Below are 60472 nucleotides of genomic sequence, written 5' to 3' on the forward strand. Positions count from 1 at the left end.
TCATTAGACGGGAGCTGTGATGTCCGCGACACAGCCCAGCTGCTCGTATTTGTCCGGGGATAACGGACTTCAAGCTCACAGAGGAGCGGGCAGCAATGCGGTGGATGAAAGGGACAACGACAGGGAGTGATCTTTTTACAGAGGTAAATGCGTGCACGGACACTCTGGGATTGAAATGGGAGAGACTGTCAGGTGTCACAACAGACGGTTGTCCAAATCTTAAGCCGGGCTTACACTGTGCGACTTTTTCACTTTTTTGAGCCGATTTTCCAGTCGTGCGAGAAGCCACGACATCGGGGCGAGTTTTGCGCCGAGCGGTCGTGTAGTGTACCGGGGGTTACGAGAGGCGATTAACACCACGTGACCAGCCGCCGATCAGCAGTCGTGAGGTCGCAGTGACTTCTGGTGTGTTTAATATTTCGCTCGTCCCTCGTGAGGGTATCGCACTGTTGAAGCGGCGCTGCGAGCAGCTGCGCCCCAAAAAGTATCAGAACCGCTCACGGCGCATGCGCGCGCAATCCTGCATCAACGCCGGTCGCTCGCTATTTCCCTAATAACACACGCTGTTCGTTTGTTTCTACACGTTTTTTTTACTCACAAAGATTGTCAAGAAAGCGTGTTTGTCGTGTTCATGTCAAATTAAACTGATCACAAAACACAGATTTACTTTCTTTATTTCGTTTTCCTCATCCAACCCCTATAAATCCCTGTGTGTCCTCCTGCAGCTCTCCCGAAGGACAACAGGCAAGACAAGACAAAAAACTCTGACGTGTTGAGTAAAAACTGCTATTTTTAGCACATTTTTAGGGCCGACGTGTTGCTACCAGACGTACAGTGTGAGCAGTCAGGTCGCATCCGAGAACTGGGTCGTACAGTGTGAGCACATGACTCGTGAGATCTGCTCTGGTACACTTTGAGCTGAAGCTGAGTGCTGCGAGTGAAAAAGTTGCACAGTGTACGCCCGGCTTTACATGGAAAAATGTAGGACTTTTGAAACGCATGCAAGATAAAGTGACAGAAATCGATGCAGATCAAAAATAGGTGTTTTTGCATTGAATTATACACCAACATGTGTTGTGCAAGTCAGTGCTAAAAATCAACCATGTTACTGATGTTGTTACTAAAATAATAAACTTCATCAGGGCGCGGGCGATGAATCACAGACAGTTTGTGGCTCTTTTGGAGGACTCCACACAGCTGTCAGCTGGCTCAGCCTGGGGAAAGTGCTGAAGAGGGTTTGGGACTTGAAAGCAGAGATTCAGGATCTCTGCTGGATTTCTACTCTTCTCTTAAGGAGGACTTTCCAAACCTGAGGAGACATGCTCAGAAGATGTTGGTTCTCTTCGGCTCTACCTACATTTGTGAACAAACATTTTCAATGATGAAGTTTACAAAATCCAGGTATAGATCCTCTCTCACTGATGATCATTTGTCAGCTGTGCTTCGCTTCTCCACCTCAGACATTCAACCTGACTTTGATGCGCTCGCTAAAGCCCAGCAGAGACTAGATTTCTCTCACTGAATAAGAAAAAAATTGCTTAAAAACACAAAATAAGGTGTTTGGACCACAAATGTAGGCAACTAGCAGTGAACTGCGACACTTTTTTTAAACCTCTTTCTCAAGATCACAGTTCAGTGATTTTATTTTACAGACAATACTGTGTGTCTGTAGAATGCTAAGAACCTCTTTCCAACAATATTTGAAACTCAGAATGTGTTTTGGAGTGAATGTGACTGAAACTGCTAACTAATATAAGTCACAAATGTTTAACAAAAACCAAATGTGCACACTTTGTTTACCATTGCCTTGGGAAATTTGAATAAATCACATTTTTGTAAGACAACCTCACTTTTTCCTTTTTGCTCATTTATAACATATAGTCCACTCTTACCAGCTTGAAGAAACAATGGTATTTACTGCTTTTTATAAAGAAATACCATTAATATTATGCATAATTGACTTCAGCCTTTTGGCCTGGCCCTCCACAATATTTTCTATTTCTCATGTGGCCCCATGGAAAAAATAATTGCCCACCCCTGTGTTAAGAGTAAGTGAGTCTCACAATATGGCAGTCGCCTTTGTCTTTAAGGGTCCAGTCCGGGAGGGGGATGCTGGTGGTCTGGGGACCACAAGGAGGGGGATCCCGGGCCGGACGCGTACCGCGGGCTGCCTATTGAGTACCACTGCGGTAGGGCAAGGGAGTGTTCACATCTGCATAGCCTGGACTTTTTCTGTGGTCAACTAGTCGTTTTTTCAGCCCTCTTGCAGAGGCGGTCTGTTTTGAGCTGAACTGGTCCAACACACCCACTGCTAACTGACTGGCCTGCTCAAATTCGCACCTACCCATAGGGTGAGACTTTGATTTGTGGGTAGAATCATCCAGCAGGGGCGTCCCGCATGTGTGATTCATTATCATTCTGATTACTGAGAAGTAAACCATGCCTCAGACTGAAGCAGTCTCTTTTTCTGTGTCTCGGAGGAGCACACACACACACACACACACACACACACACACACACACAGTGCTGTGCCAGGACAGACACAGCAGAGTAAGGCGTCTCCAAAAGCAAGGCCCAATCTCAATACTCACACTTGCACCCTCGTGCCCTTCAATTGCGCGTTCCCGGCCAGGGGTGCGAGTGCACAGGGTGTCCCGATTATCAAATGCGGAAGTTGACCACGCCCCCATTGCACCCTTAATCTGCACTTCACCCAAGTCCGCAGCGATGCAGACCTCGGGCAAGGGAATTACCCACAAGTTATTGCTGCGGGAGAAAAGGCTCAAGTTCCTTTTCTGAAAATATGTATGAAAAAGTTTCACTGCGACCAGCATCCTGGTAGCGATTGATGACGCAACGCTCCCTCTCTCAATTCGGCAATTATTTGCACACTTGTGTACTACGCAGTCGAACCCTATTGCGCACTTTCTCCAAGTGCACTTTGCTGAAGACCGCAGGGCGAGTATTGAGATTGGGCCCAACACTGCTCAATGCTGCCTTTGTTTAAGGGAAACACCGCAGACTTCTCCATGTCTTTTGCCCCGCCCATGTGCTCATGACATCAGTGATACCTGCACGCCAATTTTAGAGATTGCCCTTATGCTCAGTCACGTCCGCTTTCCTAAGGATGTGTGGAAGGGTGTGTGTAAACAACCTGACCAGGCTGGGGCCGACTGCACGGAGTGGAAGAGTCTTTAGACTTCCATTCATTATCTTTAGCAGTAGGGGCCTAACGGTCCGAAAGTAGACAGGCTCCATACTTTCGTTCTTTTTTAAACACAGAAACAGTTTTGTTTACCTGTTTTTTAGCTCAAACCATAATACCTGTACATCAGGGGTAAATACCTGTACATCAGGGGTAAATAACTGTACATCAGGGGTGTCAAACTCAAATTCACAGTGGGCCAACATGAAAAACTGGGACAAAGTCGTAAGCCAAACTCAGTATTTATTGAAAAATTGACATAAAATGTGCAAATCTACAGCTATGTAATTTTTTTAACTTTTTCCTTTGAAAACAAATGTAATTTTACATAAACACTGAATCTGGAATAACCAAATTACACACAAGCAAGTAAATTTTACATCAAATAAAATACACATTAGTATTTATGTCTCAATTTCATCAACATTTTATTCCTTAGAGGCATACCATGCAATTTTTTTATATTTTGAACGCATTTTCTTGAGCTGTTATGTGCAAAAATGACCCTTTACAGCAGGCTCTCCAACATAGAGACAGTGAGCTACTTCTACAAAATGAGAGTACAGAAGAGCTACCGCCACACGACTGACTCAAATTGACATGTGTGTATACTTTCCATGTTAAAAAATGACGTACTTACTACATTAACATGCATTGCATTCACAAGTTGACATTATTGATACATATTATAAAAGAATGGTAAAAGAAAAAGTGAGATTCCTGTTTTGAAACTCAAACTAAACAAAACATTAAGATTAGTAACTAATCAGATATTTTATTAATAATTATTTTTTATAATGGATAAGTGTAACGTACACAAGACCAGCTAACTTGTTCCTGTTCAGCTCCTGTGCCCTGGCCAGAGCCTAAGCAGCAATGTCAATTTTTTAAGTGTTAAACTATTTAGTCTTAAATTAACTAAAACTATATAATCTTTAAATGTCATTTAATATAAAACCTGTCAAGTAATAGTGCTATGATCATTTTTCCAAACAAAATAACAAAAACACAGCTAAAGCTGAAAATATTTTCATTTTTGTTAAGATGACTGCACACTGAGGAGAAAAGTTTCACTTTTGGCTTCACTTAACGAACACGAGAGGGTGCTAAAAGATAGCTTAAACTAATCGGAGTATTTCGAATCTCATTTTATTATTTGTTTTGTTGTTGTTTACTCTTTAATCTGATTTTATGCTCTCCTATTTTTGCTCCTGTACTGAATGGAATCGCTGCTGACACCAAAACTTCCTCACCGGGGGATACGAAAGAGGTTTTTTATTCCATCTGTAGTGTTTCCAGTTCCTGTTTTACTGTATGTTATGTCCTTTGTAACAGGCCAACACCAAAAAAAAAAAAAAAATTCTTTCTATGAAAATGCAAAATTCCAGCTATTAACATTCATGCTTTGGAGAAGAAAACATGCATCAAAACCACAATATAGACTCCAGACAGGGAGCTCCAGACAATAGGATAAATGAGCAGATTAAAACAGTCCCCAACCCGTCATCAATGCAATAATTACAATACAATCCACAATCTAAAACAATGTCCTACTCCATATTCTGCAATGGTGCATAAACTAACAGGAATTGAACATGCGAATTGCAGCAGGCAGAAGTGATTTTTAATATTGCTCAGTGGCGCATCCAACAGTTCGCAGTCTCCCACTAAACGCGCTCCTTCAACTGGCGAGCCCATCATGAAGTCATTGAAAATTGTTGTCCACGATGGCCCTGATTTTGTGCAACATTCATTTCTCTGTCACCGCTCGCAGCAAGTTCAACTCCATCTTAGGTGTGTTCTTGCTGTGTCTTTGTAAATCCATGCTTTCGTTCTTTTTTAAACACAGAAACAGTTTTGTTTACCTGTTTGTAGCTACGGTTTCGCTGTCGGCGAAACCGTAGCTACAAACAGGTAAACAAAACTGTTTCTGTGTTTAAAAAAGAACGAAAGCATGGAAGTTCAACTCCATTTCAACAACACTGCCAGCCTTTTGTATCAGCTTGTTGAGTTTGTTCTTATTTGCCATTTTTACCTTGCTGCCTCAGCATGCAGCAGCTTAAAGGATGACACTCGCTACCACACACTCATAAAACACCCCGAGCACGGACCGGCAGATATTAAATGACCTCAGCTTCCTCAGAAAAAAAGAGACAAGTCTGGCCCTTCCTGTAAAGTACATCTGTATTGGTCCAATCAAGTGTATCGTCAATGTGCAGTCCCAGGTATTTGTAATTCTCCACTATGTCCACAGCAACTTCATGAATGGAAACTGAAGTCACTGGTGATCTTGTCTTCCTAAAGTCAACAATGAACTCCTTAGTCCTCGTCACACTGAGCAGCAGATGATTCTGCTCAAACCATTTGACAAAGGAGTCCATTGCTGCCTGATAATCTGTCTCCTCACCCCCAGTAATACAGCCCACGACTGCAGAATCATCAGAAAACTTCTGACAGTGACAGCTTTCATTACAGTACGTGGTCAGTGGTATACAGGGTGAAGAGGAAGGGGGAGAGAACAGTCCCTTGTGGAGCCCCAATGTTGCCGACTGCTGTTTGATACACAGTTCTGAAGGTGCACATACCATGGCCTGCCTGTGAGGTAATCCAGAACACCATCAGAACCAGGTCAGAACGGACCACCAGAAGAGATGCGCGGCTCAGCGGGCCAGCTGTTTTCCGGGTTGGAACCGGATCAGAACCGCCGCCTGGACCACCAGGAGAGGATGTGCGGCTTTTAAAAATACCAGCTCGACTGTCTCGCTCGTGTTTGGGTCAGATCCAGCTCACAGAAGCCCGTATGAGCTCCAGAACTGGATGACAGGCGTCTCTCTTCCTCTAAGCGCTAAACTACAATACGTGAACGGATATTAGCGAGTATGAGACCGCTGACAGACGCTCATTAGTATTAATATTAAATTAACCGACCGATACTATTTTAATTGTCTAGTACACGATAGTACAATAGTGTGATGTTAGCGCACGAGTTTAAGCTAACATGGTTAACACCAGACACCTGCTGCTCGCCCGCTACAGCTCCTCCTTAATCTCTCTGCTTTGGCCGATGGTTTCTCCCTCTGGTTTGTCTCTGCTCTCTGGGGCGTGCAGCCTAACTCACGACTTTATGGTTTTGGTCCATCATGAGTATAATTGTAAACATTTAAAGGTTCCTCTGTGTCAGAGCTGGCATTATAATCCATATTTTTCACTGGATTAAGCCAACAGGACTCCTTCAGATGACGTTACTTGGTTTGGCAAAAAAAAAAAAAAACCTCACAAAAATGACCCTAAAAGACTAAATAATTTATGTTTGTGTAAAAAAAAAAGTTTAAAACGAGTTTCTGTTACATTTCACTAAACATTGGTTCATGGGAGTCTCTAACCTGCAATATGCTCTTTAATATAGTCAGTAATGCATACAGTGAGCCTGTCGATGTACTCCCTCTGAGGCTCACATAGGACCTGCCAATCAGTTGCCTTCAAGCACCCCTGTAGTGTCGCCATAGTCTCCTCGGACCACCTCCTAATCTTTTTAGGGAGTACAAGTAGCCTTTTCACCATCGGCACATATCCAGAAGTGATGTGAACCAGATTGTGGTCGGATCTCCCGAGTTGGGAAAGAGGGGAGGAACTGTTTGCATTCTTGACATTAGCAAGTTCTCTCTCCTCTAGTTGGACAGTTCATGTATTGTTTAAGAGTTGTGGCATGATTAAAATCCCCGGAGATGGCAAAAAAAAAGGCACTTGGGTGCTGGGTCTGTAACCAAGCCACTGTTGAGTGAATGATATCAACTGGGATTAGCAGAAGGGGAAATGTACACTGCCACCAAGATGACGCGGGCAAATTCCCTGGGGAAATAATATGGCCCGAGACCAGCTGCACAGTTCACTGTCAGGGCAACAAATCTGCACTTTGATGTGAATATGAGCCGGATTACACCATTTGTTAACAAGCCCCCTTCCTTTCTGCTTGCCGTTTGTGATGTAGTCTAGGTCTGCCCGAACCACATGAAAGACATCGATATAAATGTTGTCATCAGGAATATGTGCATGTGTCCATGTTTCCATGAAGCAGATCAGACTACAATTGTGATACTCCTGCTGATTCTTAGCCTAGTGAACTAGACCAAGGTCTTGCTTTGCTAAGGTTTTATATCCACATATACAGGATGGCTTGCCAGGCTAGTTGATTCTGGGTCAGCACCGCAAGCGCATCCATTTTATTTTGCAGTGACCTGACGTTCCCTATTATAATGGAAGGGAGACACGGTTTAAAAATCCGCCATCATCTGAGTCTCTGCTGTCTCGCCGTTTCCCTCGTCCTCCTCTTTTGACCTCGACCTCCGCATTCACAGGGAGTTCTCTTCTAGATTTCACTTGGTACGTCTGTGGGTCTAGTAAAACTAGCTGGCGTCCCAGCGATCAGCTATTCCCTGGAGTAAACAAAGCGTGCGGTGTGGAGCCGCTGTTCCATTATCCACATTCTAAAAAAAAAAAAAAAAAAACTGATCTGAGAGAAAAGAAACAAGAGAAAGAAGCTAAAACAAAATTCAATTACTTGAAAGAAAATAGGAAAGTGTTCATTAGTGAGACTCCTGTGTTGTTTTGGTCATATTCAAAGAAAACTGTTGCTCTCATATGGACAAAGTTGGGTCAGCGTGTTAGGGAGGAAAGATGAAACCTCCGGCAGCCACAGACTCATACTCTGACTTGAGCATGTCACTACACTGAAGTTCAATCGGCTTCATCTGGAGGTTGGTTTGTGTTCTTTCTACATAAGCCATGAACATATTACTGAGCAGTTGAAGTCTCCATTTCTGGGCTTCAAAGTCATCAAATCGCTGAGTAAAGTCAGTGCCGAGTCAGAGGAGCATTTTCAGTTTGTTCGAGACTGAGGAGGGAATGGCTAAAGATGGCAAAACTCGTAGCATTGAAACCAATGACTGTAAATAGAAGAGGGAGTACTTTGAATGACGCGCTCAGGCCACAAAGCCCTATAGGATTTGTAGTTTTGCTGCAAATATGCCGATGGGCCAGTTCCAAAATATTTTTAATATGATCTCATGGGCTAAATATAAAGAGACCACAGGCCAGATTTGGCTCAAGGGCCTGAGTTTGACACCAGTGAGCTATCAATGCTAATGGTGATTTAGAAAAAGTTTTCTATGAAAATGTATCAAGTTACTTTTTCAATTACCATTAACTCTATCTTAGAGTGAAATGTGTTAATGTACTTGCCAACTTATAGTGAATGACATGTATGCGCTTGACACGGAAATCAGTGATCCCCAACTCCCTTCCCCGAGGGCAACTATCCAGCATGTTTAAGTTGTGTCCCTAATCCAGCACACTTGATTCACCTGTTCAGCAGCTCATCAAGCTCTGCAGAAACCTGTTAATCACTTGGTGATTAAAATCAGGTGTGAAGCAGGGAAACCTGTGAAACGTGCTTGATACGGGCCCTCAGGGAAGAGAGTTGGGGATCACTGATGTGTAGAATCTTCTGATGCTGATCTGTAAATGGCAACGGCCATGACACTTAAAGAACAGCACAGGAGTGAGAGTCATTATTTATAGGGATGTAAGAAAATGTCGATTATGGCAATATATCGTGATATTTTCCTCAGCAATATTATAACGATATTCAAAAGCTGTGCATTGAAAATATCGATATCACAATATATCGTGATATTTTTTCTTGCAAAAATGTATCGATATTAAAAAGTCGCATATCTAATTTTTGGAAGACATTACATGGAAACATTTGTGTATTTTCTTTTCTTGTGGTGCAATTCAAACGCCCACCACTAGTAAACAGCAGTGTGTAATGGGTGTTGTTTCCACCATTGAAATGTAAATCCCTCTGTTATGGGTTATGGTTAAACATGTTAAGTATCAGTTTGGTGTGTTTAAATTTATTATAGGAAAATTCAATATTCTACAAAAAAATCGCCAATATCGTCTGACTGAATGTATCGCAATACATCGTGATATATTGTATCGTTTCCCCTGTATCGTAATACGCATTGTATGGCCAGAATTTCACCAAGACACATCCTTAATTATTTAGTAAATAAATAAATAAAATAAAATAAACATTTACAGTTTTGGAGCAACAATATATGGCTCTCCTGTCAGAAAGAAGTGGCTCATGGACCAGATGTTATATAGGGTTAAGGCCTGTCACCAGGGGTACAAGACTGACATCTAGAATGTAAACACTACAAAGATCATTTTTGGTACTTTTGTAGTTGTAGGAGTTCCTTGTGATGTGTGGCTACTCATGTTTGACTGTTTAAACTTGTCTTATGGCTAAAACTTTGTCCATAAAACTCAAGCGAAGTTTTCCGTCCTGTGTGGATTCTAATTTGACTATTTAAATGTTGCTTTTGTCTAAACCTTCATCATAGCTCACAGGCAAAAGGCCTTGGTCCTGTGTTGACCCTCATGTCTGTGTTGTGTGGACTTGCATGTGATTGTTCAAAGATGTTTTTCGGCTAAATCTTTTTTTACAGAGCTTACAAGCAAAAGCTTTCAGTCCTTTGTGGACATTTATGTGACGGTTTAAATGTTGCTTTTGGCTAAATCTTTGTCCACAGAGCTCACAACCAAAAGGTTTCTGTCCTGTGTGAATTCTTGTGTGTCTGATTAAACTTATAATATGGCTAAATCGTTGTTTACAAAGTTTACAGGCAAAGGGCTTCTGCCCTGTGTGGACCCTCATGTGACCAATTAAATATTGCTTAAGGCCAAATCGTTGTCCACAGAGCTCACAGGCAAAAGGCTTTTGTCCTGTGTGGACTAAGACATGTCTGTTTAAACATGTCTTTTGGCTAAATCTTTGTCCACAGAGCTCACAGGCAAAAGGCTTTTGTCCTGTGTGGACTAAGACATGTCTGTTTAAACTTGTCTTATGGCTAAATCTTTGTCCACACAGATCACAGGCAAAAGGCTTCTGTCCTGTGTGCACTATGATATGTCTGTTTAAACATGTTTTTCTTCTAAACCTTTGTCCACAGAGCTCACAAGCAAAAGGCTTCTGTCCTGTGTGCACTCTGATATGTCTGTTTAAACATATCTTTTGGCTAAATCTTTTTCCACAGAGCTCACAAGCAAAAGGTCTCTGTCCTGTGTGGACCCTCATGTGTCTGTTTAAAGTTGTCCTTTGGCTAAATCTTTTTCCGCACAGCTCACATGTAAAAGGCTTCTGTCCTGTGTGGACACTCATGTGACAGTTTAAAGTATCCTCACGGCTAAATTTTTGTTCACAGAGGTCACAAGCAAAAAGCTTTTGTCCTGTGTGGACACTCATGTGTCTGTTTAAATTGTATTTTGTAACAAATCCTTTCCCACAGTCATCACAACTAAATGATTTTAGTTTTGTCTGGACTTTCCTGCATTGGTCAGTGTGTTTCTTTACTCCAACACTTTTCTTATTAACCAAGCAGCCTGAATACCTTCCTGCCAAATGACTCGTCACTCTCACGTGTTTCTGGAGAGACAACTCGTTAAGAAACTGTTCACCACACTCAGAGCAGCTACAGGATTTGTTGACCGACTTAACATCTGACTCAGAAGACCTGGTCTCATTCCAGTCCTTGTATATGTCTCCAGATTCAAGCCCACAGTCTGACTGCTCAAAGACTAGATTCACATCTTCTTCATCATCTCCGCTAACTTCAGTCTCTGAAGAATCAGATTTCTGTTCATGAGAGTTTAGATCCAGGTTCCTGCTTGTTTCTGCTCTTCCACCAGTGTCTGCTGTCATCTGGTCATCTGAGCTGCTAGTTGGGACATCTAGGTCTTCTGTTTGTTGGTGATGAAGCTGTGAGAACAGAAATTTCTCTTCATCATCCTCACTCTTTATAGAAATATCTGAAAATGGAAATCTGGCAGCATCAGTCTCCTCCTTCAACTGGAGCTGCTCTCCCTCCAGACTGGTCCAGAGTTCCTGCTGCTCCTCCTTTATGTGCAGGTTGTCTGGGTACTGCTGCTCCACATCAGCACTCCCTTCAGGAGCTTCTTCTTTAACCAGCATTATCTGTAGAAAATCTATAGAAAACACAGAAACACGATGTGAATTACCGACCGCTGTAACTTTATATTTTCACATATACTGTTGTATTATTACTTTAAAGACCAAGTTCACTCGTTTCTTTCAACACATTTGCAGTGGTCTTGTCAAACAGTCTCTGTGGTAATAAACATCTCGCTCCTGGTTTATTTGTATAGCACATTTACAGTTGTGCATGCAACACTAATGTGCTGAACAAGACGACAAAAATGGCTAAACAGTCATTAAAATGATAATTTAAAGTAGAATTACTAAAAACATACATGTGATACTGACAAACTATAGATAAAAGTCAAAATAAAAGGACAAAACTGATAACAAGAACAGTTAAAACTACCCAAGTCAACCTGCAGTAAAAGCCAGATCAAATAAGTTTCAGGAACTAGAAATTAGTCAGAGTAGAGGTGAGTAGAAGACTGCAGGATTTTGAGTCTCCACAAATAATAGAAGCTTGAAGGTGTTCTACCGTGTTAATGTTAACGGTTAGATTCTCCTAGCAGAGATGTGTTCTACTCTCTCCTGGATGCTAGATCAACACAGCCTTCCCCCTCACGAGCCAAGATAGGCAAGGCTGTGGATGTTGATTTTAAATGCTACTTGACTGGCTTTTCTAATCCGAACACTTCCCCGTCTATTTTCTGTCAACAACTAATGCAGGAAATGGGGTAAAAGACCATTTTTATGTTTGGCCTGCATTTTAAACTCAGATTACAGCTGGCAATGAGGATCACACATCACGATAAAGGTTTTCATATTGGTCGATAGACTCAAGTGTTCTAAAATGTATGTTTAATGTGAGTTTCAATTCCACACATTCCAGGTGAGTTCGCAACTAAACTAAGTGTGTGTGTGTGTAAGTTGTGTACTAGATGTGTGTGTAGTTTCATTTGGACATTATGGATTGAGACAATATTGGTTTGTTATAATTAGGACAAAAAAAAAAAGGGCCTGCCACTGTTACCCTGACAATAAGGGGGGTGTTGTCACTGTGAGTGGGGAGGGGTAGTGCAGGTATAAACCTTATACAGCAGTAACCGGAAGGTTGCAGGTTCGATCCCGGCTCCGGACAGAGAATTCTGCTGTTGTGTCTTTGGGCAAGGCACTTAACCCACCTTGCCTGCTGGTGGTGGTCGGAGGGAGCGGTGGCGCCTGTGCTCTGCAGCCTCGCCTCTGTCAGTGCGCCCCAGGGCAGCTGTGGCTACATCGTAGCTCACCACCACCAGTGTGTGAATGTGTGTGTGAATGGATGAATGATACACTGTAGTGTAAAGCGCTTTGGAGTCCTTACTCTGAGAGGCGCTATACAAGTGCAGGTCATTTATCATTTAATAACCAAAAGCGTGCCGTGTGTTTGAATTATCTTGAGTGTGCTCATAATACATACATAATTATTGAGGGACCGGTGGTGTCAGTGCTCGGCAGCCTCGCCTCTGTCAGTGCGCTCCAGGGCAGCTGTGGCCACAGTGTAGCTCATCACCACCAGTGTGTGAATGTGTGTGTGGATGGGTGAAAGACTGATTGTGTTATGAAGTGCCTTGGGGAGTTGTAGAACCCTAAGAAGGCGCTATACAGATACAGGCCAGTTACCATAATGATTAACATTAGCATCTGAATATGATGATTGCTACCTAACAGAGCCATGGAGAGATCTCCAGAACTCTAAACATCTGACCAATAATATAAAGTTTATCTACCGTGATGACAGTCTGTGATCTCTCGGCGACTGGCTTCTTCCTGACTGGGAACGGGGCTCAGCGCCGGTCCAAGATCCTGAACTCCTTTGAATGAGAAGTGCAGTGTTTCAGAATTATTAAGACTTGGAAGTACTTCAGGTCTATGGATGTGAACCAGCCGTCTTGGTGCACATAATCCAAATACCTTTCATACCTTTCACACTAATACCAGTACAATGTTGGGCAATGATAAGGAAATGAAATATCGCGATAGGACAGAATGGGTAAAACACGCTTGTACAGTGCCTTTGATTTCATACGCTCATACGCACATGGCGGAAAAAGCATGGCGACGGCGGAGGAGAAGGGCAAAAGCAGCTTGTTGAAGGAAGCAGAATTTGTTTTTAAAAAAGATGTTACTTCAGTGGTGCGGAACTGATTCGGTTTCCGTCCGTCAGATACCCAACAAAGCACAATTTTTTTGTAGAACATGCAAGCGGGCCGTTGTGGCGAAGGGAGGAAACACCACAAACCTAATTCATCATTTGAAGCAAAAGCACTTTTTGGAGTACAGCAAAGCTGTTAACGCACGCAAACAACAAATGTGGTCGTGAGACCAAAGAAGCTGACTCAAAAAACAATCAAGTGTGGCTATAAATAGCTGCCCCCCCCCATGACAAAAGTAGCAAACGCTGGGGAGAACTAGCTAATGCGGTGATGCATTGTTTAGCCAGGGATATGATGCCCATTCAGAGTGTGGAAAAAGAAGGTTTCACAAAGATGTTTAAAACCTTTGATTCACGCTACAAGCTGCCACCAAGAAATACTTCTCTAATGTCGCTTTGCCTGCTTTATAAGAAGAGATTCGTACTGAGGTGTCAAATGCATTATCGTCTATGGAGTTTTTTTGCGTCCACCACGGAAATGTGGTCAAGCTGAACATCAGACCCCTACATGAGCCTCACAATACACTACGTGTACAAAAACTGGAAGCTACAAAACTGGAAGCTACAAAACAAGTGCCTTGAAACAAGTTTTTTCCCAGAGGACCACACCGGGGGAAAAAAATAGCCAAAGGCCTAAAAGAGTTCCTCAGCTCGTGGAATCTTCAGGAGGAAAAACAGGTATGTGTGATGACAGACGGCGGGGCCAACGTTGTGAAGGCTGTTGCACTCAACAAATAAGTTCAGGTCATGAGTGAACTAGAACATCTTGTGTCACACCAGGGTAGCACAGCCACAGGTGTTTCAGAAACACTTCCCACATCTGCTGGAGACCAAACAAGTCAGGGAGCTGCTAAAAAGCCAAAAAAAAAAGGTCTCGGGAGCTTGTTGAAGGGACCTGTTAGTGGCAAGACAGATGTAACTGCAGAAAGGTTATTATCTGAACTGAGCAGTTATGTGAATAGTCCACCAGCAGACAGCGAGTGTGATCCTCTTTTGTGGTGGAAGGTTCACACGGTAAACTTTCCCAGCAACTAACTCTGCATCTGAAAGGTTGTTCAGTACAGGTGGAAACGTTGTAACTCGTCAACGATCCTCCCTTTAGCCCACATCTGTGAACATGTTTGTGTTTCCGACAAAAAATCTTAAAACTTGAAAAGGGCACTTTATCCATGTTATTTTATTTATTTTTTTACCCAAGAGTTAGAGTTTTATGTTGCAAAGCAACTCAAGTTATTAGATACTACACATGGTTATGCTCAGGAAGATATTTCAGGCCATTTGCACAAACGTTTTAATGTAGTTTTGATGCACGTAAAAACTGCTGATTCACTGAAAATATATTGGTGGGTTCTTTGCACTAAAAATGTTGTGAATTTGTAAAGTACTTTGTCTCGCATCAGTCATATCGTCAGTTATATCGTTATCGCAAATTTTCAAATACATATCGTGATATGTCTTTAAAATTCACGGACATCATAAGTGAAATCAATGGCTGTAAACATGTTTATTTCTAGGGATGTGGATCTTAGAGCAACTCACGATTTGATTCGATTCCGATTCTTGGGGTGCCGATTCGATTCTCAATTTAATTCGATTCACTATCAGAAATTAACAAAGAGTGTCAGCTCCAGGATGAACTACTTTGTTGTACAAGTCAGTTAAAGCTGTGGGACATTTTTATTTGACTTTAAACTGGTCGTGCTCCAAAAATGCAAATTTACAATATAAAATAAAGTGATTCTAAAACTGTAAACAGAAACAATCTTTTGACCAAAAGGCAACATTTATTTATGCTTACCTTGTAAAATATAACAAATCTGTAGTTACCTAACAGTAGCTTTGAAAGTAATACGGTCAAATACTTTTCAAGTATGTGTAGAAACAAGTTACATGAGTAATCCTGAGTACTCATTTATCAACTTAGAAAATAAATATGAGAATATCTCAAATTTCTGAGTATGGAAAAAAATACATTCAAGTGCCCTCTTATCAGCAGATTCAAACATAAATCATCTCAATTTATGGGACCACAAACGTAAACGGAGTACTGACTCTAACAAACATCAAAAAAGTGCATCTCAAACCTGTAACATAAATATTTGAGTTCTTGGAATCGATTCTGAATCTTTATGAATAAGAATCCCGATTCAGACTTGAATCGATTTTTTTCAGCACCTCTATTTATTTCTGCTGTGACATTGGCATTTTAACATTGAAGTCAGTGAGAACTTGCCCACTTCTGGCGTCAGCCCCAGGTGGATGAGGAGAGAACTGTAATTTGTATCACTTTATTTTTAGCTACTGTAGAATACCCCATTAAGCACTAGCTACCACCAAAATGTGTAACGACCAGAAACGCTGTGAGCTCCACATTACAACACGTAGCCCGTCACACTTCATTAAATGCAGTGGATGACTTGTTTGACGTTCCGCAGGATTGGAACATTTCTGGTGCTCAGAACGGCTGTTATCAAGTCACTTGTGACTTTGAAATGTGAAAACAGTAAAGCTGATGTGCATTAACGAACAGTAAATATAACACTGATTGGGTGGGTTGTTGTGTGTTATGGTGGTCTATAATAGTCCATCTGCTGGACTCTTTGGAAACCACAACCAAACTTGTATCAGACCTAAAGGTGCTAAAATAAATTCAGAAGTGTTTAATAAACTTCTTTGTTACTGAAGAAAGAAGACAGCGGTGAAGTTAGCTTGAAGTTGGGCATTGGATATTCGACAGACGTTGGTTTACACGGTCAGCGATAAGTCTTCAAGCAGTGCACTGCGGCACAGACGGTGGTTAGCTGAACTCTCAGTGACACACTTTGCAGGGGGGATTTGGCATTTAATTCTTCTTGGCGTCTGGAAAAACATCTCCTTCTGCCCCCCTTTATTTGACTTTCTGCCCCCTTTATTTTGGTCCAAGACCATTACCGGGCTGGCCCTATTAAACACCTTCTACACCCCTGCTTAGTAGACTTCATGAATTATTTTTAAGCCAGTATAAAAATGACTGAAACACAAATTTACATATTTGGCATTATTGACCAATATCTTTGATTTAATTTATTTGTGAAGAACATCAAGATGCATTACAGTGAACATTATAATAAAGTACATTTTTCTAGTGCAGAGGGGAGACAACCCATAGAAGCACTGATTTGATCTCATTTCAGAGAAAAATAGAACAGGTCAGATGCACCTAATAAATAAAATTACTAACAAACTCAGGAATCAGTTTCTTTGCTTCATTGTTCTGGTGCTGAAAACATCACTAATGTGGATCAAAGGAGATACACAGATGAATGCACCTCTTATTTATTATTTGGAAATGAGTGTGTGTGGTTTACATCAATACATTGTTTTAAGTCTGAAATTGATATGGATTGATCAGAAGTTGATATGTGTATTGTTTATTTAAAAACTATTTACAGAGCAGCCTCAGAATAGAGATTAAATATTTTTGATCACAATAGTAAAGGAACTATTACAGAACAAGTTTTTCAGTAAAATCAGAACATTCATATTTAAGTGCATGAATTAATGCATCTGAACTCTTGCAGTAGGAACTAGGAAATATGAAATACTAGAACCATTTTATTTTCATTTGATTAAACTGATTTTTTCCTAATGTTGGCATTTTCCCCACAAAAAGTTAAACACAACAATGTTGATTGAGGTGTGTGTGTGTGTGTGTGTGTGTGTGTGTGTGTGTGTGTGTGAGAGAGAGAGTTAATATAAATACAAAAAATAACCAGCAGAGGCAGTGACCGAGCCGTTTTCAGCTCTGTCTTATCAAATGCACCACGTACGTTACGAAAAAAGTAACTTTAAATTAGTCTTGGCGGTATACCGGTTCATTCTAAAAACCAGTGTTATTTTGGTTATGATATGAAATTTTCACATACCGCTATGCCGGTGAATGGCCTAAACAACGTACAGAACGTTCGTAGTAGGAAAATGTTTCAGCAGGGACTCATTTCACTGCTACACACAAACACCACAGCGTGGTGAAACCAAGAATGGCGGCTGGCGGGAGCTGTCACGGCGACATCAAAACTTCGAGCGCAGAAGAACTTATTCCAAAATGACAAGCCACGTCTGTTGTTTGGAGGTATTTCGGGTTTAAAAGTTCGGACGTGGAGCAAACAACTATTATATGCAAATGCTGTCGAGCAACGGTGGTAGCCGGCGGCGGTAAAACCAGCAACTTGCTTCATCACCTCAGCCGAAAACACGTCTTGGAATACCAAGCATGTCAAGCTTCGATCTGCCCCCTCCACCTCCAAGGCTAAAACGGCTAGTAGCAGTCAGACGTCCATTAAAGACGTGTTCGCTAAAGGGACTGTATATAAAAAAAGCAAGCGGTGGGTCGAGATAACCAACGCAATAACGTTGGATGTTAAATCATAAAGACGGTTAACTGCTAGATTATATGCAAAATGTGTTCAATAAAAATAGTTTATTTTGACTGCAATATTTTATCTTTCTAGTTGTTTTTTCTCAACCGCTTTCTTTTGACAAGGGTACTTTGAGGGGGTTTCTGCATTGACCTACCTGTGACTGGACATGGAAAAACTGGTATTCTGTACATGAAGGTAAAACGGGCTATTTAAGGCCAATCTAGTGCAGCAATTATTTTCTTATAAAAATAATCTGGGTAATCACAGCCTTGTGAAAAAACCCGTCAAATACCGTAAAACCGATATAATAAAAAAAAACTGTGATATGACATTTTTGCCATACCGCCCAGCAGGGGCGGATTTAGGACTGAGGAAGATCTTGGGCTTAACACACACACACACACACACACACACACACACACACACACACACGTGACACGCACGAGTCAACATCATATATTTGTCTGTGAGTCTTATTTGAAAATATCTGTTGTGCTGCTGGTTTGCCCAAAGTTAGCTTATCAGGTAAAGTTGCTGGAGAAAGAAAGGGAATATTTGCTATCAACTCACACTAAACACTAACAGGAACAATACTTTGCCCTGAATATGCTTAATGTGTAGCTTCAGATAAAAAATTATGTGGTACAAGACAAATATACTCACAAACCTGAGACCAGTATCATCAAAGCTGGGGTTCTGTCGCTGTACTTTTGGTCTAAAAAACGTCCTTATGTCCATCTTCACACATGCGTTTCAGGCAGAGTGTGGAAGAAACCAGGCACTGCAGAAGAAATCGGCTGCTGAAGGGCTTCTTTAGTGGTGGAGGCTCAGGCAGGCTGTATACAAACTACTGCTAGCTGCTCCCTCTCTGTTGGACTTTGGTACTGCACGTTACTTCCACGTTTGAGATCCGGGGCTTTTCATAAAACATTCGGGGCTTCAGCCCAAGTAGCCGGGCCTAACGCCGCCCCTGCCTCCCAGGCCCACTTTAAATATTCAAGCGAAAAAGAGGCGAGCTGAAGAAAACGTAGGGAGTACTGAAGAAACGTGAGCAACAGTGAAGCAAGCACAGAGACATCTGTTACTGTGTGTGTGCGTGGATGGGCCGGATGGACTGAGCTCCCGGCTGCAGTTTTGTGTAGGGAGGGGCGGGAGCTCTATGTGACTGGCCAATCGCAGAGTGTGAAGACAGTCCGTTACCCAATAAGGATTTTCCTTCAGCACGATTACAGATATTTACGAGTTTTACTCGTTTCATGCTCATATTCGTCAAAAATGCTTTATCTGTACTGGATACGCGTCTGAAATGAGTATCCGGCTCATCCCTAGCTGTAACCACCCTGCCCTGCCTCCTCCTCCTTGCTGCCTGCCGGCTGTGATCACAAACAACAACAGAGTAGTTCCCGCTGCTTCTTCGGGAAACGGCACAAAAAAAAAATCAATAAAACTTGGGATCTCGTAGGCGTGGTGCTGGGATTTCAGCCGTGGTGGGCTGCCACGGCTACGCCTATGTAAGGGAAACACTGGTATTGAAAGAAATCAGAATTTTTCATGAAAATCCTAATAAAAAAAGATCAGATCTTGTGAAATATGATAAAAACGGCTGTGTCTCATTGGTGTAGCTTAGTAACATAATTGAGAAATGGTTTTGAGTAGTAACATCAATTAACCTAGGAGCTATTGAAAGAAATCACTATTATCATTAAAAATCCAAATAAAAATGATCAGATCTTGTGAAACGTGACAACAACAGCTGTGTCTTATTGGTCTAGCTTAGTAACAACACTGAGAAATGTTTTTTAGTAATTTGATTAATTCACCTAGGAGCTATTGAAAAATAAATCCCTTAATTTTTGTTAAAAATTTTAATGAAAAAAGATTGAATTGTATGAAATGTGATAAAAACTGCTGTGGCATTGACCTAGCTTAGTAACATTATTGACAAATGGTTTAGGGTCTTTTGACTAATTTACCTAGGAGCTAGTGAAAAAAAACCCGTAATTTTTGATAAAAATCCTAATAAAAAAGATCAGATCGTATTAAAGGTGTTAAAAACTGCTGTGTCTCATTGATCTGGCTTAGTAACAAAATTGAGAAATGGTTTTGTCTATTTAGACAGATTTACCAATGATCTATTGAAAATAATCCCTTAATTTTGGAATAGTATCCTAATAAAAAAGATCAGATTGTGTGAAATGTGTTAAAACTGTTGTGTTACTAAACTACATTTACAAGACACAAGTCAGAAGTAATTTTGAGTCATTTAGGAAATTATTCTGGAAGTTTAAAAAAAATTGTACTGGTTTACAAAGGACTACAAATTTGTTGACGGTCCCTAAGCGAACCACCCTTCCCGTTAGCGAGTCCTCGGAACTCGGAGCGGAGGTTACCGCTGTCTGTGCCGCAGCGCACGGCATGAAGACTTGACCGTGTAAACCAATGTCTGTCGAATATCCAACGTCCAACTTCAAGCTAACTTCACCGCGGTCTCTCTCTGCATCTGCTAACATGAAACAATGCTAAAATGTTACCTCTGCCGCCCGCATTATACACGACCCTGTCAAAGTTACCTGAATAAAAGATTACTCCGCTATTTACATGTGGAAGATCACATCACCATTTGTACAGAAGTTTGCTAACGTTAGCTACTGCTAACTGTTAGCTGTCGTTGCCTGCGTTAGCTTGCTGTAGTCCTAAACCACCACATGAACAGAGTCACGGGTGCAACAAGTGACAGAAAATGCGTAAAAAAATCTATCTTCCCTCTAATATTATAGCTTACCTTCGTTAAATGCTGATGTGTGGAATCCATCCATCTTAACTGTGCAGCGCTGGGACGCAATTAGGAACAGCTGGAGACGAGAGCTGTGCGCAGCTAAAGTCTCCGGACAGCACCGTTCTTGCATAAATAGTTCCGCATGGGGTGAAAAAGTTGTCCTTTTATCAGGAAAATTCTGGGCTCTAGATAAACCTGTCACGTGAAATGTTAAAATCAGACTAGTTCCTGCGGGTGTTTAATGTGAAATTTGGAAAGACAAGAGATATTTGCTTTTTCAAATCATTAAAACTAACAAGTAAATTGATGGTAAATAGAACAAATATTGAGAAATGAATAAAAAATTAGATTTACATTAAAAAATGTGTTCTCTTCTCGGGCTATTCATCCAATCATATAATTATTTTTTTAGCAACCACCCAGAAATAGTTCTTGACAGGTTTTTTAAAACGTTATAAACATAAAGAAAATACTTGACTATGTGTTTATACAGGAGCAAATAGGTCTCGATCACACTCATTAGGTGGCAAGGACAACGAGAAGGTCAACCAACCCTTTTAGAGGGGAACTTCTTTTACTCCAGTTCTCTCGAGTAACTTTCATTTCCACCTTTAGCTTTGGTTACAACACAGATTCGCTGTGTCATTGTTTCAATAAGCTTCTGCAATGTCACAAGATTTATTTCCATCCAGTGTTACATTAATGTTTCACCAAGATCTTCCACTGATGTTGGTAGAGTCTGACTGCTGCACAAAGCCTTCTCCAGCACATCCCAAAGATTCTCAATGGGGTCTAGACTCAGTGGTGGTACAATCCATGTGTGAAAATGATGTCTCATGCTCCCTGAACCACTATTTGAGCCTGATGAATCCCGGCAGTGTCATCTTGGAAAATGCCCGTGCAATCAGGGAAGATGGAATAACCTGGTCATTCAGGTAGTCAGCTGACCTCAATATTGGAGCACCCCCTGTTGCTGAACCTAGACCTGACCAACTGCAGCAACCCCAGATCATAGCACTGCCCCCACAGGCTTGTACAGTAGGCATTAGGCATGATGGGTGCATCACTTCATCTGCCTCTCTTCTTGCCCTGATGCACTATCACTCTGGAACAGGGTCATAATGCGTGGGACAGTTCGTAACCCAGTTTTAGTCGTTTCTGCAATATCCTTAGATGTTTTCTCTGCTTAAAGCATGCCATGTGGTGATATAAGGTCAGAATTTGCAAGTAGAAGTTAGAATAGAACTTTATTGATCCTACAGTGGGAAAATTCACTTGTTACAGCAGCAGCAACACTTAAGAGAACAATTTGAAGAAAAATTATAACAAAGGTACATGTATATACACACAGGCAGTAATCGAGTATTGTATCCTTCGACCACTAAAAACCACGGAAAGAAAAAGAAAAAAATTTGGGTTCCAACACTAAGCAGCATACTACAAAAGACACAGACATGCGATGTAAATCTGGTATTGCATGAAAATTGAACCCATACTGAGTATTGCATTGGTGTTATTGTGTAACAGGATAATGCCAGTACAGATTAAACTGAGGAGTTATACACCCTTACTGCAGAGGGGATGAATGGCCAACGGTAGCGTTCTGTTTTACGTCTGGGATGTCTCAGTCTGCCTCTGAAGGAGCGGTCCATGGTCTCCACAGTGATCAGTTAAGCAATACTCAACAAGCAGGATCAGATATGAAACTTCAGCTCCGTAGTCCCCAGATTAAAATAATACAGCAGAGCGTAACTGGCGTACGATCTTTTCATGGGAAGGAGTATGCTTATTGAGAATGTGTGGACGTCTGCAGTCCAGACTGTAGATATGATGAGAAACCGATACCTTCTTTCTTGTTGACAGGGCAGAATTCCAAGCCATCTAGGTTACAGACATTGTGTGTTGTATGTGCAGACCAAACAAGAGAAAACTGGACTGTGGATGCACAGAAGGGATTTTTGTCCGCTATGACAAAGTCCAGCATACCTCACATAACCTTGAAAAAGACACGTGATCTACAGGAATCTATTGTATGGTTGATTTTGTGTTTTGGGAGGATTTGTCAGAGAGTGTACTTTTGACAGAACGCGTTTTTCGTGAGCGCTTTGATCTGATTTCTGAAGGAGATCTTTCTGGAGGTGTGCTGTGATTTTGGACCCTTTGTGGAGCGACAGACAAACTACACCAATCAGATTCCAGATTCCATACTCTACTATTGACAACTACAAGAAGCCCCAGAATATCCTCGTGTGTGTCCCCAAACACACACACATTGCCAAGGTAACCAGACTGAATGACAGCTAAGAAGAAGCTGCAGAGAACAAAATGTCCAAACAACAAAACGAACTCCAAACAGAGCATGCATTCAAACTCCTTAAATATAAAATTTAAATGAACCCTCTTTCCTCTACAATTATAAGTGGAACCATTAAAAAAACAAATTCTGACATAGACCTCTCCTCTGTCCCAACTGCATTTATAATAATAAAATTACAGCCTCTACAACAGGTTTCGTTTTCTTCTACTTCGGCAGCCAGTGCCCCAATCTCACTGTCAATAAAGTTTCTGGTTCTGTTTGTTTGGGAGCAACACAGGGATTCCCCTTAAAAGCTGAGGACATGGTGTGACAAAATCTGATTAATTGAAGGCGTTTTTATAAGTAAATGATGGTGAATGGACACAAGCAAACGGGTACGCACAGCTGGGATTTATCGATGTTCGATTGCGGAAGAACATGTGTATACGTGGCCACCGCATGTTTCATAAATCAGAACTTTTACTGTTCATACACACATTCTAAATTTAATTGGTAGGATGGAATGTATTGAATAGTTTCGATGAACATTTGATAAGTGAGGGACCAGAAGATAACCAGCTAGGATTGTCATGTCCTGTGTCCCTTGTCTCTCCAGTCCATTCCATGTTTGTCCCATCCTCAGCTTAACCAGTCACACCTGTTGGTCATTCCCATCAGTAATCTGTGTACCTGCTCCCTTTGTCTCCACTTACATCCCCAGGGTATTTAAACCCAGCTCAGATCAGTGTTTTCTGTTGGTTCCTTGTGTTTGTGTTTTTGCCTGATACTCATGTTTTTGTCTATCCTGATCCTGCTCCACACCCTGTTTATTATTAAGATTTGAATGTATAACCTACCTGGCTGCCTCCTGGATTTCCTGCACTTGGGTCCTACAACCACCTCCTAACCATGTCAGAAGGAACCGACCAACATGGACCCAGCAGTTCATCCAAAGCCAGCAACCACAATCACCCAACAGCTTTCAGAAAGGTACAGAGGAGACCCATTCGCCTGCAAAAACTTTATCAAAGACGGGAGTCCACCGTTAATCAGATCCATCACTCACAGATTATGAGAAACTCTATTATATGGTCCTCTGCCTGGGTGGTGATGCCCTGCATTGGGCTTACAGTACTTTCAGTTACACCCCATGGACTCAGTAAAATTCTGGACTTTGTCCTGTGATCTGCTGAAGACGTTTGGCCAAGACTCACCACCATCCACTCTACCAACTGGCTCCTGGCGGGCAAATCCACCTTCTCATCTCCATCCACCCCAAGATGACACTACTTTCAGGCCACTGTCTAAACAGTCAGATCCGGCTTCCTTTCCTTCTCCTCTGATTCTGTTGGCGCCACCTCTTCTCCTCTGGTGGGTAGACACTCCACAAGCCCAACTGGTTCTGACAGCATCACCTCCTCATCTCTGGTGGGCTGTTCCTCTATGCCATCCTCCACTGGTTCAGTCAGCATTAACTCAGCTCCCCTGATGAGCCGATCAACCTATCCATCACCTGGTCCCAACAGCGCCACCTCCTCATCTCGAGCGGGCAGTTTCTCCACATCCTCTGCGAGTTTCGTCAGCACCACTTATTCATCTCAGGTGGATCGACCAACCACACCACAGCTCCGACGTCGAAACTGCCACCCAGCACCGCCAGCTCAGTCCGAGCTCCAGCAGTCCCCGCTAGCACAGTCCAAGCTCCAGCCAGAACCTCCAGCTCAGTTGGAGCTTCGAACGTCACCACAGCGCGGTAGACCCCCACCAGCAGAAACCTTCTTCCGTGACCTTGCCCTATGATTCGGGTCCAGTAGGCTGGTTTAGCTGGGCAGAGCTGCAGGACAAATCCCGGTTTGAAAGCACCTGCCTGGCTTGATGTCCTCCAGGAGATGGTCCAAGTCATGGGGAGCGGTTCCCGTCTCCTCCAGGCCAGCGTTGCTGGTGAGCTGTCGCTTGTCCTGACGCCACCCCCAGCCTTCCGGTGGGTCAGGGATCAGACTGTTCCAAGGCCTTGCGCTCCTGGCCTGGAGCCACCCAACAAGGTGTTTCCCTCCTGCCTCCAGAGGCCCCGTCTCTAGAGGCTCCGCCTGCCTCTTCCACAAGGCTGACCTTCCATGTTCTGCAGTTTTGTAGATACAGTATGCACCTCATTCCAATCCAGTGTACTGGTTTACAGTACACACAAACACACACGTAGTTCACAAGCCACTTTTCTCTAGTGTAAGATAAGGTTCACCTGAGAGAAGTCATTTATGGAAATTTTCATGAAAACTCTTTAAAAATAGGATTATCAAAATGGGTGTGCAAAATGTTTGACAAGATGTTCAACAATTTTGAGTGCAATGACACAAGCTATGAAAAGATTATTAGTTGTATGAACAATGACTATTCAGCCTGTACAAGTATAGTTAATCATGACATACGTGATAAAAGAAAGGTGATGGTGATGAATAGCAAGTCAAAAGTGACCATTCTTAAGATATTTGTACTTACTCATGTCTAAAGGCATATGCCTTTGGTTGAAATGAACATGAAACCGCCACTAGGTTGTGCCAAAACGACTACATGTTGTGGAGGTTGAACTGAGTGTGAAAAGTTTAATTCTGTTGTGAGAAATGCATCAAAGCAACTGAGAAAAACTAACAGGAGTGGCCCAGATGTTATTTCTTGCAACCCTAAGAAGCCATTGCATCTTTTGTTTCACTCTAATATTGGGTGAACAAGGCTAATTTAGAGCTAACAATGGTAATGGTAAATTTAAAAATAAATTGGCTGCTCTAAAGTTATCTCAAGATACTTTTTCAATTACCAAGAACTCAAATCTGAGAGTTAAATGTGGTTATCTACTTATCAAATAACTGCATGACTTGTCCTCGCTTTTCTAGAATTTTGCTGTTTTGTAAATGGCAACAGCCATTAAACTCACGGAACAAAACAGGAGTGAGAGTTGGTGATATAGTGAAACATTTACAGCTTGGGAGCCACAATATGTGGCTGTCTAGCCAGAAAGAAGTGGCCTGTGGACCAGATGTGGCCCTGATTTAGAGTAAAGGATTGTTACCAAGGGTAAAAGACTGACATTTAGGATGTGAAAACTACGAGGATAATTTTTGTTACTTTTGTAGTTTAATGAGTTACTTCGGTTTGGTGTGGACTCTCATGTGTCCATTTAAACTAATCTTATAGCTAAATCTTTGTCCGCAGAGCTCACAGCAAAAAGGCTTCTGTCCTGTGTGGACTCTCATGTGCATGTTTAAAGTTGCCTTATGACGAAATTTTTTTCCACACAGCTCACAGGCAAAAGGCTTCTGTCCTGTGTGGACTCTCATGTGCATGTTTAAAGTTACCTTATGACGAAATCTTTGTCCACACAGCTCACAGGCAAAAGGCTTCTGCCCTGTGTGGACTCTCATGTGCATGTTTAAATGATGCTTTAGGCTGAACCTTTGTTCACAGAGGTTACAAGCAAAAGGCTTCTGTCCTGTGTGGACTCTCATGTGTGTATTTAAGTGTTGCTTTAGGCTAAACATGTGTCCACAAAGGTCGCAAGCAAAAGGCTTGTGGCCTGTGTGAGATCTCATGTGTCTGTTTAAATGGGGATTCTGGCGAAATCTTTGTCCACAGAGCTCACAAGCAAAAGGCTTCTGTCCTGTGTGGACTCTCATGTGTGTGTTTAAATGTTGCTTTAGGCTAAACATGTGTCCACAGATATCACAAGCAAAAGGCTTATGTCCTATATGTACATTAATGTGACAGTTTAAATTAGATTTCGTACGAAATCTTTTACCGCAGTCAACACAACTAAATGAGTTTAGTTCTGTCTGGACTTTCTTGCATGGGTCTACATGTTCCTTTGATCCAACACATTCCTTATAAACCAAACAACCTGAAGACTTTGATGCTGAATGACTCGTCACTCTCACGTGTTTCTGGAGGGACCACTTATTGAGAAATTGTTTTCCACACTTGGGACAGCTACAGGATTTGCTGACCGTCTTAAAATCTGACTCAGAAGGCCTGCTCTCATTCCAGTCATCGTCTACATCTCCAGTTCCAGGCCCAGAGTCTGACAGCTCAGAGACTAGGTTCGTAACTTTATCCTCTTCATCATCTTCACTACCTTCAGTCTGTGAAGAATCTGATTTTTGTTCATGAGTGTTAAAATCTGGGTTCCTGCTCGTTTCTGCTGTCATCTGGTCAGCCGAGCTGCTGGTTGGGACATCTCTGTCTTCTATTTGATGCTGATTAAACTGTGAGAACAGAAGTTTCTCTTCATCATTTTCACTTTTTATAGAAAAAGCAGTGAATGGAAACCTGGCAGCATCAGTCTCCTCCTTCAAATGGAGCTGCTCTTTCTCCAGACTGGCTCGGAGTTCCTCCTGTTCCTCCTTTATGTGGAGGTGTTCTGGGTCCTGCTGGTCCACATCAGCCATCTTTTCTTCAGCAGCTTCTTCATTAACCAGCATTATCTGTCTAACATCTATTGAAAAGAAGCACATGATGTGAATTACTGACCAATGTAACTTTATATTCTCACATATAACAGTTGTATTATTGCTTTAAAGACCAAGTTCACTTGTTTTTTTTCAACACATTTGCGGTGGTCTCTAGTATAAATGAATGCCTTGTTAAATAATCTCAGTGGAAATAAACCACACCCCCATGTTTCAGGCACTAGAAGTGAGTAGGAGTAGAAAACAGCAGGATGTGGGCTTTTTCCCTTGGCATTTGGACTGCTTGCCTCTGATTGGCAAAGAGCAAAGCAACTCTACCATTGAATCAGTTTGCTTTGCAATGTTGATGTTCAATGTCCACCAATAACACAAGCATGAAGGACTTCTGCCATGTTGTGGAGTTGCTAATGATAATGGTCAGCTTCAACTAGCCGATAAGACGTCCTCTGCTCTCTCCTGGATGCTAAATCAACACAGCCTCCCCCGTTGCAAGTCAAGATGGGCGAGTCTGTGCCGGGCGGTTATTTTTCAATGCTATGTGCAATTGACTGGGTAAAAACAAGAATAAAACAGTTTCCAAGTAGTCTGGCTCTTGAAGTTTGTGTAATTAGAACTGACTAAGAAAACAAGTACTGGTTCTAATACAGATTTGTTTCTGAGAAATACATTCATCATCATCTTTATTTAGAAAGCAACTTCCACTATGTGGGGGACGGTGGTACATGAGTTAATTGCTCGCCCTGCAATCGGAAGGTTGCAGGTTCAAGCTCTGTTCAGTCTTTCACTGTTGTCGTGTCCTTGGGCAAGACGCTTAACCTACCTTGCCTGCTGGTGGTGTTCGGAGGGACCAGTGGCATCTGTGTACAGCAGACCCCCCCACCCCCCAGCCTGTGTCCCAGGGCAGCTGTGGCTAAAATATAGCTCATAATCGCCAGGGTGTGAATTAGCGCTGAAACAACTAATCGATTTAATCGATTATAATCGATTATTAAAAGAGTTAACAACTTTTTTAGTCATCGATTAGTTGTTTAATAATCATATTTTACCGCATAAAGTCTATTTTTTACCACAATCTGACATCGGTTACAAGCTGTTAAATTTGCCGCCAGTGTGTGGCAGTAATGAGCCACTGATCTACCAGTGGAGCTGTAGAAGAAGAAACGAGCCAATAAGTACCCTCGGTTTTCACGACGCGCATCTTGCTGTGAGAGATGGCGGAACAAGAAGAAATACGGAAGAAAAATAGAAGCGACAAAACTGAAGAGAAACCCCGGATAAAAACCTCACGAGTATGGGAGCACTTCACTCTAGATGCCATGAAAAGACAGGTGACCTGCAAAATATGCAAAAACCATCTAGCATGGCATGGAAGCACGACGTCCCTAAGTGAACATTTGAGACGAAAACATGTGGGGGCAGATGCAGCAGAGGAAAGTCCGGTAAATCCGGTAAGTAACAGAAAATAAACAAGCTAACGCAGATCAAATTTGGGAGCTGAGTTCGTTATAGTGAATGTTAAACATGTTTTTTTTTTTGCCGCTTCAGTCTACGGTGTTCTACTTCTGATTGACTAGATGCAATCGTGAATCTCCGTGTTGTGTATCATGCGCTTGCCAAATTCAGCACGTCTGTTTATAAGAATGTTCTCGTTAAGAGAAAAACGGCACAAACCCATAACTATGTTCCTCATTCAAAACAGGACAACTCCGCGGAGAAAAATATACAGACGAGCTGTGTCCAGGTGAATATAACGCGGCATAGTTGTACGCTTTCAATTTTTAAATACAGGAGAAATTCAGAAAGTAATTTTTTTTACTATTAAAAGGCTGTTTTACTGTCTAACACTGTAAAACGCCTCACAACACATTTTTGTCAAAATAAATGATCACTGTATATTGTTAATTAATTCAAATAATTTAATATTGATTTAGTGTTGTAGTGTGTGTGCTGCTTTATTTTATATTTGTACTTATTTCAGTCTATTTGTGTTTCTTATGCAGAAAAAAAACAAGCAACGATGGACAACTACATGGGGAACAAGACACTCACCCCCAGCAATGCACACCACTTACAAACTCTATTCTAGATTGTACATTATTTTTTATGGAATTTACCTCTTATATTTGATGCCAAAAAATCATTCTGGACTGATATTTTGCACTGTTTAACTCATTTTACACCGCTGACTGTGTTCATGTGCAATAAAATCGATTGCAGTCAACTGCACAATTCTCCTATGTTTTTCTTTTTCTTAACTGAAATGTATTCATCACTTGTATAGGTTAAATAGCTAAACAATAACAAACCGATTAATCGATTAATCGAAAAAACAATCGACAGATTAATCGATTATGAAAATAATCGTTAGTTGCAGCCCTAGTGTGAATGATTGTGTTGTAAAGTGTCCTGGGGGGTTCCAGGATTCTAGAAGGGCCAGGGTTTTTCCTGCGTTCAAATTTGAGTGTCGGCCGCCTCCAGCTATTTTTGTGCCACCCCAGCCTGATTTCACTCTGCCCCCAGCTATATGGATGTTATTTTAACTGCAGTTGCAGCGTTGTGCCCGTATATTAATGTTGATGGTTGCACCACTACAGAGGCGCTGTATCAGCAGCGGTGCACCGAAAAGCGCTAAAACCCCTGCAGAAATAGAAAATCAAAAATTGCTTTTCTCGCTAGTTGATACACATCTATGGTTGATGCTATTGTAGGCTGACCATATGTCCTCGTCCCTCCGGACATACTCACTACATTTTACATTCAACACTTTCGTTTTCTTGTTTTTATTGAACCATTTTCCTGTCCTGTCTGTCTCATCTTCTTGCATCTCCTCTAAACTCTCCAGAAAAAACTGCTGCCTGGATTCTTACTTTTTCACCTCATCAGTTACTTCTGAGCAGATCAAAGGGATCTCCTGACTGCAAAGCGGAGTGGACGTTTCGATGCTGCGGCAGTGAGGTGAAATCACCGCAGCACACGATGAGCGGAGCGCGTTAGGAACGATTAAAAGACAGTAGCAGAGGATATGAACAGATATGAACGATCATGTGTTAATGTTTCGTTGCACCACCTTGAGAATGTATCGTGCGCCGGATAAAGCGGGCACACCAACGATCAGCGCTCTGCACTTACTTTGGATGAAGTCAGTATATTTTCTTTGTTTTTTTTATTTTGTTGGGATTTCTCTGCCTCCGTGACTCCCCTGCCTCCCTCACTTGCCTCAGTCTGCTATTTTTCTTGTTGTTTAACCTTTTTGCATTACTTACCCTGGAACTGAGGGGAGGGGGAAGTGAGTAATTTGAAGGTTAAATTGATTCCTGTTATCATTCTCTTGATTTGCTGGTTTTAACAAATTTGATCATCTCATTTTAGTGTTTTCTTATATAGAACCGAGTGATTTTAATAACGGATATTTTTTATGGCTGGTTTAACTAATAAAGGAGTGATTTTATTACTGACCTTTTCTTTGTTTAAACAATAAATGGATTGTGATTGTCTCACTAAAGGGAAACTGATCTAAGTGCCTCGCTATTTTCCTTGGGCAAAATTCCCAAGGTGGCGTTGTCGGTAGTAATTGTATTCGAGTAGATACAATTGCCATATTTGGCATCGGCAGGTTATAAGACCACCCGAGTTCTGCCACAATAAATAAATGACGCTTAGCCTGGCGGGGGAAGAAAAACCTGGCGGGCCGTCAGGCTAATGAGCACAGGGGGACACCCTGCCAAGATCATCAGCACTCATCTATCTTAATGCTATTGAAACATGTAAACCCAAAAGCATTATATCCATTGCTACCTTTCTAATTTGAACTCAGTAACGTATGCTGTAACTTCTGTAACTGCCTGCCTTCCTCACCGTCTGCCAGCTGCGATTACAAGGACCAACAGAGTAGTTCCCGCTGCTTCTTCGGGAAACAGCACAAAAAAAATGACTTGGGATCTTGTAGGCGTGGTGCTGGGATTTCAGCCGTAACGTGCTGCCACGGCAACGTCTATGTAAAGCAGTGCCATTACTGAAGAAAGACGAGGATGAAGTAAGTTTTCGATTTGGGAAATGGGTAAAGAGCAATTACACCCATTTTTTCTCTATACCACACACTCGTCAAAGCTGTACTGATTATTCTAGACTAATAGCAGATTGCATAAAACATAGTTGAGATTTGTGAAACTTCAAGAAAACCAGATTTATGCATTTTCTTAGCATCTGGCCCACAGTGGAACTGGTCCTGCATAAATCTGGCTTCCTTGAGGTTTCACAAATCACAAACTATGTTTAATGGGATCTGATATCAGTGTAGAATAATCCAGTAAAGGTTTGAAGAGTATGTGGTTTTTGAGTTAGAGCAGATTAAAAATGGAAGCTGGAATCAGAAGCTAACCTCAGTCATCAAAGATGTGTTTACTGTCTCTGTTCACCTGACATGAACCAATGCTAAATGCTAACATCTTACCTCTGCCACCTTCATTATGAACGGTCCTGTGTTTTTCTCCCCAGAAGCTACAATGTTCTGCTGAGCTGTGGTGGCCTCATGGAGAGGGCCATCGTCTAGTACACTGCTGCTAACCACTTAAACATTCTCCCTCTCCTGATAACAACATTTTGCTTTCCTTGACGTTGAATGTGCTACTACTAGTTTATCCGTTTAATTGTAGATCCACTAGGATAAATACAATAAAGTTTATCTCTCACCAAATAGAATATTTACTAAGAAATCACAATATAACTATAGACACATTACTTTGTGTGTGTGTGCAGTGTTGGGAGTAATGTGGTACAAAAGTAATTAATTACTGTAATGCATTGCTTTTTGCTGTAATGTGGTAATGTAAGGCATTTCAGGGAAAGAAAATGGTAATATTTACTCGGTACAATTGTCAGTAACGCGGTAATTACAATGCATTTTTAAACCCAGAATCAAGATGCGTTCCTTAAAATTTCAAATTGCGGGAAACCCGAAGAAAGATCCAGTATCTGCATATATTACGTCATTTATGGACTCAGCTTTGCGGGCAGAGAGGACGCCGCGGTAACGGTTCAAATACTCCAGCTGCGTCCTGCCCGCGGCCGCTGTAACATTCACAAAATCACTCCACTAAAACAAAATAATTCACTTGCGATCGTTCATATCAGCGCATATTCTCTGGTATTTTGTGCTTTTCTGACGTGCTTTGACTCAGCTGAGTTCATAATCTGTGCCCCGGTGATTTCAACTCATTACTGCTGGAGCGCCGCGCATGTGAAGATCCCTTTGGCTGATAGAAAGTAGGAAGTCTAGGAAACAGTTTTTCTGGAAGACGGAGAAAACATGCAGCATGCAGGAAGGTTAGAGAGAGAAAGGGCAGGAAATTATTCACATAAAACCAAGAAAAAAAAAGTAGGTAGATTTATCCCTAATACACATTTTTACCAGTGAAAAGCAATAATATAGAAGCATTTAATATTTATACATGTGATAGAATCAGATCAACCCAGAAGTCAGTCCCACATCCAGGGCCGTATCAAGGCATTTGGGGACCAAGGCAAATATAGGCTTGGAGCCCCCACCACCTCACTCCCTGTGCAGTTAATATAAGATGGCAGCGTGCTGAGAGTACAGATTGTTGTTGCTTTCATTTAATAAACAATCATTTTAAAGCACTGTTATTATATCTGACTGTTTTTAACAGCAATCCTAGCTCAGACACCACATCACTTTCCACATATATGTCATGAGCTCACTGAGCGTCACATTACCAGATTCATATTGAAGTTGTTTTGGTGAAAGTAACTTAAAATAATGCAAAAGTAGTGTAATGCCTTACATTTTAAAATCAGTAATATTGTAATGTAATGAACTACTTTAAAATGAGGGTAACAATAAATAATGCATTACAGTTTTGAAGTAACTTGCCCAACACTGTGTGTGTGTGTGTGTGTGTGTGTGTGTGTGTGTGTGTGTGTGTGTGTGTGTGTGTGTGTGTGTGTGTGTGTGTGTGTGTGTGTGTGTGTGTGTGTGTGTGTGTGTGTGTGTCGGCTCTGTCTTCTCGATCCCCAGTGAGTCGTGGAGGATGGCTGCTTGTACTGAGCCAGGATTCCCTGGAGGTTTCTTCCTGTTAAAGGGAGTATTCCTCTCCACTGTCGCTTTATGCTTGCTTAGTATGAGGATTGCTGTAACTTTACAGCAATTTGCTGGGTTCCTTATATAGGAAACATTATTTCTGATTGGCTTAATGAACTGACCTGAATTGGAATGTGTATATTGTGAAGTGCCTTGAGACGACTCTTGTCGTGATTTGGCGCTATATAAATAAACTTGAATTGAATCCTGGCAAGGTTACCTGAATTAAAGATTACTCAGCTATTTACATGTGGAAGATTACAAGACAATTTGTAAGCATGTACATGAGTTAGCTAACGTTAGCTACTGCTAACTGTTGCTGCCTGCGAGTTAGCTTGACATAGTTCTTAACCTCTACATGAAGAGTCACGGGTGGAGCAAGTGACAAAAAAAAAGCGTACCTTGGTGAGATGATGGTGTGTGGAGTCCATCCATTTTATCCTTACAGCACTGGGGCAGCTGGAGATGAGATGTGTGCGCCACTAAAGTCTCCGGATAGAACCGTTGTAATGCTTTTTAGTCCTTTTTTGGAAAGTTCCCGGTTTGGTGAAACCAAATACATGTCGTCACCACAGACTGAACAATAAAGTAACGAAACCCATCTATTTCGTATAACTAAATTAAAACATAATTCCACGTCTATCCACAGTATCGTGGCTCGGTCGCTGGATTTGAGCTTCCGGCTCGGTGTGCGCTCCCAACCCATTCCGTCGGGGATAAATACTCTGGTAAAACAGGCCTACACCAATAGATTGCAAACAGCTGCTGTTGATAGAGCACATTACCCACACACACACACACCCACACATATATATATATATATATTTATACATACATATATCCATACATATATACATATATATACATATATATGTATGTATATACATATATATGTATATACTTATAAGTATATAATATACATATATATATTATATACTATAATATATATTATATTTATATATATATATATATATATATATATAAATAGAGGGTAAATTGGGTTAAGTAAATTACTTGAAAAGCTTTTTATATTATTACCACTACTTGTGACCAATAGCTGTGATACTCTATATAAATAGAATATCACCTTGCCTGGTCTTTATGATGATTAATTAGAAGATCCTGGGGTTCTTTTAATTATTAAGGGATCGTACACACTTCACTTTGATTCAAGAAACAGTCAGGTTTATAAACAAAGTAAGAATTTATTTACAAACACTTAAGACTTGACAAATTGTTTAAACTATTATTTACTGTGAGTGGATGCGAACTAAAGGATAATCTGGAACCTATGTATGAATATTGTATTCAGAATCTCCATTGTCAGAGCTGAGTTCTGTGTGGAAAGAATTTGGTTTGCAAATAAACTATAAAGATGTTATTATCAGAACCACATTCAGACACTTTCTCGCTGTGTCTACCTCACCCGTTCTGGAAGACCCCTGTTGGATCCAAGATGTCCCGGGGCCGACAACCCCACTGCACCTGGCTCGTAGAAAAACCTCCATGCGCCCAAATCAGTCCTGGGATGTCTCCCGGGTCACGAGGATAGATGAAACCAAGCATCTTAAAAATAACTCTGAAGGAGTTTTGAGTCAGCTTTGTTCTGCAGGAAACTACCGTAAATCCTCTAATACAGGCCTGCATTCCATTAACGGCCGGGTCTCATATTTTGGCCGGTGTCGGAGTCGGCGGAGGTGAATAATGGCCGGTTTCTTATTGTGGCCGGGTGGAATGTGGTAACAAGCAAGTACGGGGGCGGTTGTGTCATTGTCTCACTTTGATTTGCCAGCGATAGACCGCGAGGGTAACTTTAACCGTGCGGAGATGAAGAGGAGGCGAAAATTTGATATCAAGTTTGAAGAGAACGTGTGCTGCTGAACACTGGGGAGCAATAGGGGTTGTATGAACTAGTCGACTTCACTATAGTGACTTTTTATGCCTGTCATCGACTAGTCACTGTCACGTGATAATGACCGGCAAGATGCAGCCCTCGGAAAAGACAGCAGCCTGCTGTCAGCAGGTGACAAGCTCCTGCGCTCGGGAGGGCAACGCGCTGTGCCAGAGCGTCGGTACTGACACGTGATCGTTCATGTCGGTTCATTTCCTTTAATGTTTTCTGTCTTTTATTTGCGCCTGATGTGTTTCGCTGCTGTGGAGCGGGGCGCATCACCTTGTCCTCCGGTGACGCACCGATCACTGATGCGGCCGCCAAGCAGCGAGCACTCCGCTGTTTTTGCGGTCGGTAGATCTGCGTCCTGAGCACGGCCACAGTAACATTATCAAATCAGGTGTCGCCACCTCAAAAACTAATTTAACACGCGATCGTTCATGTCGGTTCATTTCTGTCTTTTATTTGCGCCTGATGTGTTTCGCTGCTGTGGAGCGGGGCGCATCATCTTGTCCTCCGGTGACGCACCGATCACTGATGCGGCCACCAAGCAGCGAGCACTCCGCTGTTTTTGCGGTCAGTAGATCTTTTCGAACTGCAGTTCAAAGGTAACTCATAAGGTGAATATATATGAACCCAGGTAGCAGTTTCTCTTTAGGATTGAGAGGAGATGCAGGAAGATAATAAACAGGCAGGACAGAAAAATAGTCAAATAAAAACAAGTTAGTTTTTGTACCTGGTGGTTGCAACTACCAGACACCATTGAAGGTAATCAGAAGTGAGGAACAGAAAATGGAATAATTATTTTAATGTTTAGAGCAGCAGGAACTCCGAGAGGCTGCAGGCGCATCAGTGAGTTTGCGGCCGCTGCGCAGGGGGAGGGGGGAGATGGCTGAAGCAGAAACTACCGTTGTTAAAAGAAATGCGTTTAACTTTGAAAATGTGGGCGCAATTTTAATTGTCAAAAACTCCAGCGAACCATTAGTTCATTTTGCTCAAATAGAAATAGAGGCCTGCCTCTAATTCTGGCCCTCCTTCCAATAAAGGCCTGGAGCTTGATGAGCTCGAGTCAAATACAGGCCCGGGCCTGTATTAGAGGATTTACGGTATCTTGTTTCAGCTTCGCAGGTGCGAAAAAGATTTAAGGTTTTGACGACGTGTCAAAATCCTTCTGGTTTGAGAGGTGCTAAAGATGGCCGGTCTGAAGCTCACTCTAGAACTGACTAATTACTCAAAGCCATCTGGAATTGATATTATGGTTTGGCCAGTCAATCAGGAGCTGACAAGTTTGAGAGATGTTACCAAGCATCGAAGAACACACCCTCTGTGATGGAGACTCCGAATGTGGGCAAAAGGTTAACTTATGTGTCATGCATTTTTAACTTAGCTTTACTTGTGAGTGCAAATGTTATGACCTCGTCAAGTAAACATACTAAAACAATCATTGAGCACAGATTAATGAAACACTTCATTATTTATAATTAGCAATAACAAAAGTTCATTCAATTATTATTTTTAATTATAAAATCTTCTCTTCTTCATCTGGGAATAAAGGAGTTTATTTTAAATAGTTCCTCTGTGATGGACCTTGGAGGAGAAAATATTTATTGTTTATGTTTTATTATCTCTGCAGTCCAGCTGGTGTGAGGAAGTAGGCTCTGATTAAAGGGGCAGGCTACATGCAAACTTCGAGTCTCCTATGAGGGGAAAAGATTGTAGGATGTCATAGCCAGGGTAAGTTGACCTGGCTGTGCATTTGACCTGTGGGATCTCAAAATCAGACCATTTGTGACGTTACACTATAAGTGAAACTTTTACAGCTTAGGGGCCACAATTTGTGACTCTCCAGCAAGAAAGAAGTGGCACGTGGACAAGATGTAGGGGGAAAGGACTGTCACCAAGGGTACGTACTGATATACGTACACACATGCGGCTTAGAAAATGGCAATTTTCAGTAAAGAGCAACAAGTTTGCAGATTAGTGAGTGGTTTGTGTCATGTGTGGAGTCTCATGTGGGTGTTTAAATGTGTTGTTTGATTAAATCTTTGTCCACACAGGTCACAAGAAAAAGGTTTCTCTCCTGTGTGGACTCTTATGTGTCTGTTTAAATGATGCTTTAGGCTAAACCCTTGACCACAGAAGTCACAAGCAAAAGGCTTCTGTCCTGTGTGTACTCTTGCGTGTCTGTTTAAACTTGTCTTTTGACTAAATCTTTGTCCACAGAGCTCACAAGCAAAAGGCTTCTCTCCTGTGTGTACACTCATGTGTCTGTTTAAACTTGTCTTTTGGCTAAATATTTGTCCACAATTCTTACAAGCAAAGGGCTTCTGTTCTCTGTGGCCTCTCATGTGGTTGATCAAAGTTGTCTTGCTGCTTAATATTTGTTTACATAGCTTACAGGCTAAAGGCTTGTTTTCCTCATGGACACTCATGTGTCTGTTTAAATGGGGCTTTTGGCGAAATCTCTGTCCACAGATGTCACACGCAAAAGGCTTCTGTCCCGTGTGGACTCTCATGTGTATGTTTAAACATGTCTTATAGTTAAATATTTTTCCACAGAGTTGACAAGGAAAAGACTTCAGTCCATTGTGAACTCTCATGTGTATTTTTAAACTTGCCTTATGGTTGAATCTTTTTCCACATAGCTCACAAGGAAAAGGCTTCTGCTCTGTGTGGGCACTCATGTGACTCTTTAATTGTTGCTGTTGGCCAAATCTTTGTCCACAGAGGTCGCATACAAAAGGTTTCTGTCCTGTGTGAAGCATCATGTGTCTGTTTAAATTTGTCTTTTGGCCAAATCTTTGTCCACAGAGGTCACAAGCAAAAGGCTTCTGTCCTGTGTGGACTCTCATATGTCTGTTTACACATGTCTTTTTCCTAAATCTCTGTCCACAGACCTTACAAGCAAACGGCCTCTGTCCTGTGTGGATAATCTTGTGACTAATTAAAGTTGTCTTACGGTTAAATCTTTGTCCACAAATCTCACAAACAAAAGGCTTCTGTCCTGTATGGATATTCATGTGACTGTTTAAACTAGTCTTCTTGCTAAATCCTTGTCCACAGAGGTCACAAACAAAAGGCTTCTGGCCAGTGTGGACACTCATATGACAATTTAAAATTCTCTTTTGGCTAAATCTTTGTCCACAGAGGTCACAGGCAAAAGGCTTTGGTCTAATGTGGACCATCATATGTCTGTTTAAATTAGATTTTGTACTACATATTTTTCCACAGTTGTCACAATTAAATGGTTTTAGTTCTGTCTGGACTTTCTCGCATGTGTGGATATGTTTCTTCACTCTGACACATTTCTTATTAACAAAACAGCCGGAAGATCTAAGTGCTGAATGACTTGTCACTCTCAAGTGTTTTCGGAGAGACCACTTGTTGAGAAATTGTTCACCACACTCAGGGCAGCTAATGGATTTGTTGATGGTTTTAACCTCTGAGTCAGAATACTTGCTCTCATTCCAGTCATTGTCTCCATCTCTAGTTTCAGGCCCATATTGTGACAACTCAGAATCTAGACTTACATCACCCTCCTCTTTATCATCTTCACTAACTTCAGTCTCTGAAGAATCAGATGTCTGTTTATGAGGGTTCAAATCATAGTTCCTGCTCGTTTCTGCTCCCTCACCAGTTTCTGCTGTCATCTGGTCAGCTGATCTGTTGGTTGAGACAACTCTGTCTTCTGTTTGCTCCTGAAGCAGCTGAGAGAACACGGGTTTCTCTTCATCGCCGTCACTCTTTATAGAAAAAGGAGTGAGTGGAAACCTGGAGGCATCAGTTTCCTCCTTCAAATGAATCTGCTCTCCCTTCAGACTGGTCCAAAGTTCCTCCCGTTCCTCCTTTATGTGGAGGTGTTCTGGGTCCTGCTGGTCCACATCAGCACTCTGTTCTTCAGGAGCTTCTTCTTTAACCAGCATTATTTGTCGAACATCTATAGGAAACAAAAAGGCATATAAAGTGAATTATAGACCGCTGTAACTCTTTATTCTCATATATAACAGTCAGATTCTTGCATTAAAGATCAAGTTCACTTGTTTTTTTCCCAACACAGTGGTCCAACTGCAGTGGTCTCTAGTATAAATAAATTCCTCGTGAAATGATCTCTGTGGAAATAAACCCCTTACACCGATTTCAGGAACTAGGAGTGAGCCAGACTAGAGGAAAGCAGACAAGACAGGATTTACAGTCTTATTTCTTGATTTTCATACATTTTCCCTCTGGAAATTGGGGTTCCACAGCCGATGAACAGACATCAACCCCGAAAAATAATATGGCAACTTTTAAGTCAGATAGTTTTAATGTTATTTCTCTTAATCATGTAAAGGTTTAGACTCTCCTTACAAGTGGTCTAAAATCTTACTTCCTTAACAGGAAGAAGGTCGATAGTACACTGGTCCAGGAAAAACATCGGTGCCTAATACGTGCTTTAGGATGCAAAATCGTCAGCATAATGCCAGGAACACATCAGCTGCGAAGCGCCACAAAGAGGATCGCTCACGGAATTTGCACGCTGCCTGTTGATCCTCTGTTCACATCAGGCGAGAATTTCTGACGTGCGCCTCTGCTCATGCCTACTATTTTCCAACCCACCCCCGTGGCCTTGATGTATGTGTGTGTGTGTGTGTGTGTGTGTGCGCGCTCTCGCACATGTGTGTGTGTAACCAGTTTGCCCTGCTTGTTGAAACTGCGCTGATCCTGCTGCTGTTTTGTAGACCAGTTCTGTTATAAATGGGTAAGTAAATAACCTAGTGTTTGTGGTAGTGCACAATACTATTGTATAGTTACCATTGAATTAAACATAGTTGTTTGTATTCATATTTATTAAAGCCATCTTTTGCTGTAAAAACTGCATTTAAAATTATGGAAACGCTATGTTTCTCCGCAGGAGTGTGTGTGTGTGTGTGTGTGTGTCTTTGTTCATTTTCACTTCTCTAGTCTGTTTTAGATACACAGAAATTATCACATTAATCAATCGCTGTGTTTTATTTAGAATAAATGTCTTTATTTTGGTAAACTGTTCAGCCTGCCTCTTCTGTTGTGGTTTGATTTCCTGCCAGAATTGACACAGCTCACTCACGGCTTGTGATAAAAAGAGAGCTCACGTTGAAACGATCGCTGCACAGAGCGAGCCTTCGTGGCGCGTCGCAGCTGATGTGACTGAGAGCAAAGGTTGACAAGGGCGCCGATTAGAAGCGCGCTTTGTGCCGCGGCGCATCGTAAGCATGGCGCCTGGCGGCCTACCTTTGCCTTGGTAGGCCAGGCGCATTGACCTTGAGAAACACCCTATACTTATGTATATCTACGTAGATTACATCAAAACATGTGACCGAACAGCTTTTTTTACTCCCAGTATCATTCCAGAAATGCAGCGGTGTGTTTTTCATAGCTTTAATCCTGGCAGTGTAGAGGAACAACATCATCAAACAGGGGAATCAAATGTGATTTCCTTGTTTTTGGTTTAACGGTGGATGGCATAAACTTGTGGGATATTGTGATTTCTCGAGTTAAGAGAGGAGGATGGTGGAACTGTCAAGGGATTTAGTGGTCTTGCGAGCAGTGGCGCAGAAAATGGGTATGCAGTGTATGCGACGCATAGGGGCGCCATGCAGGAGGGGGCACCTAATCAATGATGGGGGGAAAGGGCAGTTTTGTGTTTCATAGCTATTTGTGCATGTGTCAATTAAATAATTATTAACAGAAGCAAGTGATTGGGCGTCCCTCCGCAGCCCTGCTCCACACCCCCGTCCCACACTCACTGACACCATCGACATATATACTGGACAATTCATTTCCATAGCCTCCAATAACACGTTTTTGAGTAAAAATGGGAGGTGGCCACCACCGCCATTTTGACCGTGTCACAGGTTCCGTCAAGCCCAGACAATTCCACAAAAGGGAAGAGAGGTGGAGCTGAGGGTGGTGCTGTAAGGCTGGGATCAACTGACGACACCCGGTCGAACTAGCTACAAGCTAACCAAAAGCTAACGCGGAGGTGGGAGCTAAGCTAACGGAGGTAGCAACCTAGCTACAACTGGAGTTAACCGTGCACAACACCAGAGCTTCTGAGTCAGAGATACACCGGGCTGACCGCTGGGTAAAACCGGGTGGAACACAGAGGTCTCCGAGACCTCCACAAGCCGGCAGCCGCGCAGCAGACAAGCGCCGCTGCGATCTGAGATGCGCAGAGCTGCCGCTGGGGAGAACCGGGTGGAAAACATCGGTTTCCATCCGAGAGCTCCACAAGCCGGCAGCCCGCACAGCAGACAGAAGCTGCGATCAGACAGAGATGCGCCGAGCTGCGGGGAGGGGAGAACGGGTGGAAAACAGAGGTCTCCCGAGACCTCCACAAGCCGATAGTCGGAACCCAGCTCCACCAACATGTTATAATTCAACCCATTTTCTAAAGTGCAGCATTATGTTAAATGCACTGGGTTTTACCCTATTAAATTTAAATTTCATGGTTAAACAGTACATGTTAAAATCTAAGCTCAGCTCGGCAGTGACCTAAAATACATGAATATTGTTATACACCTACAGAGGGCTCAGCTAGGAAGGTGAGAAGGGGGAAACATAAAATGGACGAGTCTAATATAAGGTCACCCTAAAGGGGGGGGGGGGGGGGCCTTGACAAAGCAAAACCAACTCAAAATGTCCTTGTCTTCAAAGGTTTATTAAAAAGGGGCTGGAAATTCCAAAAGGAGGGGCCAAAACCCTCACCTAGAACTAAAATTACAAAAGTAACTGAGATTGTCAAATCCTGAAATTGCTCTTCTTTATTGAAAGGAGGACTGGAAATCCAAAAGGGGCCAAAAACCCCACCAGGTAATTAACCATGGTTTGTCTGAGAGACGAACCAAACTAAAATTACCTACTAACTCAAATTGTCCAAACACCAAATCCTACCTACTCTCTCTCTAGAAGTAAGCACAAAACTGCAAAAGGTTTAGACGGAGCCAAGAACCACTGGGGAAGAGAACACCAGATGCTGCTGCAACCCACAAACAATTTCTCTCCCCTGATGAGCTCCAGCTGGCTGCTTTTGAAGGGCCAGCTGATGAGGTAAAACGGCCCAGCTGGCCGTGACTGTTGCCCTGGTGCTGTCCATGGTCCTGGATGCAAGTTGTTTCCCAAGGGCAGCTGTCCAAGGTGCTGCACTGCTGAACAGGAAAACAAGGAGTGCTGCACACACACTGGGGCTCCAAAACGGCGGCGGCCGTAACAAATATAATTTTACTTACAGAAAACAATGAAGTGGAGACTCCTTGGACGCTCTATTAGAGCAATTAATACCACAGCAAGTCATTTTGTCCAACAATTGCACAACTAATATCCAAAAATAACGCACAAACGCTACAACTAATGGTCTAAGTTGAGAGACTGAAACTGACGGAGCCGTTTTCAGGCGAGACTGAGGCTCTACTGAGACCTCTCCCTGGAGCTAGCTCTGCGGTCACGTGGGTCTGATGCTCATTAATTATACAAAATTTTAGGCTTTTAATACACTTAGAAGAGTGAGAAAAAAATCACCCCCCTCAGAGTTGTCATGAGTGTTAACTAGATCATTTAAACCAAAAACATGTTTTGGTACCAGGCTGTAAACATGTTTATTTCTGCTGTGTAACTGGTATTTTTAACATGGGAGTCAATGAGGATTTGCTCGCTTCTGACACCAGCCCCCAGCGGATGAGGGTGGAACTGCAATTTATTTCACTTCCCCATTGGCCTCAATTTATGTCCCGCATTGTGGGGGCTTGACTGACACACACAGAGAGAGAGAGAGACAGAGACAGAGAGAGACAGAGAGAGAGAGAGAGAGTGTGAACACTCTTGACGAGTCCAGCGCTTGCGCTCGCGAATACGCACTGGGGCGCGAGTGTTTTCATTTGACTATCTATTGTCATCTGATCAGCTAGCTACGTTAGCGAGATGGAAAGACCGGGGAAAAAAAGCTCTCTGGGGCACAAAACAGAAAACGGAAGTGGGAAAGGGAAATGATTTCATAGGGATGGGAAGAAGGCATAGTTATTCCTATTAGCTGAAGCTGTTAGCCTGCCACTAGTAAAATGACAGGTTACGGGTGTCTTCTGTATGTATGATGGGTTGATGAGGCCTCATGAGCTGTATCGGCATATTTACCAAACTGTATTGATACTGTGTCAAAACGCTGTCGCTTCCAAGGACTGAATAACATCTACTACATCAACAGGAGTCTACTGACACCTGCTGGATCTTATATATCATTATAGGCAACATAATTAGGAGATTCAAGTAGTCTCCTGATTAAATATCTTTGTATAAGTATATTTATGAAGCCTAATTGTATTCCATACTGTAAACTGCATTATTTAATATCTTAATCTGAGTTTAAAATGTTATACTTAAAGTACTGTATCATTATAAATAATCTGAATGTCAGTCACAACTTGTGAAAAAATGAAATTAGAAGTGTGATGTTGCCCATGGACTGACTTATTTGGACTTATTTCGTTTTTGTGAAGAACTTATTATTATTATTATTTACATTTTAAAGCAGAATCGGAGAGGAACAGGATGAAACAAGGAACCAAAGATCCAAGCAGTCCCACACTGCAGACAGCTGTTTATTTTCCCTCTGCTTCCATGATGGAGGCTTTCAGGGAATAATTTTGGTTCTGAAGATGAGCTTTTTCCACAAACTCATCCCGTTGTCAGATGCAGACGCTCCTCCATTTCAACACAGTTTGCCGCTTCAGTAACAGGCGACAGCAGCAGCTGTATCGGTCCCGTGACTATTTCTTAAAGTGATACTCGCACCGATACAGGGTTTCGCTCTCTGAGCTTGATACAGGCGTCGAGGCATCGTTGTTGCTGGACCCATCACTACTATCATTATTTATAGTAATTATCTAAAGATTGTACTTTAGAATGCCAAACCCGAGACAGATAAAACTGGTTCCTCATTCTGTGTTGCTGTCGTTTTATGTTTGTCCCATTAAAGGAGGCTGCAGTGATGGGGACACCCGTTGGTAACATAGAGGTTGCTGATGATGGTGCATCAAACCAAACGAAGAGGAAAAGGGGCCTAAGCAGCTTCTTTAAGGCCCCTCACAGCCCAGCAGCTCCAGGTGCAGAACATACTCTTCAACTGGACCAGGCCATAGCTTGTGAGCTTCAGGGGTACCTCCAGGCAGGGACCCTGGACACAGAGGAAGACCCACTGGGGTGGTGGAAGCTATCACAGAACCTCTTCCCACGACTCTCCATCCTGGCAAAGAAATATCTTTGCATGCCAGCCACAAGTGCCTCATCAGAAAGGGTCTTCAGCACTGGTGGAAATGTTGTCAACTGCCTGCGTGCATCCCTAAAGCCTGACCATGTTAATAGGCTGGTGTTTTTGGCTAAAGACCTTTGAAAGGTTGCAGGAACCATGTTTTGTTGAACCATTTTAAGATTGTATGGGACTATGGCCTACTAGTTTTTATTTATTTCTTATAAAAGGTACTACTTTCAGTGTTTAATTTTATTTTTGTTCGGGCAGCAACTTTAGTTGACATACCTCAACGTCAGTTTGATGCAATTGTGCATTGTGTGGCTACACAGCTTGCCTTGATGTTTGGTTATTTGTATGCATAAATATTATGCAGTAGTTTGAAGTTGAACATTAATGTTTACATTTTTTTTATTTATTTCTTATATTGCAAAGCAAACATTTGCACAGTGGTCAGTATTTGCACACCATTTTATTTTTTTGGACAATCTAAAGCAATTATTCAATACATTGCCATTGTTAAATAAATATCGTGAAATAATCGCAATCTCAATTTCATTGAAAATAATCGTGATTTTCATCTTTGCCATAATCGAGCAGCCCTACTGTGAACAGAATGCTGCGCCATCGGTGTCCTGACGTCCTTTGCCTCTGATGCTCTCCTCACCATCCCTGCAAGCACAGCTGACTGTGAAAGAGGGTTCAGTGTCATGAAGCAGGTAAAGAGTGACTGGCGTTCACGCCTGAAAGGTGAGACCCTCACTGACCTCCTGAAAACCCAGTTGTGCTCACCTGACATTAAAGACTTTGATCCAACCAAAGCCATTGACATCTGGCATGCTGACAGTTTGCGCAGACGCAGGCTTGAGTTTGTGCGCAAAAATGCAACAAAAGAAACGGATGCTTACTCAGATTCAGAAAAAGAAACAAGTTCAGAGAGCTCTGAGGATGAGGATGTTTGATTCAGAGGGAAGAGATACAGTGGGAAAAAATAAATCAATGTTGCACTTTCTATATGTTCTTGTGTGTATTGCACTATGTGTGTGTTTTTCACAACAGCAGTGTTAATAAAATGACAAAATCTTCATTCAGTGGCATTCATCATCTCTTTTTTGACTGCAGAAAGAAATGGCTAGTGGAAATCCAAGGTGGCTAGTAACTTCCTGAAGTTACTAGCCACCTTGGCTGATGATCAAAAAGGTTAATTTTGAACCCTGATTGTAAGCAAGATTAGATTAGTCCTGGACCTTCTCGACTACAGCGACCTCATCGACACAGATAGCTTCATTATGTTTCTCCACTTTCTAAAGGCCTTTGACTCGGTGGACCATAATTTTATCTACAAAGTTCTAGAAAAATGTGGGTTTGGCCCATACTTCTGTAGTACAATTAAAACTCTGTATAATAACAATAACAGCTCCATCAAACTCAAATATGGCACCTCCCAAAGATTTATATTATCCAGAGGTATCAGACAGGGACGCCCGATTTCCCCTTATTTATTTCTGATTGTCGTTCAGTTTCTTGCCACTCACATCTCACAGAGTCCCTTGAGGGGGATTGAAGTTGTTGGTAAACATCTTGTTATTAGTCAGCTGGTTGATGATACCACCTTGTTTTTGAAAGATGCTTCTCAAGTCTCACTTGCTCTAAACTTAATTAGTTCTTTCTCTAAAGCCTCAGGTCTCCATCTTAACTTAAACAAGTGTGAGTTATTATCCATTAAAGAATCCACAGCTGTTTGTGATATTCAAGTTAAAAATCAGGTAACTTATCTCTGGATTATTACATCTAAAGACCCCACCTTAAGATGCCCAACTAATTTTTCCTCCACTATCCAGAAAACTCAAAGAAAATTAAACTCTTGGCTTCAAAGAGATTTGTCCTTGAAAGGCAGAATCCTTCTTAGGTGTGTTCTTGCTGTGTCTTTGTAAATCCATGCTTTCGTTCTTTTTTAAACACAGAAACAGTTTTGTTTACCTGTTTGTAGCTACGAAAGAGGCAAATCGTAAACACACAAGAGCAGCAAAAGAAGAAGCAGAAAGTACAATAAAAAAGTCAGCCGTAACAGAACATTGCTTAAGAGAAAACCATATAATGGACTGGGACAGCACACGGATCATAACCACCGAACAACAAAAATACAAAAGATGGATCAAGGAAGCAATCGAGATAAGGAGACGTGGATGTGGGACCATGAACAGGGATGACGGAGTTTACACGCTGGACCACGCATGGGACTGCATCGTCGGAGAGGGGAGAGCGGGCAGTAGAGGGCGACAACGTCCTCTGCTGCCCGCAGATAAACGGAGAAGGAAGTGACGCGCCACCATCAGCGTCAGCCTGAAGAAGCCGGCAGCTGTCGGCGAAACCGTAGCTACAAACAGGTAAACAAAACTGTTTCTGTGTTTAAAAAAGAACGAAAGCATGGGCAGAATCCTTCTCTCTAAAGCTGAAGGTCTCTCCAGGCTTTCATATACCGCTCAGTCTCTGTATGTGGATAATAACACTCTAAAGAATGTTGATAGAATGCTATTGGACTTTGTATGGAAAATGAAAGTTTGTTATATTAAAAAATCTGTTTTAATCATTTCAGCAAATCGTGGAGGTTTAAATTTTATAGACTTCTCAACTCTCAATAATACTCTGAAAATTAACTGGATCAGAATTTTTTTACTTAATCCTTCTTCTGTATGGAACATCATCCCCTCTTTCATTTTCTCTAAACTAGGTGGTCTAAAATTTATTCTGATTTAGAGCTGTGGCGACGCATCGATGACGTCGACGGCTCGATTCTAAAAATTTGTCGACGTCAGATCCGGTAGTCGACGCACCGCACCCACTTGTTGCATCCCCAGGAGTTTGTAAATAGAGGAGGAATCTGCCTGTTTTTCCTCTAGTTCACCCTCTTCTCCGCCTTCACTAACATCTCCGCCAAACACCGAAGACCAGGAACAACGTCCGTCCGCTACGAGATTCCTTTCCTGTTTTGGCCGTCTTCGTCTCCCGGCAACGGACAACAACTTCTGGGGTCAGATGCGCTGCTTCGTGTCTATCGCAGATGTAGAAAATCACCGGGAGCGTTTCTCCCTTCATTAAGGAGCTTCTTTCAGACATTAGGAGAGCTGTTTTTGTGGTAGCAGTCTCTCCTCCGTGCTGGTCTGTTTGCTGCTGGGTGTTTTTGGTTTATTTAAACTTGGTAACTTGAACTTAACGTTGGTAAAGCTACTGTTAGCATTTTTGCTAACAGCTTCTTGCGTTTGGATAAGCTGTTATGTTTTGGTTTAGAGTTAATCTTTTTTGTGGTGCAGATCTCCCTTTTATTACATTTAGAGTGTTGTGGGTTTTCGGTTTAGTTTAAAATATCACCTTAAGTTTGGTTTAACCACCCAGTTTAGAGTTTGGACCTTTGGAGATCCTTATTTTGGTCCAGACCCCAGTAATCTTTGCCCAGTGGGACATCCCTAGTTATTTGTACTTTTGTTTTAATTCCCCACAGGCAGAATTAGTTTTATTATTCCCAACCTGCGGATGGAAAGATTTATGTTATTTTTTATTTTTTTGTAAATAAACTTGATCATTTTAACTTTTAAATCTCGTTATTGTCCTTTCCTTTTTGCACACGAGCCAAATTCCCCAGGAAGGATCGTAACACCACTCGCCTCACACACATAAGTGACCAAAACAAAGCAGCATGGAGACACTCCGTCTTCTACCAGCTCTCAGGCAGCAGCCTGCACTCCCAAGTTCTACACGTCACCAGAACATAACCAACCAACACAATAAAAGCAGTGTTATACAAAATGGAAGGCCTGTAGTGTTTATTATCTTACAGTAACAATTTATCATTTTTTTGGAAGAATTTATTTGAGATTTTTTTGGTTTTCATTAATTGTGCAATAGAAAAATAATCGCTAGATTCATCATCTAAATAGTCATTAGAATAGTCGACTATTCGATAAAATAATTGTCAGAATAATCGTTTTAAAAATAATCATTTACCCCCAGCCCTATTCTGATTAGTAATTATAATATTCCTAAAATCCCCATGAAGCGCTCAAACTTTCACATAGCAGATGTTGTTGGTATGGTCCCTCATTTTTAAGCACAATTTCTCACCACATACTTGTTTTATTTGGAACAATAAGTATATCACTCACAAAAAAAGTCTGTTTATTGAAAACTGGTTTGATAATAATGTTATTCTTGTTAACCAATTAGTAAAACCTAATGGTCAATGTTACACTTTCTCTGAATTTACAGAAAAGTATCCTGTAGTGGTTTCTCCTAGGGAGTTCACGATTGTGATGAATGCAATGCCTTCTGGTATCAAAATACTGCTAACAGGATCCTCTTTTTTGGATTGTTTGGTGACTTATACTGACCTCTCTCAAACACACATTGGTAAAATTTGCTTTTCTCCAAACAAATCATGCAATAAATCTATCTGAGGGCTTTTTCAACAGCTTTCCATCTCCTCTCCCTATATTATTTTGTTTTGGAACTCTACTGTAAATAATATTCCATGGAATAAAACTTGGCTTTTACCCCACAGATATATTTTAACTAATAAAATTAAAGAAGTTTCTTTTAAAATATTATATAACCGTTACCCTGTTAAACATTTTATTTCCCAAAGCTTTAAAAAGGACATTGACACCTGCTGATTTTTTCTGTAACAATCATCCTGAAACGATTACTCATCTATTCTGGACCTGTACAAATACTTCTAAATTCTGGTCTGATGTCTTAGATCTTCTGCAGCTAAAGGTTCTTCCTGATGTCTCCTTCTGTTTGAAACATGCTATTTTTGGATTTTTTGAAGACAAAGAGAGTAATAGAATGTACATACTGAGCCTAATTTTTATTTTAGCTAAATATTATATTCATAAGTGTAAATATACCCATGTCAATCCTTTTTAAATGTCTTCATCTGTGGAAAAAAAACGCTGATTCTATTAAAAACTCAGGAAATTTAAAAGCTATAAAAACTTGGAAGCTACTTGAAGAATACGACTTGTACAACTGGCAACACATTTACCCCTCTTTATTCCTTGTAATATCTGATTGTGCTCTTTATTCTTATCTTTTGAACACCGTTTTATCACTTTGGCCCCTTTGCTTGTATTGTTGTGCTTTACTTCGTTGCTATGTAAGATACCCAATATCACTAATAAAGTTTGTTTAAAAAAATCTGCTCTGACATGAACCGATGCTAAATGCTAACATGTTACCTCTGCCACCTTCATTATTAACAGTCCTGGCAAAGTTACCTGAATTTATGATTACTCAGCTATTTACATGTGGAAGATTACGTCACCATTTATATATACTTGTCCAGAAGTTAGCTAACGTTAGCTACTGCTAACTGCTAGCTTTTATTGTCTGTTAGCTTGCTATGAGTCCTAAACCACTACATGAACACAGTCACGAGCGGAACAAGTGACAAGACGTGTAAAAAAACAATCTTCCCTCTAATATTATAGCTTACCTTGGTTTAATGTTAATGTGTGGAGTTCATCCATCTTATCTGTGCAGCACTGGGACACAAATATGCTGGGACAGCTGGAGACGACATGTGTGCGCAGCTAAAGTCTACCGGATAGCACTGTTAGTACAGGAATGGTTCCGCATGTGGTGAAATGTTTCACTTTTGTAGACTGCTGTGAACATTCAGTATTTATTTAACGTACTTATTGAGTTAATAGCCTAAAGAGTGTTGGGACGGTTAACAAATAAATTTTTATTCAAAGACTTTCAAATATTGGAAGCTATTGATATTATTTTAAAAGTTTTTAAGGGGGCAGATATTAACACGATATTTTCTCTTCTTTCTGTTCCTTTTTAATTCTTGATTGCTTATTTGCTTTTTTTATGTGTGTATACTTGAATGAAATAAAGGTTGTGAAAATTATTTATCAGGAAATTTTTCGACTTGTTGAAACAATTACATGATAATAATAAACCGAGCACATTCTGTTGTCAATCACACACCTAACGATAAAGTAACGAAACTCATATTTCCTTTTGTCACAAATTAAAACATATTTCACATCTAGTTAGTCGATTTCGAGGCTCGGTCCACTGGATCTGCACTTCCTGTTTGTTACGCGCTCCCGACGCAGAGATGCATCCAGTGGGATGTGTTCCAGACCTCCATGAAGCTGACCCCCCACCCACTTGAAAATTACAAGCAAATAGGCTGCACACTCGGTGCTTCGTTTGTGCAGATTTGTGCAGGTAAAATCATCATTTCTGCTGCTTTGGTTTCTGAGATATTACAGGTCATTCAAAGTTCACCATCCCCCCAAACTGCACCAAAGTGGTCCAGACTCGTCTCATTTTTATTGCTACGTTTGTGCAGTTAGAATTATCGTTTGTGCTGCCGCGGTTTCTGGCATATTACAGGTTTTATTTACAATCTACACCAGGGGTCCCCAATCCTGGTCCTGGAGGGCCGGTAACCTGCATGTTTTGGTTTGAACCCTGTTTCAACAAACCTGATTTCAATCAGCAGCTAATTAACAGGCTTCTGAAGAGCCTGGTGATCTCCTGCACAGGTGTTTCAACCACTGAATCTAGTCTGTTGGAGCAGAAAAAACACAAAACCTGCCCTCCAGGACCAGGATTGGGGACCCCTGATCTACACCATAATAACACTACTGTTCATGCTCCACATAGCTGGTTTTATACACAGCTATAGAACTCTGTATTTTAAATATCCACTTTTCTTATTGCTAGTTTTAGTTTTTATGAATGTTTTGTATGCTTCAGTACATAAACTGATATAGTCATCCACAAGGTAGATATTTCTGATCATACCAGAGCACAAGGTAGGCTAAAGTTAGTATTTGTTTCAGTTGAAAACTGACATCACAGGTTAAGTGATTGAAAACTTACATATTTTTTTACAGAGGTCAGTTTGTTTGTATTTTCCTTTAAATTATACTTCTATTCATATGAAAAGGTGTCTGACCCATGACTTTCGTCATGAGATCATCACATAATAAATACAGTGAATTTATTGAAAGACAAATGTTACCTTCAAGAGGATACAGGTGAAGCTTAGTGTGTATGAAAAGCAAATATTCTTTTGGTAAGAAAATCTGTGCAAAAATTACCTGAGATGGAAATAATACTTTTGTAACGTCACAAATGGCCTGATTTTAAGACTCACAGGTCAGATACAAAGCCTGGGTCACCTTGCCCTGGCTACTAATCCAATCTCCGACAGGCCTTCACAGGAGACTTAAAGTCTGCTACCACTCCTTTAATCTATGCAGCTGTCTGCATATCTGACTGCTGTTCCATCCAGCAAGAAGAGGGCATTTCAAGATTTAAAAGAATCATTTAAATAAACTCTCTTTACTGCTAATCATCAAGGTTCATTATAACTGTGTTTAATTACTGAAATGAATGATTATTCTTTGGTTAATAAGTATTTATGATAATCAGTAATGTTAACATGACAGGAAGTAATCATGTGCCCTTATACACAGAACACAGCTCACAGTAGCTAAGTTGAAGGTAACTGCACTCACATGATCTTTTCCCATAACACCAGAACTTTCTATCTTCAGGGAGGCGTGTTTCTGAGGGTTTGTTAAACTGTCCTTCTACATGTCAAAACCTGATTCGTTAGAAATGATAATAGCCATCTTATAAAACAGAACTCTCGTCATTTGCGAGGGAGTTCTACAGAAGGTTGGGAAGGCCGCCCAACGCTCTTTAACCAAACAAGCGATTTCTGTCACGCTGGCAGGGTTGCTCCGACACAACAAAACGACACCTGTAGAACAAGCTGATGCTACGAGATTCCTTAAGAATCTGCAGACGCAAACCAATTCCACCTGTGTGTCTGCGGCATCTCTAGGACCGGAGAAGTTGGTACCATCGGTCTTCCCCACCGGACCCAGTACCCTGAGGCTGTTCGGCATCCTCCTCTGACCTCCGGATCCATGACGAGGGTCGCCTGACGGTGAGGTAGAACACAGATTGAGTCTGAATGCTCTTTCATTAAGAACAACTTTGCTTATTCGCAAACCAAATTCTTTTTCACCCAGAACACGTCCTCTCTCCAAGATACACGTTCTGAGACATTGCTTCACCTGCAAACAAAACACACTTAGATTCATCCAAACACAGGGTTGCTTTTTAATACCAAAGTCTTTTATAAATTATCTTCTAAATTGTCATGTTTTAAATTGTTTAGTAATAAATTTCTTAAACTTTTTAAACGTGACTCTTTCTTGAAATAAACACAGAGTGGGTGTATATTGATCACTTAACATGCAAAGATCTTTAGATCTTCTGAATTGACAAATAATGTTTGATATTAAATTAAATCTTTAAAATTAAATATTACAATCTTTTGATTAAACATAGACCAAGCAAGTTGGTGCATGAATTTCTATCCATTATAGATATATATACCCATATATAAATGCATATAAATTTCATTTGTTAATTTGTTTTGATCTTCTTAGGAATGAAAACATAAGCTGATAGCAACAGCCTTTAATTCCTAGATATGTAGTTCATTAACACTACAAATAATATGAAAAACTAAACATACTGATAACACAAGTTAGCCATATTGAACACATGTGAATGTAACAAACAAACTTCTCTAGATGCCATGGTCACTCTGTCTCCAAGGTCATCATAGAACAATAGTACACTATCTGAAGTAGACAGTGTAGTGCCCCAAACCACCACTGGTCAAACTTCCTGGGAAAGGAATCAATGCCCTCAAAGTTAATGTCTTTCCTTGGAGAACAAGACTGGCTGGAAATTCACTCAAGGAAAACTGTTTGGTTTGCAAGGTCAGTATCAATCCATACTATATCTCCAATCTTGTAGCTGTGAGTAACTGTCCCTGCACTGAGCTCTTTTCCTGAGGCGCTGTCTTCTGTTTTTAATTCTGATGGACATAAAGGTGGATTGGAGATTGGCCTGAGGAAGGGAGACTCGGGTAGGGTGAGTCCAGTGTAGGGTTGTCACGATACTGAAAGTTCAAACTCGATTCGATACTTGAAAAAAAAACTCGATGCTCGATTTCGATACTATTTAAAAACACCAATTTACTGAACAAGTTTATTAAAAAAACATTCCTCAATTTATATAGCAAAAATTAAATCCAATCCAATCCAATCCAATTTTATTTATAGAGCGCATTCACAAGGCATTACAACCAAACAAGGCGCTGTACACTAAAAATGTTGGTTAATTAAACAGGCGTTATATAAACATGTCGAACACAGATAAAAGATAAAAAGGAAATACAACAAAATTCCCAAAAGTAACAGCCAAAAATTCAATAAGACACAGGGTGAATGTTAAGAATTAAGTGTATTAAGTGCTTAAACCTTTTAAGTATCAGCATTTTTTAAACGTGCATACAAAAACTGGCGAAAGTTAACACTTTAAATCATGAATTGTCTCACTATATATTCACTATTTGCAGAGTGATGTTTTGCTGCTTAAACTCAGTTTAAGTTGCATTTTTGTCATAAGATGTAATGCCATATGTTTTGTTCTGTACTTTTGAACAACTCTGTTGGTCAATAAAGGGAGAAAACGAATTTCTCCACAGTAGGACAAAGGTACATCTACCGGTAATCTTAATAAAAACAGATTGGCTCATGGCAGTGACGTCATTAAAAGTGCCGGTTAGATTAGCCGCAGCTAGTCTGTTTACGCCTAGAAATCCCAGACCCGCTCCAAACGAACAGGGGAATCACGTTAATGATTCCTAACAAAACCTTTCGACATTGAGATGTTTTGGTGCAGATAATGTCTTATTTCGAGGCTGCACCATGGGTGCCCATCCGCACCCGTTATATGGATATACGCTGATGGCGATTCGCCGATGGATCTAAATACCCCGGGGAATCCAAGTAGCACCAAAGTTGTCAGCGGGAGTAAACAAACGTACTGCATGCTAGAAATTAAGTCCGGGTTGCAATAAACGGGAGTTTTCCTTTAAGCACATTAGCGTGAATATACAACTACGTGTCAGACTTGGTATGCTAATGAAGTTGGGCTGTGAAGCGCCTCCCAAATTCGCTGTTTATGTTTTTGTTTATTTATTTGGCAGACAAAACTTGGATCGGAGACTACTCGCGTGGGAAATTGCAATGTAGCCATGAGGCGCCTTCTTCTTCTGTTTGTCTGGGAGGCGGAGGCTGCTTTACGGCATCTGGCTGTCGTGCGTGTCGGTGTACTTGAAGAAGGCTGTGTATAATAGTCCATCATATCGATATCACAGGGATGGAATATCTAATTTAGATACCACTTTTAGTATCGATTTATATCTGGGTGTCGATTTTTTTGACAACACTAGTCCAGTGTCCACAGCAGTGTCAAGATGAACCACACCAGAATCTTTGAGGATAGAAATGGCGAGAAACAAGTGGCACATCCCTTGTCATCCCTTTACTGAGGTGGCAGTGCTGTGAAGAGCAGTGTTTGGTGAAATAAACACTTGATATGTTCCTCATTGTCTTTGCAATGACAGTGGAGATGTTGAACGGAGCCTCAATTTGGAGGGCATCAGACCTCAATTTGACTGCTTTGAACATTACACTAAGCAGTTCTGCCCTCTTCCTGTAGGTTTGTTGGGTTACACCATCTGCAGCAATGGCTTCTACCAACTGCAAGACTGGGTTTTCGCTGTCTTCCACAACAGCATTTTGAAATGCAGAGCTATTGGAGAGGGCACCACATACGCACTCAAAAATGCATCAAATGCACAAATATTCAGTATAGAGATTGGTGATTCCCCAAACCTAATAACCCTAACCCTAATCTTTCCCTTTTTTATCTATCCCAACTTCACTCTTTTGGCCCAAAAAGATAAATCTGCATTGAGCCACTCTGTACAAGGAAAGAGGTAGGGTCCTCTTCCGTTTTTTGGGCCAGTGTTGAGCGCATTCATTGAACGCTCGTTCGTGAACTCCTTCATTTTTCCGTGAACTGAACTGTTCATATTTTTCCTGTCGAATGTTCAGTTGACTGCGTTCGTTCAGGTTTGCCCTAGAGCTGGGGTTTATGAACGCGTTCTTTTGACGTTTAAGCTCCAGATCTCCACGGAGCTAAAGTCTAGCTAAAACATCCGGTTAACCATAGAGTTTATAAAAAAAAGGAGAACCCGCAAATGCGGCCACCATAGAGCTCCGGACGTCACGTGACTCTCAGAGAGTAGAGGCCATGTTGGCAGGCAACAAATGTAAACAAAATGAACAGGATCGGCTTGGATTTTACTTCGTCAGAGTTTACTTCACACTTTAAAAAAGAAAGAAAGAAATCGTTTTATAGTCAGAAATTAAATAGACTAACATCTCCGACCCTTACCGTGCGCCTGGGATACTTTTTAAAAACGCCACAAGCTGTCGGAGCGGACTTCTTACCGGACCTGGCCAGGGAATGCCTTGGGATTCCCCCGGAGGAGCCCGCCCAAGTGGCTGGGGAGAGGGAAGTCTGTGCCTCTCGACGCTACTGCCCCCGCAACCCGACTCCGGATAAGCAGATGAAAATGGATGGATGGATGGACAAATAACATAGATTTACATGTAAGTAGTTTAAATAAAGTGCTGTGCTGTTTGAATGTATAAACTGAACGCCAAGAGAAATTACTAGTTTGATTTTTTGTCCCATTAATAAAATAAATATGTCAGGCAGGAGCATCTCAGGATCTGTCTGAGATCTGTCTCGGTGAGACAGATAATAGCAATCCAAAGTGCTTTTTATGTGTGATCTGACAATTGATCAACCATTGCTTAAAAATTAAATACAGATTAGCCGGTTAATTGCTGTGATCATAAAACACGTAAACGGCAGCACGCAGAACTCACGAGGCAACGTTTTACGTGATGTTTACTTGTTGCTATGAGTAATAAGACAGAAAAAGCCACGCCAAAATAAGTTTAGGAAGCCCACTAAGAATCATAATAAAAGCATTTAAAATAAATACCACACACAGTTGAGGAAACGTTGGTTTAAGTACCTGATATGAAGTGGTCGCTGCATAAGCGAAAACCTTTACTCTCGGGATCCCACAGTTTCATTTTAGCCCGGTCACTAGCACGTTTTATTACAATGATCCAACGTTTGCGGCGCTCCGGATCTTGGGGAATCCTATAGATGGCTCATTCCTTATGTCGTCCGCGTCTGTTCTGCATCCTGGGGCACAACAGGAATCGACCATATTTCCCGTTCAATTGAGTTTTCTGAAAATAACAAATAGTCCAGCTGCGGGCTTCTGCCTGCCAATATGGCGCCGTTTCGATTTGAACTGTTGCATGCCGGGAGAAGTGACATCAACTCCCGGAGCTCTATAGGCAGCAGCGGTCGATGCAGCATCTACTCTTCTATGCTTATGCTGTGTGGAGGAAAAACAAACTAGTTTGTTTTAAAATGTATGAACTGAACTTTTAACTAGTTTGTTTTTTTAAACAAACTTTCCAAACACTGGGAAGAGTTTGGCCCTTCTAGTTCTCAACTGCTTCTTCGTCAGACTGAGGAATAATTGTGGCAGCATCTGATCCCACAAATCGATGAGCATCCATTTTTATTTTGTCTTCTGCACTGTGAGTAGTCATGGATCCTGGATTACTATCTGTGAATGTCAGTGAGCTCGCTGTTGGTGTCATCTTTGGTTTTTTCTCGTGCAGAAAAAATCTGCATATTTCCTTCAATGAAGGAAAGATGAAGAGCAATGAAGCGATCGGTCAGATAAGTTTTCATGTTTTCAAAGGCCATGTTTTATGTTTCTGAACTCCGCTTCAACAGTGGTTGAGGTTGCTGTGATACTGGTACAATGGAAGAGAGGGACCATTGTTCCTGTCCAGAGTGGCAAGTAACTTGCAAGTCTTGCAAATGACCTGCTCTCCTCACATATTTATGTTACCCACTCTCGTAAGTCAGTCTGGATCTCATCAACTTAATCTACTGTCACTTTCCTCTGTCTCTTCATCTGGAAGGATGATGGAGTCATCAGCAATTTGCTGTTTCAGATAATTGTTGCACCTTTCTGATGCAAGAAAACTGTCTCCAGAACTGTCATCCCCTTCTGCTTCACTGAGGGCCACAACGATGATGGCATATAAGAGATCTTTTGCATGGTCCAACAGAGCCGTGTTCAGGACTTTTAAAATGGGGTGGCCCATGTGGGGCACTTGTTTATACATGGGTGGCACCAATGGTTATGCTTATTTATTTATTTACACAAATCGTTTATTTATTTATTTACTTTCTAGTGAATTTTGGAGTTCCACATTGCACAATCACCATTTTTTTCTATTCATCTTCTAGTTTTGTGGTGATTAGCAAGTCACTTCTTGTTGCATTATTGCCACCAACTGGAGTTGAGTGAGACTCTAAATACTATTTATGTGAATATGAAACAATAATAAATAATAATACAGAAATGTTCTGTAGGCCTGGGCTAGAAGACAATGTTAAAGGTGCATGCTACCACACACTATTTTTGGAGTTTACAACCCAAGCCTTTTGTCGACAACGTAAAGTCAATTTAAACTGGAACTTTAGTAGGGTGGCACCTGGGGTGGCCAATCAGATTCTAAGGGTGGCATGTGCTACCCCAGGCCACTCCCTGGACACGCCCCTGTGGTCCAAGCACTGTGACTGAAGATTTGCTGTTGACCTGACAGAAGAGTTTTGCAGACTGGGTTCCAAGATGGACATGAACGCATTCCTTGATGTAGGACTTCAGATCAGGGTGAGGAGTGAACGCCTTGACCAGAGCACCAAGAATATCCAGAGAAAAATCACTCACAGCTTTTTTGTTTGGCACAGGTGCACCTGCATGATTCCATTCTGTCAACCAGTTTGCAATGGCATTAATGTCATGTTTCTCTGACAGCATCTGCACTACTGGGACACTGGAGCAATTATTTGCTGTCAGAACGCCTTGATGCAGAAAGACACAACCAGATCTGCCGTTTAGTCTAAGCAGTTTTCTCACAACTGAACCAGTTGCATTAAAGCACACAGTTGAGGGAGATTTTTTTGACAATGTTTTGTACACATGCAACTGAGTTTGACTCCAGTAGTGACAGAAAAACCTGTTCAGTCCCATATCTCGGATGCTACCACAGTGAGGTGTGCTATATTTTAATAACTGCAAAGATACAATGGGATCTTTGTGTCCTATTTCCAAGTCTTTCCTCTCATTTGGCCTTTTGCAGGGTGACCAAATTCCATCAGATCTGCTGCCTTCACTGATTTCCATACAGCTGGTTCCATTCTGCCTCCACACGGTTCTTTGGCAGTCTGCTCACGCAAGTTTCCAGACGTGAACTGCTTCGAACGGCCAGTGTGCTGGGAGATATCTGCATTTCTTATGCAACACTGGAGCACCATTGGGCTATTAAGTGTTGGATCTGCGTCACGACATTTCCAACTCACCACGACACTCCTTACAGTCTCCTCTAATGTCCAAATAAGTATTGGTGACAGTTGGATGGACTTTTGCTCTTCGTAACACAAGTGTGCATGTGTTTTTGACCTTCTTCCAGATGAGATCATTCAGGATACGAGTCCAAGTGCCAGGCTTCAAAAGTGAGTATTCCCTTTTGTGAGAAGGAGAATACTTGTCTTTGTATACAACCTTTTCAGGAATGAACTTCACCCAGTCCTCAAAAGGTACCTCAAGGTGAAAGGCCTGACAGTTTTCTTGTCCAGAAGAAATGCCACTGGAGTCTACCTGTTTCACCATAACTTTCCTAATCCCTGGTTTCCAAAGCTGACTAGATGCTATGTCTTTTAAGCTTCATAAAAGTTTACAGGGTTGTTGCTGACATCTTGTCTTCCAGCTGATGACTCATCTCTGTCCATACTGGGGTAGCTGGAGTGGCTTTTGCCATTTAGAACATAGCTTGTTTTGAATTGCAAAGGATTGCAAAAACTGATTCTTGATCCACAGATGGCTTTCGAGGCATCTGAATAAGAATTAAAAGAAACTATGATAAGGATGGATCAAAGGATGACTTATGACCTCTGCTATGTGATCAGTATGGAGACAAAAGTCCCATTCTCCACCAGTCTACACTGAGGTATTTTGTACATTTGTTTTTAACATAGGGCTATTTAAGTAAGTACTCACACCTAGTCCAAAAAAATTACAACCAGTTGTAAACATTTCAATTAAATACTATTAGTACTACTTCTCCCCTCCCAAACTTTTCTTTATTTGATGCAGACTGCTAGCTTGCTCGCTCATTGTAAAACATGCGCATTGTTTTAATGTTGTTTTCAATAAAAGTTTTTTTTTTTTTAAAGTTCTCACAAGTGCCTGCCTGGGGTTCGACTCCAGAATATGCGCCATTTTTTAAATTGGAATCCTAAATTTATAAATGAAACATAAGATTATTGTACAAGTATGACAAATGTAGAACATTTGAGCTGAGGAGAGGAGATCCTGAACTTAAAGATGGCTGCACCCAGTGCTACAAGGAACTAGTTATCTTCCTTTATTTTTTTCTCATTTATATGATCGTTTTCTTTCTTTTTGCTATTTAAGAGCACCGAGTAGTTGTTTATTGTCATCAACAGTTATGTTGTAAAATAATTCAACATTGCTGCCAAAATTGGCCGACGTTTATGGTTTTTACATTTGATTTGTAATGTTTTTCTGGTTGCATGTGGCAACTGTCAAAGCGTGTGTTTGTCACCATTATAGAGAATACCCCAAATGAGTTAGATAGTGACATTTCTTCTGTTTGTTACAAGGCAATTAGTCAGATTATCAGACTACAAGCTCTATATCCATGTCGATTTTGATAAATCTGCTCCTGTAAAGTGGACTTCCCTAGATGCAGCATCCAAGCTTATAAACCTCTTTATGATACTCTATTGACAACATTGTGAATTTATAACCCTTCAA

At 41.4% G+C, this 60472-nt stretch overlaps 2 protein-coding genes across 2 annotated transcripts; both read right to left on the bottom strand.

The window, feature by feature from the left end:
• Positions 1-3431: 3431 nt before the first annotated feature.
• Positions 3432-50172, bottom strand: LOC107376800 (zinc finger protein 91). The gene is made up of 15 exons (XM_070542387.1): positions 50057-50172; positions 37309-39249; positions 37131-37203; positions 34848-35027; positions 25797-25906; positions 24738-24989; positions 24518-24694; positions 24384-24437; positions 24181-24326; positions 22650-22732; positions 22469-22539; positions 21286-21435; positions 20581-20802; positions 12974-13057; positions 3432-11257 (listed from the first exon to the last, which is right to left on the bottom strand). Exons 1-15 carry the CDS (start codon positions 50088-50090, stop codon positions 9651-9653), a joined length of 5184 nt encoding a protein of 1727 aa, XP_070398488.1. The 5' UTR covers positions 50091-50172; the 3' UTR covers positions 3432-9650.
• LOC107376799 (zinc finger protein OZF) lies at positions 21803-34168 on the bottom strand. The gene is made up of 2 exons (XM_054747360.2): positions 33823-34168; positions 21803-27350 (listed from the first exon to the last, which is right to left on the bottom strand). The coding sequence occupies exons 1-2, from the start codon at positions 33854-33856 to the stop codon at positions 26005-26007; spliced, it is 1380 nt and encodes a 459-aa protein (XP_054603335.2). The 5' UTR covers positions 33857-34168; the 3' UTR covers positions 21803-26004.
• Positions 50173-60472: the final 10300 nt, after the last annotated feature.

This window comes from Nothobranchius furzeri, chromosome 2 (assembly GCF_043380555.1).
Source record: "Nothobranchius furzeri strain GRZ-AD chromosome 2, NfurGRZ-RIMD1, whole genome shotgun sequence".
Taxonomy (NCBI): Eukaryota; Metazoa; Chordata; class Actinopteri; order Cyprinodontiformes; family Nothobranchiidae; genus Nothobranchius; species Nothobranchius furzeri.

What these genes read in the sequence shown, in the direction of transcription:
- LOC107376799 (XM_054747360.2), bottom strand. Translation starts at nt 33,856, where the DNA reads ATGGATGGACTCCACACACCATCATCTCACCAAG. An exon ending in CACACCATCATCTCACCAAG is followed by an intron (nt 27,351 to 33,822) that starts GTACGCTTTTTT and finishes TCTTTTCAATAG; the next exon opens with ATGTTAGACAGATAATGCTG.
- LOC107376800 (XM_070542387.1), bottom strand. Translation starts at nt 50,090, where the DNA reads ATGGATGAACTCCACACATTAACATTAAACCAAG. An exon ending in CCACATGAGACTCCACACAT is followed by an intron (nt 37,204 to 37,308) that starts GACACAAACCAC and finishes CCTTGGTGACAG; the next exon opens with TCCTTTCCCCCTACATCTTG. An exon ending in GACTGAGCTGGCGGTGCTGG is followed by an intron (nt 24,438 to 24,517) that starts GTGGCAGTTTCG and finishes CGAAACTCGCAG; the next exon opens with AGGATGTGGAGAAACTGCCC.